General features: G+C 42.7%; 2 protein-coding genes across 2 annotated transcripts; both read right to left on the bottom strand.

Annotated features, from left to right (window-relative positions):
• Window positions 1-740: 740 nt before the first annotated feature.
• MATN3 (matrilin 3) lies at window positions 741-19239 on the bottom strand. Its single transcript, XM_069582634.2, has 8 exons — window positions 18964-19239; window positions 13942-14508; window positions 11008-11133; window positions 10109-10234; window positions 8411-8536; window positions 4985-5110; window positions 4295-4405; window positions 741-1739 (listed from the first exon to the last, which is right to left on the bottom strand). The coding sequence occupies exons 1-8, from the start codon at window positions 19175-19177 to the stop codon at window positions 1684-1686; spliced, it is 1452 nt and encodes a 483-aa protein (XP_069438735.1). The 5' UTR covers window positions 19178-19239; the 3' UTR covers window positions 741-1683.
• Window positions 19240-29262: 10023 nt separating this feature from the next.
• LAPTM4A (lysosomal protein transmembrane 4 alpha) lies at window positions 29263-45899 on the bottom strand. The gene is made up of 7 exons (XM_069582637.1): window positions 45195-45899; window positions 35981-36101; window positions 32742-32818; window positions 32519-32641; window positions 31585-31680; window positions 30649-30747; window positions 29263-29374 (listed from the first exon to the last, which is right to left on the bottom strand). The coding sequence occupies exons 1-7, from the start codon at window positions 45303-45305 to the stop codon at window positions 29300-29302; spliced, it is 702 nt and encodes a 233-aa protein (XP_069438738.1). The 5' UTR covers window positions 45306-45899; the 3' UTR covers window positions 29263-29299.
• Between the last annotated feature and the right edge of the window lie 26190 nt (window positions 45900-72089).

Below are 72089 nucleotides of genomic sequence, written 5' to 3' on the forward strand. Positions count from 1 at the left end.
ATCCTTACTAAACTTAATATATTCGGGTAATACATATTTGTTTTCAAATATATGTGTATCTCTTCAGCACCAGATTACATCCCTATATGTTTTCTGGCACCTGATCACAGGCTTCCTATTCTGGACTCAGGAAACAAAAATCAGTTTTCTAAGCCAGGGGGATTCTAATCAACTGGTTAAGTTTAAGGCATGGTTAGTTGAAGCCACTGATGGTCGTCACATCCTTAACAATTTGTCTCTAAATACCTTTCCATAGTTCTTGTACATGAGCTCTCATTTATTCCCCCGTAATACCATTTCTTTGTGATATATTAATATAACTGATTGTTTGCTCAAATAAGTTTGGAAGATAGCACTTGCTGTATGTCAGATCCTTGCAAAAATGTTGACAAATAACATTATATGTTTCATATAATATTTATTGCCTTTGATGTGTTCATTTTTCATTTCTTCCTTTGACAGTTTAGCTTTTTGTTTTTTTGTTTCTGGATTTCTTTTCAGGTCTTTATTTTAATGTACCCTCATCATTATTTAATATGAATTTATGTAATTCTGTTTTATTCCCTCTCCCACAATATTCTTGATCAAAACCTTTCTATTTAACCTGAACTTAAAATTTTAACTTTGAGAGCATGAGATTAAATTATAGGATGAGTCATGACATTGTTTCATTGACAAGAAAATGTTTCATTTTCAAAATAATTGTAATTCAGCTTAATTTAAGAAAACACATGAGCAAAGTTGATAAAAGTCAAAAAAATCATGACAATAGTATATAGATATTGATGTTTTTATTACAGTAAAGACAACATAAACCAAAAAAGAATGAATTATCTGTAATTTAAAGAACTACTTTCTTCTAAAAGTTATAAGCTTTAAAGCTGAAAAAAAAATTAATCAAATATGTAAGTGAAAAAAACAGGCTTATCATTAACATTTAAAACAACATTAGATTATTTTGTTATAGCAATATTTATAAATATATAATTTTATTGATTGGATTCTAAAGTAAAACAAGTAAATTTAGAATTTTTTGTCCTTGGTAAATAGTTTAACACAACACACAACTAAGTCTGCAGCTATGTGTGTCTCTTTCTAACATCAGAATGAATTAAAAATGGCATGTAACAGCTCACTTAATCTGTGTTAACTATATTTAGATATATGTATTACAATCCCCTGATCACAGCTTCAACAATACCCTGGCAAAAATGAGGAAAAAACAAAAAAGTGTTAGTGAGATAGTTCTAAATTATATTCATCTCAATTTAATTATATGAACTTTTATGTGTAAATACCCTCTACAAGTTACACTCTAAAGTAACAAGACTAGTTTATACTATATCAAGAAAAAAAATAGATTAAAAGTTTGCATTTTAAGTATGGTTATCTTACTAATACAAACATTTTAAAATTAAATGGCTCAATTAGTAAAGAAGTAAAAAAAATTATGAAAACTTTTCTTCTATTTTCTACCAACTATTTCACAGTCATAGCTTAGAGACACTAAAATTTGCACTTAATTAGGGACATTTATTTCCTTAGAAAAATGATACTGGTTCCCAGAAGATTCAGTAGCATTCAAGCATTTGTAATGGCAGATTAGTAGCAGGAACATTTGAGTATGCGGAAGTATTTACTACACCAAATGCTCGTTATTTTCAGGTAAAACATTTGAGTAGTTCAACGATGTACTTGTCCATATTCATTTGCTTGCAGCTTCTCCAAAATGTCATCGAGTGACTAGTTGTTAAGGCCAAAACCACATATTTTTAGACATTAGAAAATGCAAACACACTTTCAGACACTTCAATACAAGGTAAAAGAAAAGTGTAAGTTCTCATTGGAACAAAAAGAGTGAAATTTTCTCACCAAAAATCTAATATGTCTAAAGCTCAGATATTCTGTTCTTTAGAGAGCAGGATATAAAGTGGCGGTCTTCAAGTATTTTTGTTCATATGCCCCCTAAAATAATTTTGACAAGTAATACCTTGTACATATTTAAATTATATGAAAATTTTCATAACCTTTATGTAACAAAGTATGCAACTTTGCTGTATTATAAATATTGATGCTTTAAAATAAAATTTAAGCCAATCTTTTAAATGTATCCTTTGTAATATTAATAACATACTGAATTATTACTACTATTGTTCTTCTGAAATAAAATATCTCCTTAAATTTGTATTTCCTTTCTGCTGCTTCCACAGAATTTTATTCTACTTGAATCTTGAAAATCTGTTCTTGAGCACTCTATTACACTTTCTGACATAAACTTTATACAGACAACAAGCACATACATGTTTACATCTAGATTACCTTTAAATTAATTTTCTTTGACCAAAGGCCCTAATTTTTTTTAATCACCTTGGTTGAGTTATCATTACAACTATGATGGGCACACAGTTGATCCAAACAAGTAAATTACAAATTTTGAGATAAAATCATTAAAAAATAAAAGGTAAATTTTAATTAGAAAAGTATCTCTTAATGGACTAAATTGGGAGAGATTTGTTTATGAAACCTTAATTTAAAAAACTGTTGAGCGACTTCCCTGCTGGTACAGTGGTTGAGAATCCATCGCCAATGCTGGGGACATGGGTTTTGATCCCCAGTTTGGGATTTTGTACATGCTGCAGAGCGACTAAGCCTGCCCACCACAACTATTGAGCCCACACTCTAGACCCTCCCAGCCACAACTGCTGAAGCCTGTGCACCCTAAAGCCCAGGCTCCCCGACAAGAGATGACACCGCAATGAGATGCCCGTGCACCACAAAGAGGAACAGCCCCCTCTCAATGCAACTAGAGACAGCCTGTGTGCAGCAACAAAGACCCAGGATGGCCAAAAATAAATAACTTAGAAAAAAAAAATTGAATTGTCCTTTTATTTGGCTCTCTGGAGATTTTACCTTTCCAAAAAATTCACCTTATTAAAATTCAGGGTAAGCAAGAGATATCCCTTTCTTGTGTAAAGTTAGGAGATTGGTGGCACTGAAGTGAGAGATGGGAAAAGAAACTGCCAGCTGACCCCAAGTTGCATTGTAAGCAGATCAGTTTACGGAAGTGAAGTATTTGGAAACGGATTCCTCTAAAATGCTCTGTGTCCCCTCACATCCCTTGAATGTCTCTGCAAGCTCCGAGGTAGCTCTGCTGAAACAGCGCTGAGCCCTATGGTCCTTGCCCCCTTACCATGTACTCTGCCTGCCTTTTGTCTGTGGGAAACTTCAGTCCAAGAATAAGCTTAATTAGAGAAGTGAGAAATTTGGAAACGAAAACAGTCAAAGACTAAATAATATAGTCATTAAGCACAGTCAGGGACCTTCAGTTCTTTCTCAAGGGTTATAATATTCTGAGCCATATCCTGTGAACTGTCTTATCGATACTAAAACACTAGGTGGAAGAAGTTAACTACCTGATGACGAGACTGTAGGCAAGACGGAAGGTGCCAGAATTCAGAGAACTGGCCTCGAAGAAAAGAGAACAAATGGACCTCAGAAGAGAAGGTTAAGTGTACTTGAAACAGCCAAGATGATGCTGGTCAAACCACTGAGGACCAATCTGAAGATGACTGTTAGAGATTACTGTTCTGTTTCTGCATGTAGCCCTACATGCCCTATCTATAAAAACTCTCACCCCCTGACCACCCCCAGTTGCCGGCATCTGAAATAAAGCAAACTTTCCTTTCCACCAACCTGGCTTGTTTACTGACTTTTGAGCAGCAAGCACATACTCTTTCGGTAACTATCACAGTTTGAATACTCCTCGAAGATCCCTGGGAACAGTGTTGTTAACTTCGTCTGGACTAAGAAAAAGTACTCTTCCTGAATTACTCCTTTGGCTAAAGAACTGCTTTTGAAAGTTTCTGAGGTGGTACCATGTTACATTTTGAAACCTGCTCTTTGACAACCTGGCTAAACAAAGTGTACAACTGTGTATCATTTGAGTTATCACACTCCATTCATCAGCTGACTTGTCTTGTACAAGTACAGATTCTGAGTCCTATTAAGGAATCAGGATGATAGCCCTGGTTAACTAGAACTCAATTAGGAGCTTATACTGCTGTAGAAAAGCACTAGAAAAATAATTACACCGCTTTCACATGCAAATAAAAATGGATGTAACAGTCTCCTAAAATATTTAAAAAGAACTCTTAAAAAATCAAGGCTACGTATTACTACTGTTCATCTTAAAACTTAATGAATAAGGTCCTTATCCTGTGACATGTCCTCAAATGTCCATTGTAAGACCTAGGTTGGCTTCAAGCAGAAGCAGAAATCCTTCCAAAAAGGATATGTTTCGAGTTCAGTCTCTGCAGATATGAGTTGACCTTATCCTGGAATGCCAGCGTGGCTTCACAGGCACAAGCATCCTCTGTGGAGATGAGTCTTCGTGCTTCTTCAATGGCTGGAGGCAGTGACAGTACACAGAACGTTACAGCTAATCAGAAATCATAGGAAATCAGGAAACTGACAATTCAATACTTTTATTTTTAAGACTTAAGCTACATGCATTTTCTAGGAGATAAAAGGATGTAAGAGCACACAGAAAGAGGAGGAAAGACTGTGGGATGTGTCAAAAAAAGAAACAGAGATGTTGAGGAAAAGTTTACAATTGTCCCAGGTAGGTGATGGTTATATGAGAGTCCTACTGTTCTCAATGCTTTTGTGATGATCAGAAATTCTCCATGATACAAAGTCAAACTGTTTTAACACAATGTAGGGAGAAGCCAAGAATGCAGAGATAAAAAGACCATCTCCTTGTGATACTGTGTCTTCATTAAGAAATGAAAATGTTCACTATGGAGAACAGGGTTGAGGTTCCTTTAAAAACCAATGGCGGGAAGGACGCCTGGTGGAAAAGTAGAAACTTTCCATCCTGAAGACAGACCAAGAGGCAAGACTCAAAACTGTACTTCAGACTTGGAGACAGGAAAGCTCACTCCTGTCCAAGTGCATGGATGAGGCTTAAAGGGACCATCTTTACCTGAACATGTCTTCTTGTCTTCATTCAAAGTGTAGCCAGTGTCACAGTCGCAATGATAAGAGGCACTGCCGTCATACACACAGATGTGTTGGCAATCATGAGAGCCCAGGGCACACTGGTTAAGAACTGGCCGGGATTGGGGCAGGAGAGAGAATATTCACAAATTACAATGGAAACGACACAGACTTCTGAGAGAAAGAAGCTTTGGTTTGGTCCCAACATGGGCACATATGAATCCTTCAGTCATCAGAGTCTCCCATGTTTCAGAAGGAGGGAGCCTCTTCCTGATCCCTCCCCCTTTCCTTGCTATTTCTTGCAAATATTTTGGGTTCTGCCTCTTTTTTTTCACTGTCCACAGTCCTGGAGGGCTGCACTGCATCTTAATTCTATCCCAGAACTTACCTCTGGCCTTTCCATAACACCTCCAAGCTCTCCAGCTATATATAGATCATCTTCACCATTACCAAAAATAAATTATTAGGGACCTACTCACACACGGAGTTAAATTTGATGCTGCACAAAAAATACTATATTGACCAAGGGCCTATCTTTGATGCTTAAAGTGGTACAGAAAACAATGGCCTGCGAGCTCATGCACACACAGAGAGAGAAAAATAATGATGATGATGGTGGTGCTGAGGATGTGTATGGTTGGATAAGAATGTATTTTTTATCTGTCACAAATACATCACAAGGAGCAAAGGTTTCCTGGGGAACATAGGTCCTTCTCGGCCATTACAGGAGTCAAACTCTTTGTTCCCCTCTAAATCTCCTCTTAAGTGTCATTCCATGCTTCCAAACTTTCCATGGCTCACTATTATTCAGTCACTCAGCTGTGTCTGACTCTTTGCAACCCCATGGACTGCAGCATGCCGGGCTTTCTTGTTCTTCACCATCTCCCAAAGCTTGCTCAAAGTCATGTCCATTGAATCAGTGATGCCATCCAACCATCTCATCCTCTGTTGTCCCCTTTTCCTCCAGCCTTGAGTCTTTCCCAGCATCAGGGTCTTTTCCAATGAGTCAGTTCTTTGCATCAGGTAGCCAAAGTACTAGAGCTTCAGCCTCGGCATCAATCCTTCCAATGTATATTCGGGGTTGATTTTCTTAAAGTCTGCTTATTTTATCACTGTTTCCATTGTTCCCCCATCTCTTTGAAATGAAGTGATGGGTCCAGATGCCATGATCTAAGTTTTTTTGAATGTCGAATTTTAAGCCAGCTTTTTCACTCTCCTCTTTCACCTTCATCTATAGCTCACTACTGCCTATAAAAGAGCTTTTCATGGCACAGAAGGCCCTAGATAATCTAATCACAATGTCTTTCCAACTTTCACACTGATATTCCCTTCACTACTACAATTCAGATGTTTCCAGCAAAATGCCTACTAGCAGAGCATTTTTTTTTCCCTCAGCCCAGCTTAGCAGCAACTCCAGAGATAACAAGGGGACATGCCTCCAGCCCCCAGCCCCTGATCTGGGGCCCCACGGTTAATTTAATAGCTTTCCCACTGCCCAGCGAGGGGAAGGCAGGCCAGTAGAGGGGCTCTGCCCCATGTTGTGCACCCCAGTTTTAGCATGGCATCCATTATTGCTGTAAAATATATAAATACTGAGTTCCCACCACTGCATCTTTCTTTCTCTATCTCCTTTTGCTGTCATGTGCTTTGCACCATGAGAGAGTGTAGCTCAGTGTTTGAGAACTACGAACCACCAGATCAAGTGCCTGGGTTCAAATCCTGGCTCTGCTACTTACTAGCCAAGTGACCACCAGCAAGTTACTCAGTTGCTATGAGTAAATTTGCTGTGAGCAGTAAATGTGTGACTGTTGCTAAAATGCCTGGAACAGCGCATGGCACCCAGCAGACACTGAAGAATGTGGATGAACCGTTACCTGAAAGTGCTGTCTTAACTGAAGTCTGTCTTAACAGAAAATCTCCTTTGATTTCTTCTTTTTAATAAAGTGGTTCATTTTATTCCATAATATCTGTTAGTTTACTTGTAAATGTACTTTGTTTCCTTTTGCAGGTCTTCAGGGAAGAGCAGCCTTGAATCCTCTCCACCCAGGGGACTTAGTTCCACTCTTGTGACTTAGTCCCACCCACCTCAACAAATTGACACAAGCCCCTCCCCTTGCCCGTGCCCCCTCCACTCCTCCAGTCCCAGCCCTTCGGCCACCCGAAGCCTCTCCTTAGTATGGACTCTCGCTACCAGTCGCTGCTTTCTTAAGGTACTGATTCGGGAGTAATCAAAACAGTGGCATTGGCATATATACACCACCACAGGTAAAACAGATAGCTAGTGGGGAGCTGCTTTATAACACAGGGAGCCCAGATCAGCGCTCTGTGATGACTTAAAGGGGTGGGATGGAGGTGAGTGGGAGGGAGGCTCAAGAGGGAGGTGATATATGTATCCTTATGGCCGATTCACGTTGTTGTACAGCAGAAGCTAACAACATTGTAAAGCAATTTTCCTCCAATTAAAAAAAAAAATGATGATTTTTTGGTTTTGCATCCAACCTTGTGTAACTCAGAGACAGAAGCTGATGCTTCCTTACATTCCCACACGGCTCAGCACAGTCCTGGGAACAAAATAGGGGTCCAGTACTGTTTTATTGATCTCATTCTTTCTTAAAGGGCGGATTGGTGATGTGCCACTTCCTTTAATCTCTCTTGAAAAGGTCACATATTACACCTCCTCCCGGAAGAGGAGAGTATACATAAAATCTAAAAAAAAAAAAAAAAATACTGACTATGCCCAAATTAAACACCACCTTGAGAGCTAGGAATTTCTCAGAGGACTGCTTTTACATTATAAATGCCACTCTGTTCTCCCAGTGAGTTTAAATCAAATTAATGAGGATTAGCAGTTCTGGCACGGGCTCCCTTACCAAGTCATAAGCCTCAGATTCACCCAAGATTGATCATCTAGAAACTGTCAGGGAAGGACTTGCTTCAAACTTACTGGAAGATCTGTGTGGGTCTAATTCAGTCATTTACAAAGCCTCCTTCACTAAAAATGATCCACCTTTAAGTCGAACACTACAGAAAAGTTCCAGGCCTAGTTTTAATTGGAAAAAGATCAGTTCAGCCTATCACACCAAATAGTTACTGTCCCACTGACTTCCTCCAAAGTTTCCTATTTGCTTTTCAGAGATATAAAATTTTCCTGGACCGTACATCCAATTAGCTTTTCTTATATCCCCCACTCCCTGCCCATCATCCAGTAATTTTCTGAAGTGAGCTATGTTTGCAAAACCTAGTGAGCTCATTGCCCCCCTAGCAGTGTGTGCCTTGGTCTGTAAGCACGGTAGAATGTCTGAAGTCCAATTGCTTACCTTACCTTTAAGAATCTCTCTCATGGTGAATTGAAAGTTAGTTTCACTGCAGTAGAAAAGGTCCCGTATGAAAGAATTAACTGAGTGGGCCTTACCTGAACACGTCTTCTTATCTTCATTCAGAGTATAGCCCTCGTAGCACTCACAGTGGTGGGACCCGGCTCTGTCATTCACACAAATGTGCTGGCAGCCATGCGTGCCCAAAGCACACTGATCTTGAGCTGCCAAGTGGAAGTCCAGAAGAAAAGAAATTAAATGTGGAGAGGTCTTTTCTTACCCATATGTAGAAATCTTATTTGCAGCCAGCAATGCCAAAAAGGAGAACTTACTAGAAACCACTCAAAGCCATCAAAGAGTAATATTTGCCCTTACCAGAAATTATTTGAGTAAAACAAACTCCTACATACACAATACTTAGTCTTCTATTTTCCCCTACTCCTTTTCATAATCTATGCTGAGTTTATATTGTTGGTTTGTTTTGTTTTGTTTTTTTTTTTTTTGGTTTGTTTGTTTGTCTGGCCTCACCATGTGGCATATGGGATCTTAGTTTCCTGACCAGGGATTGAACCCACAGCCACTGCATTGGAAGCATGGGGTCTTCACCACTGGACTGCCAGGGAAGCCCCCTATACTGAGCTTTTATAATCTAAGTATCTCATAAGTACTTTCTAAAGCATTCCTTTTAGATTTGCTGTATTTATGCTGAATCAGAGGGGTTCTAACAGTTGTGGAACTAATTATACTAGATTCAGAAAGACACAGAATCCGCGTTTGAGGACTGTAGCTCAGTCCTCTCCTGTAATAAATGAGGAAATTGACTCTAAAGGAGATCAACTGACTCAGAACAGCATCAGAACTCAAGACCCAAACTGCACGTCTGTGCACTTCCCTCTCTACTAACATGATATTTTTAAACTATTGTTTATCTTTGTGAACTTTTCATTTTGAGAAGTCCTACACTTCATCCCACTTCCCCAAATGTAAACATCCTATATAAGCACATCATTATATAAGTAATGACCAAAACCAGGAAACTAATCATTGATACAATGCCCTTAACTAACCAAAGACCTTATTCAAAGTCTGCCAGTGTTTCTACCACAAATGCCCTTTTTGTGGCCCAGGATCCAATCCAGGCTCACATATTGCTTTAAGTGGTCACATCTCCTTAGTTTCCTCCAGTCTGGGACATTTCCTCAGTCTTTCTTTGCCTTTCATGACTGTGACACTTTTGAAAATTACTGGAAAATTAGTTTATGGAATGTCTCTCAGTTTGGGTTTGTCTGAAGTTTCCTCATGATACTAAATTTTTAGCAAGAAAACCACAGAAATGCTGTTGTGCCCTGAGAACATGATGAGAAGGAGCATGACATCACTGTGTGTCCTGTGACGACGGGAGAAGCATGACGTCACTGTGTCACTGCCGGTGACATCAACTCTGATGACTTAGTGGAAGTGGTGTCTGCCAAGTCTCTCCGCTGCAGAGTTACTGCTTTTCTTTTTTTAAGTAACAAGTATCTGATGGGCTGTTATTTGATTTTAACTAAATTGTCTTCAGCATCTGGAGAGGACAATTAGGGCTGGGGACAGAGAAGGAAATGAACAACACACTCACACAGGTAGGTCACAAGACAACATACTGCCATTTTTAACTTTTCTCATAAGAAATGGGAAAAGCCCAAGATGGCAACAGACAAGAAGATGTCAAGTTCCCCGTTGAGATGACCCCCCAGCACTGGCTTAGGAAGGTAGGTAGACAGAGGGGCAACAGGAAAGCCCCTGCCCCCACTTACCTGAACACGTCTTCTCATCTTCATTCAGAGTATAGCCCTCGTAGCACTCACAGTGATAAGAGCCAGTTCTGTCGTTCACACAGATGTGTTCACAGCCATGAGTGTTACGAGCACATTTGTCAATAGCTATCAAAAGACAACCAGGACAAATGCCAGCACATGGAAAACATGGTAAGCAAATAACTATGGGCCATACCACACACATCCATGCACACATACACACATATACATACACACACACACAATGCTAATGAAATGGGTCAGTCTGACATAAGAGGATGCCTACTGGATGGGAGGGTTGGAACTCGCTTCCTGATCTTGGTTCTTTCACTAAGAGACCCCATGACATGGGTAAGTCTTCTCCATTCCTGGGGCAGTGGGGACAGATCTCGATTTCATTTTCTATAAAATGATCAGGTTGAGTTAAATGATCTCTTCAGTTTTCCTCCTCTCAACAACTATTTTCTAGGATCTAACAAAATGGACCTAATTTGTACTCTTCATTGATAGCGTGTGAGTATTCATACAGCAGACGAGTGAGAACCTCCCTAAGTTTTCTTCCACTTCTAGATTCCATGAGCACCTAGGGTTACAGAGAGGTAAAAGTAGCTTGTATTTAATTAAATAAAATCCAGGAAAAATTTCAAAACCTCAAAAGACTAAGAGTTTTGTCCTTTTTCCCTACTAACCCTTCTCTCTAAAGCAAGCTATAACTAGTGTAATAGATTGTTTTAGGTATTATCTCACTTTCCTCCTCATGTACTTTTCAATGAAAGTTGTTGATAACAGTAAATCTGCCACAAGGCAGTTAGGAGAAAAGCATAAGCCCAGTCCAAAGTCTTGGGGAGTGAGTCCCCAAACATGTGCCTGTCAGCCACTGTCCCTTAAGCAGGCCCCACCTGAACACGTCTTCTTATCAGCATTCAAGGAATATCCTTGGCTGCATTCACAGTGGTGCCTGCCTTCCCCGTCACTGATACACACGTGCTGGCACTGATGTGTGCCCAGCGCACACGGGTCCAGAGCTGTGCAAAGGAAATTTACAACAGTCAGTGTCAACACATAAGAAGCATTTCAGATACTTCCTCTCTTGTCAAAAAAAAAAAAAAAATCACTCTGCACATTCCTTTCCAATTCCATCTTTAGTTCACTCTAAAAATTGACTATTTGTTTTCTGCCTTTGGCTTATTTCTGCCCCACTCTTAGTAATGTTTAAATTAGTAACTAGGAATGTTACTAATTTAAAATCATAGATCGTGTGGTTGAGTTTCTCAAAGGAGAAAGGGATTTTTGAATTTGGAGCTGAAACCAAACAGTTACATGAACCAGGCAATTCAGTGTTTTATCCAATGTATCCACCTGGACAGAGAAAAAGACTTTTGCTCTGCAACAGCAAGAAGAGAACAATATTGTACTTCCTGCAGTTCTACAAGCTAGTTGCCCCACTGCAACCAGAAGCCAGTTTCCAGGGTTTTATAGTGTGAGTCTAAACAGAATTCATCCCCAGGCATTCACTAGGCCTGGAACCCACTCACTCTTTGGGCAGCAATACATGTTTGAACATGCAAATGGTGGAAAGCAATGCAGGTAACTGCCTTTTAAATATATGGTACGAGTTCCTGAGCCCAAATGTATCTGCACGTGACTCTCATATCTGCAAAGAGTCTAAACTCATATGTTGTATGAAAAGTGAAAAAGAAAGTGACAGTGTAGTCACTCAGTCATGTCTGACTCTTTGCGACCCCATGGACTATAGCCCACCAGGCTCCTCTGTCCACGGGATTCTCCAGGCAAGAACACTGGAGTGGGTGGCCATTCTCTTCTCCAGGGGATCTTCCCAACCCCAGGATCAAACCCAGGTTTCCTGCATTGCAGGCAGATTCTTTACCATCTGTGCCACCAGGGAGGCCCCAACTGCTATACACGAGTCAGTAAAAGAAAAAGAAGAACACCACACATTAGCTAAATGGCATCCTCATCTTTTTGCTCTTGGAGCCATTTTTATGTTAAATTTTTTCCAAAGTGACATGTTTTGACAAAAGAATCATGAATTTGATCATTTCTGAGAAACCAAGGAAGCCTGTTGGAGGAGGCTGACACCCCTGTGGCAGTTCACCCAGCCCCCACAGTTCTGGCAACAGGACAAGGCTAATATTTTTCTAAGAAGGGCCCTTTCATAGAATAATCTTTCCAGTCAGTTGACTACAACAGCTGCCCCTCAGTCTTTTTTTTTCCAAAGACAGAACATGTTCCCCCCAGAACAAGCAGGTCTCTTGTACCAGGATGAAAAGGTGGCCACTCACCACTTGTTACTTTATGTCCTTCAAGCCCTACCCCAGGTGCTAGCTTTGAGGCCGAACCTTGCCACAGAACAGCATCTTCATGGAAAAGTTCTCACCCACAAATACAGGGGGGGTTTCCTGGGAGAACGAAAGCTATTTTCTTTTGGGAAACCAATGACTGCCGAGTTGATGCCACCAAAGCCAAGGACAGCTTGAGAAGACCCAGTGTCCTAAGGCAAGAAACACAAGAGGCCTCCTGCCAGGTCTGGCTGAGATGAGGTCAGAATTTGCTCCAGACTGAGACTTCATCTCCCATTTCCTGACAAACTGTTGATTACTGAGTTCCACTTTCATTTATGTATAAAGTCTCCTTGAAATTGACAACTGTAATTATTGGTTCACTTGCTTGTCTCAGCTCCAGCCCTAGACTTTTGCTTGATGGTAGGCAGGGATTACCTTTATCTTTGTATCATCAGTGATCGATAAACACATATTGAGAAAACAAATGCAGAATAAATTATATGGCAAAAGTTATCTACACTTTAAAATTCACCTGAACTAGAAATTTGTCCATACCTGCTTGGATAATTCTACAGAGTTTTGAAAGATTATCTCCAAATGATTTTAAAAAATGAATATAGACAGAAAGAAACAAAGGAAGATAGAAATTTTTTAAAGAAAAAAAAATAAATGTAAAAGTAAAAATTAAAAAGTTTGAGTCCCACAGATTCAAAATTCTGATCAGTGACTAAAGATAAACCTGAGCCTTGAATGGATTCATATTCATGGGTTTGACTGATTCATGCTAAAAATTCTAATTAAACAGCATGTTCAGATTTAAACTCCATCCTAAAGGAAGAAAGGAGAGGGAGGACAGTAGGAGAATAATTAAAAACTTAAAACATTAAAATAAAGAACCAAAAAATAGCCTACATCTTGCTATCTCAAAAGTGAGCTAAAATCCTAGTCTCCATGGTTCTTAATCCTGTCCCTTCATAAGGAATAATCAGAGAATGAGCCGAATCTGAAAACTGGAGTATTTGCTAAGTATACACTCCGATGGACAGTTATGCTGGACAAGAAGCCAACCAATCTTTCCAGGGACAGATGCAGTCCCTGTCTTCTGAGAAAAAAACAAGCAGAGTTCTGTTAAATCTAGAGATGGTAAAACTAAAGAAAATATCTGGAAAAAATGTGGTGGGCAGAGGGGAGAAGAGAGGTGTCTGGTTTTTTATTTGTATTTTTTTTCTGACCCCATCAGGGAACAGCAGGATCATTTACCCTGGATATTTCCAGAACTTCACATTTCTAATGCAAACAGGAAGATTTTATGACCAAACCAACTTATATATAAGGCAGCTCTATATTCCTAGGCCAACAAAGTATGCTTAAGTTTAGAAGAAGAAAAAAAACCATCACATACCCAAAAAACGTTGCTTATATTTAAGTTTTCCATAAAATTTCCACCAAATAAAAAAGAATAAATCTCTTTTTCTTCGGACACATGATGTCTGACTATAACATCTTTTCTAACTAGAAGCAAAGACTTACCACAAAAGGTCTCCTGGAATCTAGAGGAAAGTTTCTCAATGACCCCATAGGTCTCCACATAGAAAACGTGCTCGTCCAGGGGTTCACTGGCCATCATCTTGAGGGACTCCATGTCGGCCCGGTCCACGCCCACGGCATACAACTCAATACCGGACGCCCGGGCCCGCTCCGCCACCTCGTTCACCTGGTCCTGGGGCCGCCCGTCAGTCACGATGATGGCCACTTTGGGGATGTTGGAAGAGGGCCCTCGAGCTCCTGTCTCTACTGTGAAGGCTTCGTCCATCGCCGTCTGGATGGCCAGGCCTGACATGGTGCCCGTAGACAAGGGCGTGATCCGCGCCACAGCTCGTTTCAGAGACTGCTTATCCGAGTGGGTCTGGAGATGGAACTCGATCTTCACGGTGCTGGCGTAGTTCACCACTGCCACCCGCGTGTCCGCCGGCCCAATGTCCAGAGTGTCGATTATCTTCGAGACAAAGGTTTTCACTTTGGTAAACTCCAGTGGCCGTACACTACGAGAACTATCGATGATGAACACCAAGTCCAAGGGCCTGCTCTTGCAAACACCTACAAAGAAGGGCATGGGGAAAAATACATGGCTAATCGGTGAGCCTACCACAGTCAGAAGGGCAATGTTGTGACCTTGCCCCCAGATACCCCACTCTCTGCTGTCTTCCTCAAGACCACCCTCCCTTTGCACGTTGAAAGCACTGAGGCCTTTCAGGATTCCCCAGTGAGAATTCACATAGAGGTGTGACATTTCCTCAAAGAGCTCCCCTATTTGAATGTCCTGAACTTTTCACTTGGAAAGTTTCATCCTTCTGCTTAAAGTTTTGTTCAAAGGTTCCTCTTGATGCCCAGGAATGAATGGACTCCAGGCCTCTCTTGGGCACCTTGGCCATCCCTGAACCCTGTCTGAACTGAACTCAGGGCAGCCTCAATGCCCCCTCCACTGCCTGCTCAAGCCTCACAGCCCTTCAGACAACGGCAGAGTGTGAGGCGAGGCACGCTGGTGCTCTCCTGGTGACTTCCTTCTTTTTCTCCACTTTCAAGGGGCTGAAAACTGCTCCAGAGCAGCTCTAAATTCTCCCTCCATCTGGTCATTCACTCACGTTTAGTGAACTCTGAGGTCCAAATAGCCCTGAGTTTAAACCTCAAAAAGAGAAAGAAGGGTGACCACTTCATCTGTCCACATTGAGGTCCATCTTTGTCAGCATATCTTGTTTCAAGAAGCAGAGATTTTGACCTGGTATCTATCCTACTGCCCCCACCAAATTCTCTAGTCACCTCTCTTTCATTTTTTCATTCTCCAAATATTTTTTTATGGTAAAGCGTCTGCCTGCAATGCAAGAGACCTGGGTTCGACCCCTGGGTTGGGAAGATGCCCTGGAGAAGGAAATGGCAACCCACTCCAGTACTCTTGCCTGGAAAATTCCATGGATTGAGAAGCCTGGTAGGCTACAGTCCATGAGGTCGCAAAGAGTCAGACACAACTGAGCAACTTCACTTTCACTGTGTATTAAACCAACCAGCTACAAAAATAATAACAATAATAAGCCAGATTACCTGCCCTCAAGGAACATGTATTGTTCCCACACAAAAGGACCTAGCACATTTTAGAGACACAATACAGTTTTGTTTTCAGCACATCCTTCTTATCCTTTCCCCCTCTAATCTCATTTTATATTCCTCCCTCTCCTAGCCACCCAAATCAAATCCAAGAGAGCAGCCATTCCTCCTTCTTTCCCAAAATACACACACACACACACACACACACACACACAAGCCCTGAATCAAAATGAGATCCTTTGGCATGAAATGTCACTCAGGGTTCTTTTCTTTCCTAATAGGAGGCTGGCTGGAAATTGATGAAACTCTAAGAGAGCAATTTACTCAGTGTGTAAGGGGAAAAGGTGTAGGTATTTATTTATTCAAAATTAAATTCCTAGCTAAGCAGTTGATGACAGAAAAAGCCCTGTCTGCAATAAGAATTATGCCTCCATATGTTAAAAAAAAAAAAAAAAAACTGGTAAGTATTCTCTTGATTTTAGCCTGATTCCTAGAGGTATTAATTAAGACAATAAATAAATCCTACTTTTAATAACACTTTAGATATCACAGAATCTCAACCCAACAACCTTGCGAAGTTAGAGATGCAAGTGAGAGTTGCTTTTGTACCCTCGTACAGGGAGGTGTAGACTAGAAAGTGGTAGAATATAGACTGGACTCCAGGTTTCCAGACTCCCAGCCCAAAGGGACTTTTCATTTCATGATTGCCTCTCTAAAGCAACATTTTCTGCCACCAAAATTAACATTATCTCAAGCACCTAGTAAATATCTTGCTTGGTGACGTTGAGCCATCAGTCTGAATATGCTACACGTCATGTATTTAGCTAAGTCAAAAGGAGTTAATTCTTTAAAAAAAAAAAAAAAACTCCAGAATTTCATTTCATCCCTGATTACCATGCATTGAGAGCAAAGAAGAAAATCCTTCCAGGAGATGGATCTGGCTGTATTTGCATAATTTGAATAAAAGGAAAACTACATATGATATGAACCCCATATCTGACAGTGTTGTCTCTAACACCCAAATGGTGTCTTTACTCATGTTGAGGTTACGTTCTTGCAAGTAAATGTGCAGGATTCCTTTCCTTCTTCACTTGATTTTTCGCAGGGAATCATCTATGGGGGTTACAGGGGTGTAGCAGGCAGGATAAGATAATGCCCTCCCCTCACAGATGTCCATGACCTAATTCCCAGAACCTGTAAGTACATTTATTTACAAGGTAAATGAGACTGTGCAAGTGTGATTACGTTGAAGATGTGAGATGGGGCGGTTATCCTGGTGGATCCAATATAATTACAAAGGCTCCTAAAAGTTGAATAGGGAGGCAGAAGAGGAGATCTGGGAGATGACATGTGAGGACTCATCCTGCCTTTGATGGCTTTGAAAATGGAGGGAAAATGTCATGAGCCAAGGAATGAGGGTCACCTCTATATGGTGAAAAAGGCAAAGAAATGGATTCTCCTCTAAGATCTTTCCAAAAGGAAAGCAGCCCTGCTGATACCTTAATTTTAGTTCAGAGAGACTAGTGTCAGACTTCTATGACTTCTGATACAGAACTCGTAGACAGTAACTGTGTGCTGTTTTAAGCCACTAAATTCATGGTAGTTTATTACAGCAAGAATAGAAAATACAGGGGGCCTGGCAGGACGTTCTGTGAGCATCTGCTTACTTCCTGATTCAGACCCCCTTTATATTCATTGTTTTTGAATCTCACTCCCCTTTTCTAGATAACAGCACTTTGATTCTTAGAAATCAAGAAAATGAGAATCTGAATTTTCAAAAATGTTTCCTTACTCACAATAATTGTCAATTTCTGGGAATTCTGCTAGAAATAAAAGTCCATAGCAAAGCCTAGCAATTTCTGGATGCAAAAAGGAGAGAATTCGAAAAAGAGTGGAATGTGGTCCTTATTAAAGAATTATCATTTAATATTGGCTTTTATTTCAAGTAATAAAGGAACAGTGCTGCTCAGGGGAACATTGACCACCCCATGAGAAATCCTTCCTACTCTCTCTAGTCTCTTCCCCAAGGAATGTGGATCAGGAGAGGTAAAATAACCTCTGGGAGAAAGACTTCTTCCCTATCCTCATTCTTGACCTGAAGCAACCCACTGGTCGGGCTGTATATAACCATTGTGAACCCTGGCAGTCCCTGTCTCTTGCCGTAGCAAATCCAGCCCACTGGAGCTGATGCAGGAAAGAATCCTTTGTGTTTTTCCTCTGCTGCTGCTGCTGCTAAGTTGCTTCAGTCGTGTCCAACTCTGTGTGACCGCATAGACGGCAATCCACCAGGCTCCCCCATCCCTGGGATTCTCTAGGCAAGAATACTGGAGTGGGTTGACATTTCCTTCTCCAGTGCATGAAACTGAAAAGTCAAAGTGAAGTCGCTCAGTCGTGTCCAACTCTTAGAGATCCCATGGACTGCAGCCTACCAGGCTCCTCCATCCATGGGATTTTCCAGGCAAGAGTACTAGAGTGGGGTGCCATTGCCTTCTCCTTTTCTTCCTCAACATTACTCAAAAGGTGCATTAGGGGTGGACAACACAAATCAACCTGGGGCATGAAGCATCACTGGCTGGATGAGACTAGACATCCAGATAATGGTTTGGTGCCGCCTCTCTTTAAAGCCAGACTTTAACAACTCTGATGCTGGACTTTTTGGTAATAAAGATTAAAAATCTTATGTAAATCACACTAAGAGCCTGGTAGCTTGAAGCAGTGGAAAGACCCACACTTGGCATATCTGAGCCCCGAGCTTTATTCCTGGCTCTGACCCTGATTCGCTGGATTCTCACACCTTGACAAGGCTCGGCTCCCCTGTATGTGCTGTCAGGGGCTGTGTTGGATCACCTTCCAACTCTGCTCTCTAGGAGGTTTCCTCTGCCCCAAGAATCAACAACTGACCCACAAGTGAATTGTGATTGTTCACCAAAGACCCAAAGTGTCCTGGATGTTTGAGCATGTAAGAGAGCACAGGTTGGGGTTGGAGCACAATCAGCCAGAGAACAGAAAGCAGAATTTCAGGGGAGGTTTACTAAGCTGAACAAGAGGTGGGGTCTGGGACAGAGAGCTGTGAGGCACCCATAGCTGCCCCATCCTCTCTGCCCAAGTCTCAGGGGGCAGTTGCTGGAGTCTGAGCTTCAGGAGAAGGGAAGTCTAGCCCTGGCTATGAGAGACCTTGGGCATCTCCCTTCCCTTCTCTGGACCTCAGTTTCCGCATAGGATTTATCCTGCAGAGGAGGGGATCTTTCGTCTGGCTTGGGCTGGGGTGAAAGGAATACTTGGTGGGTGACCAAGGATTTTCCTTATTTGGCTCCAGATTCGCCTGCCCACCCATCCAGCCCGCCGGGCCCTGGTCCAGGATCTCCCTCGCTCCAGGCGAGTGTCCTTCCCTGGGACCCTTTCCTGTCTCTCTCGGTCTGGGATCCCTCTCCCGTTACCGCCCAAGCCATGTACCTGCGCCGCGGACCCCGCCGGGCTGCCCGGTCCCGGAGTAGGGCACGCTGGAGGGGGCGCCCGGAGCCGGGCGGCGTCCGGGGCTGCCCCCTGGGCCGCGGGTCCCCAGCCTGCGTAAGCCCGGGCGAGCCATGGGGCTGGGGGCGGCGGGGGGCGGTGGCAGCAGCAGCAGCGGCCAGAGCAGGAGAAGCAGTCCCGGGAGGTGACGCGGCATGGTGGGCTTCGCGCTGCTGCCCGTGTCCGTCGGCGGGTCGTCGCCCGGTGGCTGGGTCAGTGGCGGGCGGGTGCTCGGCGCCCGAGCGGCCAATTTAAAGGTCCCGCGGCCGTGGGCCCCGCCCCTGCAGCCCTGAGCCCCGCCCCCGCAGCCTGGGGTCCTCCCTCCCCTCGGCCGTAGGCCCCGCCCCTCGGCCTAGGCCCCGCCCGCGAACCTGTGCATGGCTGCGGGCCCCCTGGTCCAGGGCAGCGGGCCGCCTGGTCCAGGGCATGCCCGCGGCGGACCTGGAATGTCTGGGGCCCCTCGGCCAGCGGCGCGGTGCCCGACCCCGGCTCGCCGCCGCTCAGGTCTCGTCTGGGTGGGCTTGGCCCGCTGCCTCTTGGCCGGGTTCTGCCCCTCTCGAAATATCTGCCTGGCCGTACACCTGGGGCCTGGTCGACCCCCAGCTCGCCCTCCTGACCCCCAGGTTCCCAGTTTAGGAGGCCCAGGCTTTACGGTCCAGCTCCATCCAGGTTTGCCCACCTCAGAGTTTCCCCTCGCTCCTCACAACTACATTTTTTTCCCCAGCCAGGGAACCCAAGTTTTGCTGTGGGCTCTCCTTAAAAAAAAAAACAAAAAAAAAAAACTCAGATTCTAGCAGCATGAATAGAAATACTTTCATCCTAACTTCAAAAATCCTAAAGATATGAACTTATATTACCAGGAATAGAAAGTCAAACATACCTTCCCCAGAGAGCCCTCTGTGAGCTGGAAGGACAGCCTGTACCACAGGCTTCAAAGTCTCTCCCTGCATCCCACTTCCTCCCCCAGGGGTGATGGTGTTGGCACCACAGGGCTGGAGGCCACCCAGGGGACCCTCCGGGAACTTGTAGCCCATGGGTAGAGACAGAAGCATCAATGGTGTACCTGTCTAAGGAAATATACTGAGGTCAAGGAGAGACTGGCTCTGCCTGAGGAAACCAGGAAGGATTCCAAAAGCAGGTTACTGCTGGGCTGGATGGTAAAACACGGCAATGAACGTGAGTCCCAACAGATCCTGTGTGGTCTTTCTACTTTCACACTACTGCCTTTTAATATCTACACTCCACATAGTAACCTTAAGATCATTTCTTAAACCTTGCAACTTCACTTCCAGTAAACTCCAAACTCCTTTGTGTGGCCACCTCCTCGACCACACTGACCACATCTGAAACTGTACTCTTCTCTCCATGCATCAACCACACTAGGCTTTCCCCTTGTCCTGGAGGATGCCAAGCTTGTTCCCACCTTGTGGCCTTGGCACGGCAACATCCCTGTATCTTAGTGTTTTCAGACTTATTTTTACCACTATCCACTGTGTCGGTGGTGGTTTAGTCACCATGCTGTGTCTCTCTTGCGACCCCATGGACTGTGGGTTGCCATTTCCTTCTCCAGGGCATCTTCCTGACCCAAGGATCAAACCCCAGTCTCCTGCATTGCAGGAGGATTCTTTACCAACTGAGCCACCAGGGAAGCCCAACTATCCACTGTAACAGCTACATTTTATATCATAATCTGAGAGCGACATAAATATCCTGTAGGGTTATGTACAACAGAAATAGCAGTTTCCTGAAACAGTATTTGCCATTATCACATGTGACACACTCTAATTAATCTGCTTTATTCATGTCCATTCAGTTCTGTTTCATTTTTTAAAAAAAAAGATCTGGTCATAAATATCTAAACAGAGTTCATGATTTACTGTTTCCCAGTCAGCAGTTTGGAAAACAGTTTTAATTAGATTCTTTCCTACTCTTTCTTCCTTTCCAATTTATTATGGTATCGATACCTGTGTTTCATATATACAGTACATATATATATATATATATATATATATACAGTATCAATATCTGTGTATTTCACATATATATAAAGTGTATAGCTCAGCTGGTAAAGAATCTGCCTGCAATGCAGGAGACCTGGGTTCGATCCCTGGGTTGGGAAGATCCCCTGGAGAAGGGAAAGGCTACCCACTCCAGTATTCTGGCCTGGAGAATTCCATGGACTGTATAGTCTACGGGGTCGCAGAGTCAGACACGACTGAGCACTTTCACTCACTTCAATCACTATATATACATGTATACGCTGCTGCTGCTAAGTCACTTCAGTCGTGTCTTACTCTGTGCGACACCATAGACAGCAGCCCACCAGGCTCCCCTGTCCCTGGGATTCTCCAGGCAAGAACACTGGAGGGAGTTGCCATTTCCTTCTCCAATGCATGGGAGGGAAAAGTGAAAGTGAAGTCGCTCAGTCATGTCCGACTCTTAGCGACCCCATGGACTGCAGCCTACCAGGCTCCTCCGTCCATGGGGTTTTCCAGGCAAGAGTACTGGAGTGGGTTGCCATTTCCTTCTCCAGTATATGTATATATAGTGTCTTTATTCCTATACCCCACTCAATTGTAGGCTCCAGGAGCACAGAGCTAATGCCTGCATTGTTCACTGCTGAATTGCTTTAAATTCTTCATCACTGTGTGCAGGTTTACAGTCTACAGTGGGACCAGGATTTCAGGAAATATTAAGAAAAGTTCACGAACAGGGCTGATATTTAGCCCTACCTTGGCAGGATAGTAAATAGGCAGGATAGATTATTTGTCAGAAGAAATAACCTGGCATTACTTTTTCCAAGAGTTGAAGGATGCTGAGGAAATGGCTTCGCTCCATTTCACTCCACTGCCTGACAAGAGCGGCTCTGTGCTGGGCAAGGGCTCTGCAGACAGGCCCTTCCTCTGGCCTCCTCTAGCGGGGGAGTTGGTGTTCCTCCACCACAGGCTCCTTCTCTGAAGAAATGCAGGGGGAGAAGCAACATGAACTGTAATGGTCTGTTTCAGCACATTTGCAGGTAGGCATATGTAGAGAGTAAACCTATGGTTAGCTTAGGGAGTAAATTATGGGTAGCTTCCTTTAAAAACTCACTTTACTACTGCTCTGTTGTTTTTACAGTTCTAAGAAACTGTTTCTTTATCACTCCACTCTAGCTCGGTTATGCTCTGGTAATGAATGACTCCAAAACCTCAGGGTCTTCTAGCAACACAAATTGACTTCTTGCTCTGTTATGTGTCTTTCATAGATCTTCATCTTCATTCTGGCACTCACACTTAAGGGGCAGCCTCAGTCTGGAATATGCTGGTCTTGAGATAAAGGGGAAAGAGGAGAGATGGAAGAGCCAGATGACAGATTTGTGATGATTTATTTCTTTCCCTAGAATAAACAGCTGGGGTGGAAAATCTGAATGACCAGGGCTGCTTTGGTTATGTAGCATCTATGTCGGGAATTTCATCTGATGTGGTTTCAGCTACCACTTCTCTGGTGCTGTGCCTAGTCGTTCAGTCATGTCCAACTCCTTGCAACCCCATGGACTGTAGCCCACCAGGCTCTTCTGTCCATGGTGATTCTTCAGACAAGAATACTGGAATGAGTAGCCATGCCCTCCTCCAGGGGATCTTCCTAACCCAAGGATCAAACCCAGGTCTCCCAAATTGCAGGTGGATTCTTTACCATCTGAGCCACCAGGGAAACTCCAAAATCTGGGTCTCTTGTCCTAATCCTGCTCCTGGGAAGTAGAACTCCATCAATTACCCTGCCTGTGGTACTCTCTATTCACAAATTACAAAAGTACCCCAAGCTCAAGCATTTCCAAGAGTGAACTTATCCTCTCCTCTTTAATGAACTTCCTCTCCTTTATTCTCATTTCTGCTAGTGATACTGTGATCCTTCCAGCCACACAGACATGAAGGCTTGGTGTCCACTTCCCTGTCTTGAGCTTTTTGTGTTAAATAAGTTATCAAGTCATCTATCCCACATCTTCACCGGTTCAGTTCAGTTCAATCGCTCAGTCGTGTCCAACTCTTTGTGACCCCATGAATCGCAGCACGCCAGGCCTCCCTGTCCATCACCAACTTCCAGAGTTCACCCAGACTCACGTCCATCGACTCAGTGATGCCACCCAGCCATCTCATCCTCTGTCATCCCCTTCTCCTCCTGCCTTCAATCTTTCCCAGCATCAGAGTCTTTTCCAATGAGTCAACTCTTTGCATCAGGTGGCCAAAGTACTGGAGTTTCAGCTTCAGCATCATTCCCTCCAAAGAAATCCCAGCGCTGATCTCCTTCAGAATGGACTGGTTGGATCCCCTTGCAGTCCAAAGGACTCTCAAGAGTCTTCTCCAACACCACAGTTCAAAAGCATCAATTCTTCGGCGCTCAGCTTTCTTCACAGTCCAACTCTCGCATCCATACATGACGACTGGAAAAACCATAGCCTTGACTAGATGGACCTTAGTTGGCAAAGTAATGTCTCTGCTTTTCAATATGCTATCTAGGTTGGTCATAACTTTTCTTCCAAGGAGCAAGCGTCTTTTAAAAAATTTCATGGCTGCAGTCACCATCTGCAGTGATTTTGGAGCCCAAAAAAATAAAGTCTGCCACTGTTTCCATTGTTTCCCTATCCATTTCCCATGAAGTGATGGGACCAGATGCCATGATATTAGTTTTCTGAATGTTGAGCTTTAAGCCAAATTTTTCACTGGTTCATATATGTCCAATTTTCAAGGCTTATCTCAAATCACATCACTATAGGAAGTCTACTCTTATCTTTCCAACCAGATATCATCCTCAAAGGACAGGGAAGGGAAGACAAGAAGAAATCTTTGAAGAAATAATGGCTGAAAAAGTTTCCAAACTTGATGAAAGCTATAAACCCACAGATCCAAGGTCAATGAACCCTAACCACAAGAAACACACACAAGGAATAGTTAGGCATTTTGGAAAGGTCATGTACACCCTGCTATATTTAAAACGGATAACCAACAAAGACCTATTGCATAGCACGTGGAATTCTGCTCAATGTTGTGTGCCAGCTTGGATGGGAGTAGAGTTTGGGGGAGGATGGATACATGTATTTCCATGTATATGTATTGCTGAGTCCCTTCACTGTTCACCTAAAACTACAACATTGCTGATTAGCTATACCCCAACACAAAATAATGGAGAAAGCAATGGCACCCCCACTCCAGTACTCTTGCCTGGAAAATCCCATGGATGGAGGAGCCTGGTAGGCTGCAGTCCATGGGGTCGCTGAGGGTCGGACACGACTGAGCAACTTCACTTTCACTTTTCGCTTTCATGCATTGGAGAAGGAAATGTCAACCCACTCCAGTGCTCTTGCCTGGAGAATCCCAGGGACAGGTGAGCCTGGTGGGCTGCCGTCTGTGGGGTCACACAGGGTTGGACACGACTGAAGTGACTTAGCAGCAGCAATACAAAATAAAAAGTTTAAAAAAAACACAACATAAAAAAATGCACATAATGTAAAAAAAAATGTACAATCAAGGAACATCATAAACGAATTGCTCAAAATCAGTGATAGAGAAAAACTTTTAATTACCTGAAGGAAAAAAAAAAAAAGAGGCTTTCCATACAGAAGAACAAAGTTAAGGAAGACAGCAATTTTCTCAGTGGAAACTATGTGTCCAGAAAGACAGTGCAGCCACATCTTTAAAGTCCCAGGTGAGAAAAAAAAAACCTGACAACCTAGAATTCCATACCCTGGGAAAATAGCTTTTGAAAACAGAAATAAATTAAAGACATTTTCAGACATGCAAAAGCCAAAAGAATTCAGCAGCAGCAGAACCATGCTGGCAAAAAAAAAAAAAAAAACACACACAAAAAACCAGAAAAAAGTAACACATGTCCTCCGGCTGAAGAATGATAACAAATTGAAAATGTGTACCTATGAATGGAATGAAGAGCACTAGAAATGATAACTAAATGGGTATATATGGAAGTTTTAAAATTATTTTTCTCTTTAAAAGATAACTGTTGGGAAAAAGAAAAAAAGTCAGAGAAGGTCAGAGAAAGATGGAATCTGGGCAGTCACTTGTTTGCAAAGAGTTATTTACTAATTTCATTTAACTGATGGGAGGGCCAGGAATATAAATCAGCTTTCCTGATGCCTTGTTAGGTTGCTTGGATTTTGAGCTACCTAACTGAATGATGACAGATACAAAACTCCTTTTTAACAAACCAGAAAAGTTACTCTTTTTCTGGTTTCCAGGTCAAATACTTCCTCTTCAAGCCTTCCTTTACCCATTCCTTTCTCAACACAGCCCCTCATGATAATATTTGCACAGTGCTTTATAACTGCCAACCTTTCCATGTCTGTTACCTCACTTGATCCTAAGAACAACTCCAAGAAGTCCATAGGCCAGGAATTTGCATTTTCTTGATTTTACAGATGCAGAAACTGAAGCTCAGATCCCAGCTAAGGTTCCCAAAGTGAGAGAGTAATAGCTTGGTGACACGAGGAATTGAATTTCAACCTTCTGACTCCAGATCCTGTGCTCATTCCACCATTCTGCCCCTCACGTGTCCTTATTCCACGTTAGGTGGCAACATTCTCCTGCTCATAAATTATTTTCTCATACTTAAAAGTCATGACTTTATTGAAAAAAACAAAGCAACCTCAGAAAAGCAAAATTACGACTTTTTCTTTCAGTCAACCCTTGGGCTTATTTATAACATATTCCTTCTCTCAGCAAAAGGAGGCCTGAAAACGGCACACTTAGCATTTGCCTACAAGGAACATTGGAACTATTAGACTTAGAAGCAAGTTCCATGATGACGGAACAAATTAGTCACAGACTGGAAAACAGGGCGATTGGTACACCATCTAACAGAAGGAATAAAATGTATAGTTATCAATGGGAAGTTTCTTGGTCTCATTTTTAAGACCCTTTGAATGTAGGCATGGGGGCTTCCTTGGTGGTTCAGTGGTTAACTCTGCCTTGCAATGCAGGGGACAGGGGCTCAATCCCTGGTCAGAGAAGATCCCACGTGCCTTGGAACAGTTAAGCCCATGTGCCACAACTACTGAGCTCCAAGCTCTAGAGCCTGCAAGCTGCAACTGCTAGGTCTGTGGGTTCCAACTACTAAAGCCCTAGAGCCGGTGCTCTGCAAGAGAAGCCACTGCAATGAGACACTTAAGCACTACAACGAAGAGTAGTCCCAGCTTGCCGAAACAAGAGGAAGCCTGTGGACAGCAACAAAGACCCAGCACAGCGCAAAATCATCTTTTTTAAAAATTAATTAAATGCAAGTGTGGTGTGTCCCACATTTAGATGATACCAAATTTATAGCCATGAAATTTGAAGCCATGAAAGACGCTTGCTCCCTGGAAGAAAAGTTATGACCAACCTAGACAGCACATTAAAAATCACAGACATTACTTTGCCGACAAAGGTCCGTCTAGTAAGGCTATAATTTTTCCAGTGGTCATGTATAGATGTGAGAGCCGGACTATAAAGAAAGCTGAGTGCCAAAGAATTGATGCTTTTGCACTGCGGTGTTGGAGAAGACTCTTGGGAGTCCCTTGGACAGCAAGGAGATCCAACCAGTCCATCCTAAAGGAAATCAGTCCTGAATATTCATTGGAAGGACTGACGTTGAAGCTCAAACTCCAATAGTTTGGCCACCTGATGCAAAGCACTGACTCATTTGAAAAGACCCTGATGCTGCTAAAGACTGGAAGGTGAGAGGAGAAGGGGATGACAGAGGATGAGACGGTTGGATGGCATCACCGACTCAATGGACATGAGTTTGAGTTGCTGAGGGACAGGGAGGCCTGGCATGCTGCAGTCCATGGGGTTGCACAGTCAGACACAACTAAGCGACTGAACTGACTGAAATTTATACTAAAAATAATCTACTACCAGTGAAAATTTTGTGGAGACAAATTGTTTCATTCAGTGAACATCCCACTGCACCCCACCCCAACACCTCCAGTTTGTGTAGGTCATTGAACTGCTATAGATGGAACAAAAAAAGAAAGGCCTTATTGCCAAGTTGTTCACTAACAGAGACTCAAATACACTTAAACTGAACTGTAAAGGAGGTAAGTACTCCAGGAAAGGAGGCAGGCCAATTCAACAAGTCATTCTCCAAAGCCAGTTCACTGGAAGTTCATTTGTCAGATGATCAGAGAATGGGAGGCCATGGCAACCCACTCCAGTACTTACCTGGAAAATCGAACGGACAGAGGAGCCTGGTAGGCTGAAGTCCATGGGGTCGCTGAGTCGGACATGACTGAGCGACTTCACTTTCATGCATTGGAGAAGGAAATGGCAACCCCCTCCAGTATTCTTGCCTGGAGAATCCCAGGGATGGGGGAACCTGGTGGGCTGCCGTCTATGGGGTCGCAGAGTCAGACACGACTGAAGCGACTTACCAGCAGCAGAGAATGGCCAATTCACAGAATTTCCCATGTACTGTCTTTTATGGGCTTCCCCGGGTTTCTTTCTTTCAGATGGTAAAGAATCTGCCTGCAATGTGGGAGACCAGGGTTCAGTCTCTGGGTTGGGAAGACCCCTGGAGAAGGGAATGACTATCCTCTCCAGTGGAGTGCCTAGAGAATTCCATGGGCAGAGGAACCTGGTATGCTACAGTCCATGCTCTTCCATTACAGCAATTGTGTTTACAATGCACAGAGAATGTATATTCTGGTGAGCTCAGTCTTTGGAACAAAGATCTCACAGGACTCAATTCACAGACCTTGTAAACACTTGAAACTTTACAGAGCTTTTGCAGCTATATTCACAGTGATAAACTGAAAAAGTGAAGCAAGATGGCCAAAAACCACAATAGTGGCATGGAGGAACGCAGATGTAGAAAGCTAGAGAAGGAAACTGAAAACATTTTAAAAAGATAAGACAAACCTTAGTATTTTGAAGGCCAAACAGAAGGCAGACTTTGAAGGTTGGGTAGTTGATAACGTTCAATGATAAAAAACAAAAACTGGAGTTAGGATAATAGAACTCTGTCAATTAGGAGGGTATTAGTATCTCATGAGACATTCTTATGGGAACGAGAAGGGAGTGTCAAACTTAGGGGTCAAAATGATGAAATGTATGAACTACTCACAATGAGATCCTTACTTGTAGCTTGCATGCAGGACCTAGTTTCCCAGGACCATGATTCCCATGGATCAAACCTGGACACCCTGCACTGGGAGCTCAAGAGTCTTATCCTCTGGACTACCAAGTAAATCCCAAAGTTAATTCGTATTTTAAAAAACTGGGCTAAACATTTATCTTTCAGTGTTATCTCTATCTGAATTTTAGAATCAAACATACTAAGTAACCTACTAAAATTTTTCTCTAACACTAGCAGAGGGGGAAAAAATTAACTTTTAAAGGCAAATAGTTTTGGCCTATTTACTAGGATATTTAACATTAGGTAACAACAGATTTCCCTCTACTGGAAAATGACCCCTTAATAGTTTTTCCCTTCCTGGGGGTAATAATTAGGATTAATATTATGACTGTTCTCTACATAAAATCTAAGGCCTGTCCTTTCCCAAAAAGACAAATGTGCCTTGAATGAAGTAGTGATCACAGGCCATAATGGTCCACCATTCCCATTCCAAGGAGAAAAACAATGCCAGGTTGGGTCCACCAAGCTTGGCTATGGCTGTTCTCAAAGTGCCAAAAATCTGTGGCAGTCTGAGTTGCTTATAATGGAAAATGTTGGGTTTTAACAAAAAAAGAGTAATAGATTAAAAACAACAATAAATATTTAAGAGATTTATTAAAGCATCGTATCTCAAAGATGGAAACACATACAAATTAGAAACATGCAACCATCATCTTCCACAGTCAAGTTAAAATGTTATATATTTTTTGTATTTTTATAGCTGAAAACTTCAGATCTTAAACTGGACTCATTCACCCTGAATATTTAATTCATTCTTCCTGAATGTATCCAGGGCAGCAAATAACCAAAATGCAAACTATTATATAAAGAAAGTGCAAAGTTAAAAAAGAATATGTGTAGAGAATGCCCCTTTCCCACCCACCCCCCAATCAAAGGCAAACAATGGCACTTTGCTCTTGCTTAACCTAGATTGTCTTCAAAAACTACTAAAATGTAACATACTTAACAACAACAACAAAATCTGACTTTTAATAGGTATCCAAAAAGCTTGTTAGTGTTTGAAAATAAATGCTTAAACAAAGGAAAATGTACTTTGTATCGAGCCCTGTGTTGCAGCATTCTGTAAAATGAACAAGACAAAAAGCTGGTATAGGGTTTATTGAAAAAAGGCAGAATTTCTTCAGGCAGGTATGTAAGGAGGTGGTGGTTCTTTCTCAGGCATCTTCACTGCCATTTCATAGGTTGGCAAAACATACTGAAGAGAGACAAGAAAAAATTATATTGGACTTAATTCTCCTTTAAATTTCTATCTTAATAATTCAGTTTTCAGATTTAATACCTTAAATAGGGATATACCAACCCACAGAGGAGAGCTAAAGAAACTGTTAGCTAAGTACACCTGACTCTTCAGGATACCTGACCCTTGAGTAATGAGAACGTTAGGGGTGCCAACATTGCACAGTCAGCCCTCTGTATCTGTGGTTCCACATCTATGGACTAAATGCAGACTGCGTAGTATTGTAGTATTTACTACTGAGAAACATCTACATGTTAGTGGACTCTCTAGTTAAAGGCCATGGTGTCCAAGGGTCAACTATAGTTCTTGGGAGTAGAGGTAACTAATAACCTGGAGCTTTACATGCAGGGGATATGATATGTCTGACCCAAGATCACTAGAGAGGTAACAGAAGAGGAAGGTAAGAAGGGAAGGCAGAGACAATTTTGCTTCTGAACAGACCCTGAGGCCACCAGGATACCCTGACAGGCAGTATGTACTGCCCTCCCCGTGCTCCACTGTGACTGATAAAGCAGCCAGGCCAAGTCACCTCAGGAATGGAGGATCTCAGCGAAGGGCCCGCTGAACCCTGCTACAGGAACCCTCCAGTATGAGGTTGTATTTTATCAGAATCTGTAGTCAAAGCATTAAGCACTTCTATTGCCTGCTCTAAGGTGAAGGGCACACCTAGGTAAAGAGTGGCATTTTTAAGCTAAGGGACTCCAACGTGACAGGCTGACGCTACACGGGCCATATATACTCCACATGCTGGAAGCCTGGAAGACAGCACAGCAGCAACTAGAGGGCCTGAGAAGGAGGCCTCCCAACAGACTCACAGAACCTACTGCATTCTTCTCCCTACAGGAAAGCCAGCTTCCCCTTTGGATCCTATGAATGCTTTTGGAAAACACCACAAGCTTCAGCTGATGGTATCCTACCCTCAGAAGTTCCAGAAGCCAAGAGCCTGGCATCGCTCATACAGCTGTTCGCTGACTGGTCTCCCCCTCAAAATGCAACACTTGGAGACTGATCATGAGTCAAAACCATTGGCCAGATGGAATGAGATGAGCACTACAGAGTGTCTCCAGCCCACATACCCAGGATTCCAACTGGGAAATGCTGAAACTTGTAGATTTAAGCTACTCGTGCCCTAAACCATAGTTACGGCACTGAAGAGAAAGTCAAGGTTCAGGTTCTTTTGGGAATTCTCAATAATGGCTAGTGAAGCTTTAATATCATAAAAGATCATTCACCTGTGGAGGTGCCTCAAAGGCTGGGTACACAGCAATCTCTGGCATGTTTCTGTTGTTGATGTATTTATAGCAGTTCCAAACACAATTAATCAGATAAGCCTAAAGGAATATAAACAAAATTTACATATACTCGAAACTCAACTGTATTTAAAATTATAGTTTTAATGTGGCTGCACCGTGAAGCCACTGGCAGCAGTTGCCTTTTCCTTCTGTCAGGGCTTCCCAGGTGGCTCTACTGGTATAGAACTCGCCTGCCAGTGCAGAAGATATAAGAGATGCAGGCTCAGTCCCTGGGTTGGGACAATCCCCTGGAGAAGGAAATGGCAACCCACTCCAGTGTTCCTGTCTGAAAAACTCCATGGACAGAGGAGCCTGGTGGGCTATAGTCCATAGGGTTGAACAGAGTCAGACACAACTGAGCAACTAACTTTATTTATTTTTTAATTTATAAATTTAATTTTAATTTAAATTTACCTGCTGTAAAATTAAGGAGTCTTATAATGCTCTCCCTACATTTTCTCCACAGAGAAGGGAACCGGCATCCACTTGGACCAAGTACAGGCCAGGAGCTTTCCCTGTGTGCCCTCACTTAAATGTCACAAGCTTTTACAGAGAAACCCAAGTCTGGGATTCCATTTCACGTGTGACAACCACTATGCTGCAGAAGGAATTCTATTTCTGAACTTTGGGAATTTTAAGAGATTTTCAATCCCAACCATAAACCATGTCCAAAAACATGATGTTCCTAGACAAGAAGAATCCTGGTTATCTCCAACCACTGCCTGAAAAGAACAGGAGACATTCCCTGGGAGCTCTCTCTATCACATTAGAATAAGGAGAGCTGTGAGGAGACACGGCAACAAGAAGGTCTGGAAGGATACTCTCACAGCCCAAATGGCCCCCCTTCCCCAGCAAATACTTAAGTCAGCAACTCACCTTAAAAATGATGAACAAGGCAAAGAACACAAGAACAATGAACAGGAGGCAGCTGGAGTCCAATGCCAAGAGGTCATCTTTATAGGGAAAATCAGGCTATAAAAAAAAGGCAGGGACAAATAGGCAGAGCAGAAGGGAGTTTTAGACCCCTCAAGGAGAGTGCCTTGCACATAGGAAGCAATCAATAAATGTTTTTTTGAATGAACAAACAGTAAGTTTGCAGTATGCAAGATGGACTCTCTACAGCAGGTTTCAATAAAATACCTAAAAGATGCATTTTTGAAATTAATTTTCATTTATCTGGATCCTACACCTCCATCCACCAGACCTTATTTCAGGCCACAGTGTTCCCTACCCCTCCATCCCATAGCATTAACCTTTGCTCACTTCCTGCTGTCATGAGACAGCCCTAGTTTATTATTACAAATAAGATCTTCATGTCTTGATTCCCCAAATACATGGTTTGCTCCTTGAAGAGAAGGATGTTATGTTTATACACCATACATCAACAGTTTGCCTAGAACAGAGTGAAGAATATAGGAAGCACTCACATATTTGCTACAGATGCCTGCAAAGACAGAAGGTACTCTCTTTGACAGTACCAATGAGTGCCAATGAGTACAACTCCAATGACTGCCAAACACAGTCCAATTATTTATTTACTTTTCATACACTCAAAACTTGAACTACTCCTGAAGTTCTATGATATCCATCTTTAGGGACTTTTAATATTTAATTATCCACATGGTGTAAGAAGATACTCTATTTTCATCTTTTTGGTTTCAATATGGCCAGTAACAGTAGTAATGCTAATTACTTTAAAACACTTAAAAAAAAAAAAAAGTAGATTAAATAGAAATGGTACCCAAAAGCTGACTTTGATTTTCAACAAATGAAAAAAATTTTTTTAAGTTTTATTAGCATACACACTTACTAACTGATCCAGATATTCCTTGATTCTTGGCAAATAAGTCAGAGAACTGATAGCAACCAGGCAGCTGAGAACAAAGTCAAAAAGCCGGTAACAGAAGAACGGAATCAGCCAACCCACTTGGTACTGAAGGGAAAAATAACCACAACATCACATCACATATACGGAATGATTAAGTGCCATGCAGTAAAGTCAAAACTCCAGGAGAAAAGTATAGAATACTTACAGAAATTGCTCCGTATACCAGCATTGAACTGATTATAAACATAAGAACAGAGACGGCAAAAAGAACACAGGCATTATCTATGAAAACAGAAGCAAAAATCTAATTAAGCTACTTATATAACAAAAGGCAGTTTTGACAAAATGTCATTAAGAAATGAAGCTTAAGAAATTCATGCCTTTGCTCTTTCTTATTTGTTAAACTGCTACGACTCAGGGTCACTCATTTCGGACAGCACGTGAACCTAGTACTCTGCCAGAGACAGATCTCTGCCCAGGGTCTAAGTTTTGAATATGGGCAAACATAATTACAATGCAATGCGGCAAGTGCTACAACAGAAGCAAAAAACAATTCGTTTTGCCTTTAGCATCAGGGAAAAAATATAAATGAAATAACACAAGTTGAGTCTTGTGAGATAAGCAGGGTTCAACTGGAGCAAAAGGCTGGTATTTGTTTAAACACGGAGTTGTACAGACGCCCCCCCCCTCCCCCGCCTTGCTTAAGATAAAATAAACCACCTCAAAGTCAAAGTTCTCCCTCAATGTCCCTTTCCCACCTCAACACCCAAACTCCCTGCGCCGAATCCCTTCACCGTGCCTTCTCTGCTACATCCAGGTCTATTTTCTCCTCTGTTCCTCAATCCGCCCTCGGGTTGCTGCCTTTCTCTACATTAATCCATGTCCACTAAACTTTTTCACAAAGTGCTCATGTGATCTCAAACAAAACAAACCAAAAAGCACCCACACTTGACCTGATGCAAGCTTCTCAGCACTGTAAGAATCTAAAGCTGATTCTCTGGCTCTGGCTAAGTATCAAGAACCTGAAAGGCACTAATAACGATGAATAATTAGACTACCTGCTCAGTGTTCACACACTGGATAAGTGTTATGTATCACTGTGTCACTTGGCAGTACAAACAGTATCAGTAGCTGGCACTGAACTAAGAAGAGCTCTCTCTAAATTTTCCTAGAGGATACAGGACAACTAAACGTTAAAGACTTAAAGAACTTCCCTGCTGCACCACACAATGGCTCTCAAAGGGAAGAATCCAGATATAAAAAAACTTGAAAGCAAAATGTGTAATTCAAACAACTAGCTTTCAAAAACCCATTACTGGAAGACTACAAGTTGATTTAGACTTCGTGAAATACTGAAATAATTAAAGTGAAGCTCACGGTCTTCCACTGGAGCAACAAATAGCAAAACAGAGCAGAGATGGGGTGGTGGGTGCAAACCACATTTAACGCCTGGAACAAGGGATACTCCAGGAGGCGTGAATCAATAATGCAAGCAAAACATGAGGGGCTCAATGCCCAGAGAAGAACCTCAGATTTGCACCATATTCAGAACCTCCTCTGGGAGGTCCCAAGTATTCACCCATCTCCCAGCTAAGTATAAGTAATGATAAATTCCTATTTGAAAAACAGCTTGCATATGCTGTGGAAGTTACTTAGTATAAACTGAGTGTTACAGCCTGTTTGGCTGGTTAAAAATAATTAATCACAAACTTCATTTTTAAAAAAAATTAGTTATCAGGCCAGTAATCAGAAATTAACTTACCTTTGCAACACCAGGTCTGTGGAAGGTCAAATTTTACCTTCCAAGAAATACCAACTACGGGATTACCGAGAACAATGTATTTTTATATTTGCTTACATTCATTGGAAGGACTGATGCTAAAGCTGAAACTCCAATACTCTGGCCACTAGATATGAAGAACTGACTCATCTGAAAGACCCTGATGTTGGGAGACTGAAGGCGGGAGAAGGGGACAACAGAGGATGAGATGGTTGGATGGCATCACCAACTTGATGGACATGAGTTTGAGTAAGCTCCGGGAGTTGGTGATGGACAGGGAAGCCTGGCGTGCTGCAGTCCATGGGGCAGCAAAGAGTCGGACATGACTGAGCGACTGAACTGAACTGAGGGCTTCAGTAGAATATGATCAACAAAAATATAATGAATAATGTGATTTTCTCTGCAGCAGCGACAACAGTCAGCCAACACACAATAAACTTGTGACTAAAGAGCCAGTTGCACAGACCTACGAGAATCTCAGTAACCATCAATCTTTTCTACAACTCAATTTTAAGAGCAATATACATGACAAAGGAAAATGCTGACATTAGCAGAGTCAGTAAAATTTTACAGCCTGGAGTTAAAGTTTATAAATGCCAAAAAAAATATCATTATCAGAAGCTAACGTTTATTGTTCTATTCTGGTTTTTAATTAAAAACAGATTTATTCAGAAAAAAAAAATCAAATGCCAGAAGGAATGTTTCCATATATTCTTGGTATTTCTGTTATCAATTTGACAACAAAATTAAAAGATTATATATGTTTGAAAGTAAAACTAGGATACTCATGTAAAAACAGAACAAAAACACTTTAAAGAGCACAATATGAACAACTGTTAGTGTCACCATACTATAATGCGTTATGGATGGCCACAAAACTCTACCTGCTGTAAGAAATAGCTTAGGCCTGAGGACAATAATCATCTGAATTAATAACCATTAAAAAAAAAAAGCCACTTCATTAACGGACCAGAGAGCATAATGTAAAAATGTGCAGTTTATGACAAAAGCTAATCTAAAAATAAAATTAAGATCCTGTAATATTATAAATATAAAACACATGTGAACTGAGAACATTTTTCTGAAGAAACTGTTCACACTAAAAAGTCTGCAGCATAATTTTCTATTCAAATATTAAATTTTTAACATGATTTTTAACATAAACTTGCACTTTAGAGAAAGATAAATAATAAAAATACTATTGGGAGTAAATAATTTTAAAAAAGTAATTTCCATGAATGTTCTAGGAATACTCTAAAGTCCAATGTCAACTCATCTAAACAATAAAAATATATTAAGAACTGAGACCCTGAGCAAAAGATACCACCAAATATTCAAATAATTCGTATTCTATATTTTACTGTAGGATTCTGTTCCACGAGCAAAACTCCTCTACTACACTTACCAGCTGACCCTCAAAGACTCAGTCTTCTAATCTCTTCTCTCCTCCTCTTTCCACAGTATTTCAATGCAGACAATGCACATTTCTCAGAAATCTCCTAGCAGTCCACTTGATCTTCTGGCTACAAATGCTCAACTTTAATTCTGAGTGTTTTTGAAAAGCCTACAAATACATTTGTGCCTCAGCAAGTATAACAACAATCAATCCTCTACCTAACGTGTGTGTGTGTGATTAGCAGGCAAAGTTTCAACTAAAAACATACCAGCCATTCTCTCAGACGAATAGTAATTGCCAATGACTTCATACTGAATGTTGACAGCTGGCATTGAGTTTGGGTGTGTTACCTCCACAGTCAGCAGAATTGCCATCAACAGGTTGACCACCTATGAAAGATAACATTTTATCAACTATATTATTAATCAGGAAGCAGTCCCCAACACAATCTTTAGATGTCTTCTATTTAACTATCATCTCCCTGAGGTAATAAAGACACAAAATGGGACTACCTGTGAGATAAAATATACAATATGACTTTAAGAATATGTTAAATGTTTCATAAAGTATAAACTTAATCATTTCATAGAAAAGATGCTGGACGGATGCTATATTAATAAAACAGAATAAAAAGGCACAACAATGAAAAATGAGAGATCACAAATTGCTCATTTGAGTCACGTATTTATTCATATCCTATCTCAGAATTTCTGGATTTGAAGCGGCTGATCTATCAGATAAATATAATTTCCATGTCTAGGTATGTTAATGATCCATCAGGTAAGTCTAAGGCCTCTCCACAGTATCTCCTGTACAGTAGTAAGGAATTATTTCCTCTTGAGCTACACTCAAATGCTTAAAAAGACTTTGACTACATCACTTAACTTCCGCCTGCTGGTCTTAATTTTATGCTTTGAGATATTTTGTTACCCCTTCTGAATAAGTGCTCCTCTAACACCTCAGTTCAGTTTAGTCGCTCAATCATGTCCAACTCTTTTCGACCCCATGGACTGCAGCACGCCAGGCCTCCCTGTCCATCACAAAATCCCGAAGCTTGCTCAAAGTCACATCTATCGAGTCAGTGATGCCATCCAACCATCTCATCATCTGTCCTCCCCTTCCCCTCCTGCCTTCAATCTTTCCCAGCATCAGGTCTTTGCCAGTGAGTCAGTTCTTCGAATCAGGTGGCCAAAGTACTGGGAGTTTCAGCTTCAGCATCAGTCCTTCCAATGAATACCCAGGGCTGATCTCCTCAATAATGGACTGGTTGGATCTCCCTGCAGTCCAAGGGACTCTCAAGAGTCTTCTCCAACACCACAGTTCAAAAACATAAATTCTTTGGCGCTCAGCTTTCTTTATACTCCAACTCTTACATCCATACATGACTACTGGAAAAACCATAGCTTTGACTAGATGGACCTTTGTCAGCAAAGTAACGTCCCTGCTTTTTAATATGCTGTCTACTAGGTTGGTCATAGCTTTTCTTCCAAGGAGCAAGCATCTTTTAGTTTCATGACTGCAGTCACCATCTGCAGTGATTTTGGAGCCCCCCAAAATAAAGCCTCTCACTGTTTCCAATGTTCCCCATCTATTTGCCATGAAGAGATGGGACTGGATGCCATGGTCTTATTTTACTGAATGTTGAGTTTTAAGCCAACTTTGCTCAGTTCAGTTCAGTTCAGTCGCTCAGTCATGTCCGACTATTTGCGACCCCATGAATCACAGCACACCAGGCCTCCCTGTCCATCACCAACTCCCAGAGTTCACTCAAACTCACGTCCATTGAGTCCGTAATGCCATCCAGCCATCTCATCCTCTGTCGTCCCCTTTTCCTCCTGCCCCTAATCCCTCCCAGCATCAGTCTTTTCCAATGAGTCAACTCTTCTCATAAGGTGGCCAAAGTACTGGAGCTTCAGCTTTAGCATCATTCCTTCCAAAGAAATTCCAGGGTTGATCTCCTTCAGAATGGACTGGTTGGATCTCCTTGCAGTCCAAGGGACTTTCAACAGTCTTCTCCAACACCACAGTTCAAAAGCATCAATTCTTCAGCGCTCAGCTTTCTTCACAGTCCAACTCTCACATCCATATATGACCACAGGAAAAGCCACAGCCTTGACTAGACGGACCTTAGTCAGCAAAGTAATGTCTCTGCTTTCCAATATACTATCTAGGTTGGTCATAACTTTTCTTCCAAGGAGTAAGCTTTTAATTTCATGGCTGCAGTCACCATCTGCAGTGATTTTGGAGCCCAGAAAAATAAAGTCTGACACTGTTTCTACTGTTTCCCCATCTATTTCCCATGAAGTGATGGGATCAGATGCCATGATCTTCGTTTTCTGAATGCTGAGCTTTAAGCCAACTTTTTCACTCTCCTCTCACTTTCATCAAGAGGCTTTTTAGCTCCTCTTCACTTTCTGCCATAAGGGTGGTGTCATCTGCATATCTGAGGTTATTGACATTTCTCCCAGCAATCTTGATTTCAGCTTGTGTTTCTTCCAGTCCAGCGTTTCTCATGATGTACTCTGCATAGAAGTTAAATAAGCAGGGTGACAATATACAGCCTTGACGTACTCCTTTTCCTATTGGGAACCAGTCTGTTGTTCCATGTCCAGTTCTAACTGTTGCTTCCTGACCTGCATACAGATTTCTCAAGAGGCAGGTTAGGTGGTCTGGTATTCCCATCTCTTTCAGAATTTTCCACAGTTTATTGTCATCCACACAGTCAAAGGCTTTGGCACAGTCAATAAAGCAGAAATAGATGTTTTTCTGGAACTCTCTTGCTTTTTCCATGATCCAGCGGATGTTGGCAATTTGATCTCTGGTTCCTCTGCCTTTTCTAAAGCCAGCTTGAACATCAGGAAGTTCACGGTTCATATATTCCTGAAGCCTGGCTTGGAGAATTTTGCGCATTACTTTACTAGCGTGTGAGATGAGTGCAACTGTGCAGTCGTTTGAGCATTCTTTGGCATTGCCTTTCTTTGGGATTGGAATGAAAACTGACCTTTTCCAGTCTTGTGGCCACTGCTGAGTTTTTCAAATTTGCTGGCATATGGAGTGCAGCACTTTCACAGCATCATCTTTCAGGATTTGAAATAGCTCTACTGGAATTCCATCACCTCCACTAGCTTTGTTCGTAGTGATGCTTTCTAAGGCCCACTTGACTTCACACTCCAAGATGTCTGGCTCTAGATGAGTGATCACACCATCGTGATTATCCAGGTTTTCAATAAAGTCTTTATCTGGTCCAAAGTAATATCTAGAGACTTTGTCAAACATCTTGCTGAAATCCCATCACCGGTACCTGGTAAATTTTCCTAGTCTACCAGGGTGTAACTCCAATTCTAAAAGGAAATTCTTTATGCCTCTAGCTGTTAGTGAATTCCACAATTATCCCAAGAGGCACCACTTCCTTTAAGTGCTCAAAACAACCCTGCTAATGATTTAAAAACTGGAATAGGCTTCCCTATCTAAAGTCCACAGCATCTGCCTTCCTTCCCTTTGTGAACATGGGATACTTTCAAGAGACATCTGAGCTTCTTTATCAATAGTGTTTTAAACAATCTCTATCATGGAGCTCTCTCCTGTCCACCCTGAATGATAAATAAGTTTATCACCTAAAGGCATTTCACATTTTCGAAGACAAGCAGCCCAAGTTTTTTAAATAAGATAAACGTTACAATACCTAATTCGGAATCAATTGAGATTTCTAAAGATACACTATAAATCAAATAAATTTACATATATTATTTGAGTTTATTCTTCACAACAACCTTGTGAAGAAAGTATGACTTATGCTCATTTGCTGACGGTTAAACTAAGGTTCAGCAAAGTGAAATATCATGTGTTAAGCTCACTGAGGTGCTAACAGGATAGAGCTAGGACACACTCTGGTTCTTTTAAAAACATCTTCCTTCTTACTACTACAGGATCACTTATAACCATTCCTAAGCAACTCTTGTTTTGAGATCTTTCCAAAATAAACCATTATCTAAGGCTACAAAATGTTTGTCACTCTCTAAATACATGCCTTTTCCTTGCACTGCTCAAAAGCAAGGTATTTCATCCTTCAACACTTGAAAGATCTTATAAGAGACAATTCATATTTTCAAGGTGACTCCCCAGTTGATGGCGGATATTTTAACTGCCCATTTTTATTGCAGTGGGGTTTTGGGAGAGGGTAGGTGGTTTATGAGCTAATACAATTAGGTGAATTAACTATTGAACAGATTATCTCTACTAAGACACTGTATACTCTATGCACGGAAATCAGTTCAAAATCAATTCAGCAAACCCTTCTTTACTAAGCACAATACTGTCATAGTTTAAAAGCTCTGTACAGGAAAGAAAAATATTTGTGTGAAAAATAACATGCAAACTCAATTACTAAATGAAGGAAATGACACATCAAAAAATATTCAGGAGTTGATTTTTCCTCTCTTAAATATTTGCATCACATGTAAGATTTATAAAAATCTTTTCTTCTCTTTCTGGGTAAGTCACAGACTCACCCACTATTATCTTCTAGTATTAGTGACACTTCAAGATTCTTTTCATTGTGAGTCATTCTCTGAATATTAAACAAAATAAATCACAGGTCTAATCAAAAGAAGCAAGGAAATGATAAATTTCAGCACTATTTCATTACAAGCTCAAATGATTTTTCAACTCTTCACTGATTAATTGTATTTCATTAGCACCTCAATGTAACATTTTAAAGCACTCATCTGGAAAACTCATCCTGTGATCTTATCTTTGCCCCTGAGCACCTATCCTATGCTCACAGACTCCATTCTATTTACTTTTGATTACCATTGGTATTTCTAAATTCCATGCAGCACTTTTCAAACATACATAAGATTAACTTTGTGATCTTGTAATACAAAATCTGAAGAAAGCAACTACATACAAACAACTCCAGCATATTTATTCCTGATTCATTTTTCCCTTTTACTGCATTCAGGAAAGAAAATTAGCAAAAATGTAATTAAAATAATGATTGACTTCTAAAGCTAGTCACACGGGAGGTACAGAATGTAGCAAATATGCACATATGTCAACAGCCTGGGCAATGGACACATCCATGCAGAAGGGGTACTGCATTTACTGGGATAAACAGTATGGTTTGCGTTATAAGCCTTTTGCACACTTCATATAAGTAAACAAACAATAACAAAGAACAGACGTGTCACATTTCAATTGTTTCAAAGGAACAGGATCAGATCCTTGGAAGCACTCACTCAGCCTCAGGAGAGTAATTCCTCTTTGCTTCTCATTTCATAGCCACACCCATCCTAGAAGATTCCTGAGGATTGGTTTTCGTTTATTTTTTTTAATCCTTATTCTTTAGTTTTCCCATAGCATATTCTGCCACAACCCAACTTCTGCTCAGACTATAATTAGAACAATGTCTTAGGGCATCTTGATAAGGGTCTCAGGCAAGTCAGCAGACAGCTGTCATCAGATAAAGACCAAAACTGACTGTCTTTAAAAACACTGTTAAATGTATATGTAGTTAAATGTACACATACAGTTGTTTACCCTTTTGTGCAGTTACAAATGAGATATTCCTACTATTTTTGGAGGAGACAATTCATTTAACAATAGTCTAATGAATACTTCAAACGCTGTAATAAGTTATTATTACACACACATTTTATAGAGAAAGGCATAGCATCTTTCTCCCTCAAAGAGGATATCATGTTGTAGGGAGAAAAATTCAAATGTGTAATTAGTATTTTTAATAAGTACACACAAGAGGTATGCAGTAATTCTTCCAAATAAACAGTGAGGAAACCAGCTTCTTCTGGCTGGGAAGCAAAGAAGCTTCGCCAAGAAAACTGAACTATTACAAAACTAACTGGAATTGGCAAAACGGCTGTTAGTAGTTGAAGTTGTATAAGTAACAGAAAGGCTTTTATACTATTTCACTATTTTTGTATATTTGAGATTTCTGTCGATGAAGTTTTTAAAAAGTGTTTAGGGAAACATACTAACTCTGAAATATAAATAAGCCATACTGATTTAAAGGAGTCAGGACTGGGAAGGAATACAGCTTGAGGAGCCTGTCTTCACTTCTTCCCTAGCTACCTCACTTTTAGACTGTTTATGGTGAAGACATTCATAAAAAATTAGCCATATATTATTACACCTTTCCAAGACCTACAGTTTTAACCAGTGCTCTAAATGCCTTCTTGTAGTACATCATCAACCATGAAGGAGAACACTGCTGCTGTAGACTTTAAAGCTCATTTTCAACCATTCAATAAACATCTGAACTTCTATCTCCTTAGATTGCCAGGATCCCAAAGCCACACTTTTGAACATCACCAACAATACTATAATCAACAAAACCAATGGCCTTTTCCAACCTAAGAAAATGTTATCATCTGGCTTCAAATTTTTCACTAAATGATAGAAAAAACAATTTATGAATGTCAGACTTTAATCTGGAACTCATTCTGAAATTCCCTATTATTTAAACTAGGTATTAACCCGGACATGCTTCTTTTAATCTAAATGCCAAAGGCTAGCACTTCAGGGCTGGTACATATAGTAACCGGCTCTGGCTTCTCAGTGTCTTCTGCACTATTTACTACCATATAATCTACCCTTTGGCACACAGTGTACAATCACCTAACATGACCTCAGCAGCAGCAGATGCTAGAAAGCAGTGACACTGTATCCAACAGAAAGTTATTGCCACAGCATCTGCAACCAGCAGGAGCTTGAGGACTGCACCCCCAGGTTCTAAACAGCACAGGGCAACCTCAAGGAGAATCATAAATATTCTCCCACCTGGAATACAGGAAGAAGAGTAAAGGTACTTGGATTTCACTCACTCCCATATCATTTCTCTTAGTAAAGAAGCTTCTGGAAAAAAAAAAAAAAGTGCTCTGTTTGGACAAGTCGTCTTTGTGTCTTGGTGGTCTTGGTTTTTAAATGTTGTCTCCCCCAGCTAGGCAGAAATTATGTCTTTACGTTGCCAGGATCCCAAAGCCACAGTTTTGAACGTCACCAGCAAATACTATAATCAACAAAACCAACGGCCTTTTCTAATCCTTAACCTAATTTGAATCTGTTATTACTGATTAGCTTCTCGTTCCTTGACACTGCACTTTCAGATCTTTGCTCCAAACTTCATTGCAATGCCATCAGTATCTTAAGGGCAGATGCCACGATCAAGACAAGAAAACACTTGAGAGCCTCTGTGTAGCAGCTGATAGGAAGACAAAAGATGAATCACACACATCCCTGTAGTTTCGTATGTGCACCACAGCCATTTGCACTGTAGATGAGCAACATATCTCTTAAAGCAGATGAACTGATGTAAGCAGCATATTATATTCCATGAACTAGAAAAATTCATGCAAAGAAAGAATAGTTTATGGCATCTTTTTATGAGACTAAAGCATGGAAAAACGGAGCTCCATGCAAAATGTTTTCACATCAAGTCCTTCCAGTGGGAAACAGATGTAAAACTCCCTGTTCCCTATTTTGAGAGAATAAATGCCCTTACTAAAATCCTTCTCTCTGCATTTTGAGTTTCATGGTTTATAACTCCAACTTTTGCTTGCTATTTCTTTCTTTTTTATGAACTAAGTCCACAGCATCAAAAAAAATACCTGCCTTGGAAAGAAACACAGCCAATTACATTCAGATGGCTGAAACTGAGATGGTGCTTACTTTCTTTTCAAGGAGTTAGAAATCCTTTGTTCTGTGAATGGAGGGAAGGATCTGAGAAGAAACAGGAAGATTAAGTTTGCATGGAAGAGTCCCAGGTTGCTGGACCCTTTTCAATTAAGTAAAAGGGAAGGTCAACTTCCAGGGATGAGGGTTGAATAAGAGGCTTGAGGACCCTAAAGATCTGAATTATTCATTTAGGGAAGGCAGAGCTAAGGACAACAAAAGAAACATAAGACCCAGTCCTTTAAAAAAATGAAGAACAAAATTAGAAATATAATGCATGTCCAGTATACAAATCAGTTAAAATACAAAAGGGGTGAAGGTCTTTGTGGGGAAAGGTGATATAATCATAGCAATGTTTCTGAAGATAAAAGTAGAGGAAATATTAAAATAAGCTTAAAAACAAACAAGCCTACCCATTCAAGTTTTGTTTTTAATGAAGTAATTCAAGTACATTAATGAAGCAAGATGGTAAAAAAAAAAAAATGTAAATAAGGAATAAGGTGGAGTTCAGGTCCCCTGTGCGTGGGCATGAAACTGTATCTGCCTAACCGAAGATGATTCTCATCTGCTGCTTACCAAACAGCAATAATTTCGATGGAAACTCTGGGTTCGGAAGAAATGAGAACAGAGAAAGGCAAAAAAAAAAAAAATCTATTTTTTTTTTGCAGTTCACAAAGTTATCAGAAACTGCATTACCACTAATACCACAACCTCTCAAAACAAAAACAAAAATTTTTTAAATCACAAAGTCATTAGCAAAGATGACCAAGCCGACAATATGAGTAGTTTTTCAAAACTTCTGTTAAGTCATCATAACCCCAGACTACCTAAACGGAATCACATATTTACAAATCATAAATGAGCTTCAATGAAAACGGATAGTAGTGGAGATGGTGCTAAGGAATCACAAAGGCATTATTAGTGAACCACCAATCAGTAACACTGTCAACCTGGTTACGACACAGAATTACACAAATCCTGGCCCCCGCCGGGAACGTTAGCACGTTACCAAAACACAGCAGGTTCTAGACAAAAGTCTCAAAACCCTGCATGGGTCTGTGGTGAAAAGCGTCTCTCCAGCGGGCAGGAGAAAACCTACTGCGTTAGGAAAAAGGTAGATAGTAAGAAAATCCTGGCCAAAGGTATTACCTCCAAGAGAATTTCCAGACTCACAACAGAGATCTGTCTGCCTACATCCCAAACACACTGTAACAAATAAGCTCCAGAAACAAGAGACAACTGTGTTAAACTGGATCTCTTGCCTTCCCTTCAGGTAAAACAATAATGTTTAAAACTAGGCTGCATCTCGGAAGGTGCGCTCCTAATTCTTTCCTTAGAGGGGGTAAAAAAAAATAAATCCCAGGAAGCACTGACGGACGGTGGGGCGGGGGGGAAGTGGGGGTCAGTTCCTTCGGATCACGAAAGCACACATAATGATCCCGCAGCCTGGTCATTTCCAGAACTGACCACACCAAAGTCGAGCTCTCTCCTCCCGCAGCCCCTCTCCACCCCAGGCCGCAACGCCTGTGCCTTCCCCAATCCCACTTTTCTCCTCATTCTCGTCTAAAAAAAAACCCCAACAGTGTCCCCGGTCCCTCCCACCCCCACTCCGATTCCCAGACACAAGTCTCCCCGCTTCAAAGTTAAGAGGCCACTAAAAAGAAGGTCTCCGAGGCCTTCCCGCCCTATCCCCTCCCAGTGGATCCTCCCGTTCGAATATGAGTCCCTCCCGCTTCCCGCTCCAGCGTATCCTCCCCCGACCATGGCCCCTTCCCTCCCTCCTCGCCCGCCCTTACCATGTACCAGGTCCCCAGGATGATCGTCCCGGTGCGGACATGGCAACAGCCGCAGCACCGGGTGCTGTAGAACCGGTCGCTGCGGCTCCGCTTGAAAGTCATGGACACCATCGGGAACCTCGAAGGCCTCTTTCTTGGCCGGGCCCCTAACAAACGCCTTCCGCCCAGCGGTTGAAGACAGAGAGCGCCGTCACTGAGGCCAAACCAAACGACGCGTCTTCAAGACCGCCCCCTGCCCGGGGCCCCAATCCAAGAGCCTTTGCACCTGCGCACTGAGGGCAAAGCGCTGTTCCCGCGAGAGCTCGATTTACCCTTTTCCTCCGCCTTCCTCGCACTCAGGCCAATGGAAGAACGGGAAGCTAGGCGGAAGCGGGTTTTGATTGGAAAAGCCTGGAGATTGACAGGATCTCACACCCAATCAGAGCCGTAACTCGCCTAGGCGCTAATAGATTCCCCTCCTCTTACTAGAAGGCGAGGGCTGGTTGCTGGGCCTAGGGTAGTTAGAGTTGGAGAGGGCGTCTGGTAGTTCACCCTCCCCAAAGTGAAAGCGAGGAGGTGAGAGGCATTTAATGAGAAAAAAAAAAAAAAAGTCTAGATGGGAGTAGGTGGCAGAAACCGGGCAGGGAGTACTTGTCTGAGTGAATCTGCCACGTACTGCTCGAACGCATCACGGGACCGCCACTGCTCACGTGACCTTTGCGTCACAGCTCAATTATTGGGCTGGCCAGGAGCTGTGCCAGTGGAGAAGTGGGCGGGGCTAGCCCCTGCTCTTGGGCCCTCCTGCACTTTTTAGAGAGATCAAATGTTAGCCTTCCCCTTTGTCTCTCTCCGACACCTCTTTGTTGGGAGCCAAGAAATACCATGCTACTCTGCCAGAGAAGAAAAGAATTGAGGAAAACATAAGGCGGAACTGTTTAGCTGCTGAGTGTTTACAGATAGAGTGACTTTTATAAGGAAAAATTGTGAAACATAATGAAATGGACTGAGGTTCCTGGGTGTCTTCCATGAAAAACAAGCCATGGTCTGGCTCACCTTTCTGGGCATTCTGAATCTAGGGGAGCGCTCCATTTTTGTGCAGTCAGTATGGCCAGAGAGCGTAATTGTCATTTAAGTAAACAGAGGCTATTGTGGCGGTCAAGTGTGGCCCTCAAACCAAGTGTGGCCTTTGCAGCCACAACCAGTGATGCAGGATTCAGGATGGATGAAAATAGGCTATTGGGCCTAGATGCAAGGGAGTAGTTTTAATAAGTCCAGACTCTTGCATCTTCCCATACATGGAAAAACACTTAATTCATTGGCCTAGGCTATCTGGTCTATCTTTAACTAGCAGTAATCTTTTGGTGTTCTGCTATCTGTGATTCCCCACCCCCACCCCCCCACCCCAAAACTCCTGTGTATCTTGGCTCCTCCGTTTGCATCTTTGGAAAAGGCCCTCAGAGCTATCTGAGAGAATGTCTCCTGGGCTTCAATCCTCAGCTAAGTCCAACAAATAAAAGATAATTCTCAGCTTTTAGGTTGTTTTTTTCAAGCAACATCTATTCAACTCTAAATGCAGTTAACTGATAGCAAGAGGAAATACTCTTGTCCTTTAAACTTCATATTGAATCCCCCTCCTTGGAAAAAGCCATTTTGCAGATATTTTGTAAATTCATTTCCCAATCCTGGTTTGAATGATATAAATGGGTACTTTACGTTGTCCGTTAAACCGACTCTATAAGATTTCACTGGTCCCCTCATTAATGAGTAAATAAAATTTTTTACACTGTTCATTTTTTATCTGTATACGACTTATGACTTTTATCTTTTTATGAAAAGATGTTTAATTCTTCGGAAAATACACACTTCCTTTTAGGAAACAGAAATGCCTTCCCCTCTGCCTTTCTTAGCTGAAAACCACAGTGAATTTAGTGTAAAGTTTATTACATTGGCAAGGTTTCAATGAACACTACCTGAAATTATTTATAGATTTGTTGATTATTTATTTCCCTCACTAAATATAAGTTCTAGAAGAGCAGAGGCTTGTTTACTTCTGCAACGCTGAAAGCATTGTCTGCAGACAATTATCCTAGTTTGGATAATACTCTCAAACTCTCGGAGGCCATAGTAAAGCCAAGCTACAGTGAAGAATGGAAAGCAGCGGTAGCAATTTAACTCAGAGTGAATTATGACATTTCTCCACTTACTAAGGAGTAGACTAATAATAATTCCACATGCTCCAAAAAAAAATTCCATTACCCTAACTGTGTTCTATGCATGGATTTAATCACTTTGTTTTCAATCATTTCATCCTTAAAACCAGTGGTCCTCAACCTTTTTGGCACTAGGGACTGGTTTTGTGAAGGAAATAGTTCCACAGAGCAATAGTGCTGGGGTGAGGGGGTGGTTTGGGGATGATTTAAGCGCATATTTATTGTGCACTTTACTTCTATTATTGTTACATTGTGATATATAATGAAATAATTGTACAACTCACCATAATTCAGAATCAGTGGGAGCCCTGTTTGTTTTCCTGCAACTAGATGCTCCCATCTGGGGATAATGGGAGACAGTGACACCCAAAGTGTGTTGCTCAAGTCCAGTCTACTCCATAATCTTGTTCTGGTTGCTGTTACTGCAGATAACCTGGGCTCAGAACGATGCATGCATGCATACTAAGTCATTTCAGTCATGCCCAACTCTGTGTGACTCTATGGACTGTAGCCCACCAGGTTCCTCTGTCCCTGGAATTCTCCAGGAGAGAATACTGGAATGTGTTGCCATGCCCTTCTCCAGGGTCAGAAAAACAGAACATTGGAAATGAAAGCAAGTTTTCAGTGAGAAGGCAATAGCAACCCACTCCAGTACTCTTGCCTGGAAAATCCCACGGACGGAGGAGCCTGGTAGGCTGCAGTCCATGGGGCCGCGAAGAGTCGGACATGACTGAGCGACTTCAATTTCACTTTCCACTTTCATGCATTGGAGAAGGAAATGGCAACCCACTCCAGTGTTCTTGCCTGGAGAACACTCTGGGGTCGCACAGAGTCGGACACAACTGAAGCGACTTAGCAGCAGTAGGATATTCCACCTTGACTTTAATCCAGAATGTCTGGAGATTTGAAGTTGTCTCAAACATACTTTTAAGGCCACTGTCATTTGCAATTGCACACAGTTGATCCTTTTCTAGCACAAAGTCGATTCACCTGACATTCACAAGTGGGTCACAGACCCATTCCTTCCCAGTTCAGGGGTCTGTTGAGGCTGAAAAGTAAAGCTCCAGTTCTTTGGAATGCTGTGATAGGTCATGCACCAGCTGGAAGAAAGAAGGCCCCTGGCTCAGTGTCTTCCAAAAATCTCTGCTTATGTTTGAAACATGTTAAAAATCCGAACGCTCACTCATCAGCCCTATAATTCCAAATTGGCTTTGAATGCAGCCATTTTATCTGCCAGTTTGAACACAGTTGTCACTCTTCCCTGAAGTGACAAAATGAGTTTCTTGAGCAGGGTGAATATGTCTCACAAGGGAGCAAGTTTTGCAACCCATTTTGTGTCACTGAAATGTGCTGCCAGTGGTGACTGTTTTTCTAAAAGAAGTCTCTGGGTTAGCCTTTGTCACTCAAAAACTCTGGCCAGTGATCTACCTTTGAAAGCTCTCTCACTTCTCTGTATCAGAGAAGATGTGTGTACTCTGCATCCATCTCCTCACAGAGCTGTATGAACAGACATGAGTTAAGGGTATGTATTGTTTCATTATTTTATTTATTTACTTTTGGCTGTGCTGGGTCTTTGTTGCTGCACAGGCTGTTCTCTAGTTGCGGGAAGCCTGGGCTACTCTAGTTTTGGTGCTCCGGCTTCTCATTGTAGTGGCTTCTCTTGTTGTGGAGCGCAGACTCTAGGGCATGCTAGCTTCTGTAGTTGTGATTCCCAGGCTCTAGAGCACAGGCTCAATACTTGTGGCACACGGGCTTAGTCACTCCGTGGCCTGTGGTATCCTCCCGGACAAGGGATCGAACCTGTGTCTCCTGCCCTGGCAGGCAGATTCTTTACCACTGAGCCACCAGGGAAGCCCAAGTGCATATACTCTAATGTGGTTGATAATGTTAACCACATCCTGCAAAAAGTTGTTAAGTTCAGGTGACATTTTATGGCTAGCTAGTATTTCTCTGTGGATGACACAGTGTACACTCATATTCAGAAGTGACCTCTTTGAAGCACGTAGTGAAACCAGAAAGCCGTCCAGTCACAGCCAGCGCTCCATCTGCTCCAACACAAAATGAACAGTGCAGTTTTCCTGATAGGTAATCATTCAAAGACTTGAATAGTTCTGCAGCTGTAGGGTTGGTGGCAACAAAAGCCCACATATTTTCATGCACATTCTCTCGAAAAATATGTTGTACAAAAACAAGTATTGTTGCCTTCTTATCAACACCTGTAGAGTCATTAACCTGGATTCCATACCACAGTGACTCGTTAATCCCAACAATTGTGCCTCAGTGTCCTCTGCTATGTCATCAATTCATCTAGCTATGTGTGCACTCTCAGTCATCCCGACTCTCTACAACTCCATGGACTGTAGCTCGCCAGGCTCCTTTGTTCATGGGATTCTCCAGGCAAGAATACTGGAGTGGATTGACATTCCCTTCTCCAAGGAGTCTTCCCCACCCAGGGATCAAACCCAGCTCTCCTGCCTTGCAGGCAGATTCTTTAGCATCCAAGCCACTAGGGAAGCAACTGCAGTATCTCCCAGAAGTTCACAACAAACATCCTTAGCAGCAGGCAGGATTAGCTTTTCACCAGTAGTAAAAGGTTTCTTAGTTTTAGCCATATGGTTCGCCACTAAGAATGATGATTTCCATACAGACACATCTGATGAAGTGGTGTGTGTGTGTGTGTGTGTGTGTGTGAGTTGCTCAGTCGTGTTTGACTCTTTGCAACCCCACTGACTGTAGTCTGCCAGGCTCCTCTGTCCATGGGATTCTCCAGGCAAGAATACTGAAGTGGATTGCCATTCCCTTCTCCAGAGGATCTTTCCAACTCACATTTTGAACCCTGGTCTCCTGCATTGCAGGGAGATTCTTTACCGTGGTGGCCTTCAGTAATTGCTTCTGTTCTTCATGTTCACCTTTTTTTTTTTTTCTTCCTTTCTCTTTTGAAAATCTCCAAAGGCTTGTCTTCTAATACAGTGTACTTGGTCTTCATGTGGCAAAGCAGTTGTGAAGATTTCATGGCTTTATTGCATAGCCGGTCACCACATATTGTATAAAGTGGGCTTAGAGATTGTGAATCACCTGTTGCAACGAAGCCGTAATTTAACTAGGACTCTTGATATTTTCTTTTAAACTGCAGTTTTCTTTTTGTTGGCAGTCTTAGACTCTTCTGCTGTCTCACCATTGGGTCTTTCCCCGTTTTCAAAGAACCTCTCCAGCAATGTTTGTCTTTTATGCATTTTGGCTAGGGTTAGCTTATGGGCTTACCAAAACTATGACTGAGACAAGTGCACAGTGCTGGAAAGAGGCATGGATGGAAGTGGTAAATAAGATAACGGGTGGGCCACACATAGACTAAAATAAGTGTCAGATTCTTACTTAAAGCCTGCCAACCACATGCATCTGTACAATTGAAGTACAGCAACTCACTTTCCACTGTCAAGCCTGCCACCAGATGCAGCTTAATTGTCACTTGCCACTCCCTAATAGGGTTTTGATATGAGTCTGCAAGCATCTGATTTATTATGGTCTCTGTGCAGTCAAACCTCTTTGCTAATGGTAATCTGTATTTGCAGTCAGTTAGTGCTACCGTCTCAGATCCGCCTCAGATCATCAGGCTTTAGATTCTCATAAGGAGCGTGCAGCCTAGATCCCTCGAACGTGCAGTTCACAGTAGGGTTTGCACTCCTATGAGACTCTAACGCCACGGCTGATCTGACAGGAGGCGGAGCTCGGCAGTATTGTGAGATGAAGCTTTGCTTGCTGACTTGTGCACCACTCACCTCCTGCTGTGAGTCCCGGTTGCTAACAGTCCACAGACTGGTACTGGTCCATGGCCTAGGGGTTTGAGGATCCAACCCTGCCCTCGACTATAAAATAGAAAAGATAATAATACTTTTCTAGTGGAATATCGTGAGGGTTTCACGACTTTATTCACATTAAGCCTTTCAACAGGGCCTAGGGTCAGCCGTCAGTGAATATCAGCTAGAGTGGTGGTGGTTTAGTCGCCAAGTCAAGTCCAGTTCTTGCGACCCCGTGAACAGTAATGTAGCCCACCAGACTCTTCTGTCCGTGGGATTTCCCAGGCAAGAATACTGGAGCGGATTGCCATTTCCTTCTCCAGGGGATCTTCCTCACCCCGGAATCAAACCAGTGTCTCCTGCATTGCCAGTGGATTCTTTACTGCTGAGCCACCTAGCTATAATTGACTAGAAATTTATTTGTAAAGTAGTATGAGATAAAGAGCTAATTATATATTTTCATTTTTAAAAACAAAGCCCAATTTATTTTATTATTATTCTTTTCGTTTTTTGGCTCCATCACGCAACATTCGGGATCTGAGTTTCCCATACCAGGGATGGAACCCCTGCCCCCCTGCTCTGAAAGTGCAGAATCTAAACCGCTGGACCACCAGGGAAGTCACACTAATTATATTTTTAATAGATGCTGTTTAAATTATGTTAATTCCCTGGAAAGGATTTTCTACATCTGCTCTAAGCTTCCCTGAAGATTTTATAAGCCTATTTCTACTTCACCTCTACTCCCACCCCAACTGATATTATTTCATTACGTGCTATTTAATTTGACCTTCCACACCACAATTTCTGGTTAAAATGTGCTCTTCTATATTATACTTTTTTTAATCAACTTTAATCAGCACTATTGAAGGGAAGAATTTTTAAAGACTTCTACCAAGAAAAATCTGACTGTAAATAAAAGCATTCATAGCAGATGAATGAATCTGTAATATGATGTATTCATTACATCCCAGAAATAAAAGGATTAGTGAAACGTCAGTTCAAATCCCTACTAGTCTCCTCATTAGACTGTCTTATCAGTTGTGAGACATCTGAAAAATATGGATAGAATACTCAAATTTGTCCGTCCCCGTACCCCCTTCATGGGCAAAAATTTTTGGCTGGAAGCACCCCTTAATAAAATAGAACCCAGCTGCTTTCCTTTAATATTCTCTTGAAATATTGCAAAAAGAACTTCATTTGTTCAAAAGACTCCCATAACCATCACTTCAAATGGTTTTTTCTTATAAATTCTGGATGGCATTAAAATCTTTAAAAAGTCCCACATGGCACGTTTTGTGGTTTTGTTGAAATGTTTGACTTTTAATCACAGAGGACAGAGTCTTTAAAACAACACAACTACTTTAAAGAAACAGTTAGTGGTCTGCCCAAAGACTGCAGTTCAATAGAACTGTTATTTCCTTGTATGTTAATCTGTGTACTACTTAAGGAATTTATTATATACCTGCAAGAACAAATCTGGAAATCTGAATTCTGCTTCATAGACTAGTTTGTAAGTAAAAGTCAGTAGAACATTTAAGCTATGTGATGAATCAATTTCATTTCCTCTCCACCCCAAACAAAACTGAGCTATGGAATAAGTAATAGTTGCAAAAAAGTTGAATAAACTAAGGGTAAATCGAGTGATAAATAATGATATTGATAGATATCATTAGAAAAAATATATAGAAAATTGAACGATATCTTTGCTATCTAAATATATCAGAGAAATACATAAGTAAATCTAAAGCATGCCACTCTTCTTGCTATTTCTTTTTAATTTTGGAAAATACAGTTATTTTTCATAAAATTATTTTTTCTATGTTGTTAACATCTTACAGATTTATTACTGTTATTTTTGAATCAATTTATAAATATTTTAAATTTTTCTCAATTTTAATTCCAATATGGTAACTATCAATAGCTATAACCAGATAAACGAAAGCTCGTTCAGTTCAGTCACTCAGTCGTGTCCAACTCTTTGCGACCCCATGATTGCAGCACACCAGGCCTCGCTGTCCATCACCATCTCCCAGAGTTCACTCAAACTCACGTCCATCGAGTCAGTGATGCCATCCAGCCATCTCATCCTCTGTCGTCCCCTTTTCCTCCTGCCCCCAATCCCTCCCAGCATCAGAGTCTTTTCCAATGAGTCAACTCTTCGCATGAGGTGGACAAAGTACTGGAGTTTCAGCTTTAGCATCATTCCTTCCAGAGAATACCCAGGGCTGATCTCCTTCAGAATGGACTGGTTGGATCTCCTTGCAGTCCAAGGGACTCTCAAGAGTCTTCTCCAATACCACAGTTCAAAAGTATCAATTCTTCAGCACTCAGCCTTCTTCACAGTCCAACTCTCACATCCATACATGACCACTGGAAAAACCATAGCCTTGAGTAGACGGACCTTTGTTGGCAAAGTAATGTCTCTGCTTTTGAATATACTATCTAGGTTGGTCATAACTTTTCTTCCAAAGAGTAAACGTATTTTAATTTCATGGCTACAGTCACCATCTGCAGTGATTTGGGGTCCCCTATAATTTTTAGGAGCATAAAGGGATCTGGAACCAGTAAGTTTGAGAACCACTGACCTAACCAGCACAGTGGACAATGATTACTGGTATTTGGAAAGATGCCTTTGAGGTACCAAGTGCTGCTATCAGCAAATTTTTTTTTAATAGAGAAGTAAAGTAGATTTAAGAATTTTCAAAATTATTAATACTCTGAGGTTATAGAGTTCTCACATTAATTTCAGTATAGATTATTGGTGAATCAGTGTTTGCCTGGACAAGAACCTTCTTGTCAGAATCTGTTTTTCACCTGTTAAAGAGAAATAAAATTTGCTTCCTAATGAAACTTTAACTTCTTTACTCTCACAAAAACAAAGGCACATCAGGTATCGAAATATTTATACCACAATTTAATTATTCGCTTCCATCCCTCAAGTATTTCTTGTCTCCTAATATTGGTGATTATCTCATTTAGGCAAATAAAAATGTGTGATCTTTATTCTGAATTGCTCCAACATATTAGAAGGAGTCATTGTTAAGTGGTGCCCAAGTGCCAGGAAGATGAGAAGTGCTATGTAATTATCACCGTGGGAAAATAACTTTCCATGTGCTTGGCTGAACTCACTACTTGGACTTGTGGATTTAAATCTGAAGCTTCAGGACTTTGGGGATGAACATGGTGACATAGGTTTAGCAACTGGCTGTTTTTCCTCCTTTGAGTCACACAAGAGCATCAGGGATGACCAAACCAATGAACTTGATGTTCAGCAAAATTGGGAGCAGATCCACAGCCTCCAAAATATGAATCAGGGCTGCTAGGAGTAGCTAAAATCAGACAGAAGCCAGAAAGGAGGAGGTGGTGGACTTGGGTGAGCAGGACTAGAGGCAGCAGTCCTCCTGGAATCTGATTAATTTCAGAGTAGCAGAAGAAGGGATTAAGCAGAGGAGCCATGTAATCTGCTAAGGCTGCTGTAACATAGAGCCACAAACCAAGGGGCTTACACAACAGAAACGGATTGGCTCATGATTCTAGTGGCCAGAAGTCTGAAACTGAAGTGTCTGCAGGGCTAGTTTCTTCTGAGGGCTGTGAGGGAGAATTTGTCCCAGGCCTTTTGCCTGTTGCTGGTAACTCCTAGCAATCTTTCAAACATAGAGCAGAGGGCTTCTCAGGGGACACAGTTTCCAGTAGAATTCAGAGCAGGCAGACCTGAGGAGAGGCCCACCAGCCTATCCTAGAGACTGAGTTTCTACCGATGCAGCAAAACTGAACAAAAAATTCACACCAAGGTGATAGCTACTTAAGCATCCCAACCTCCTTATTGGCATTCCTTAAAAGGGAGCCAGGGAGGGTGTCACTTAACTCCTTTGGAATTAAGCTATCATGGTAAAATTTTAGCACAATTTTTAGATGAATCTTCCTCTCTGGAAAGGCATCATCAGGGGTTGTCATTCAATCACTCAGTTGTGTCCAACTCTTTGAGACCCCATGGACTGCAGCACACCAGGCTTCCCTGTCCATCACCATCTCCCGTAGCTTGCTCAAACTCATGTCCATCGAGTCAGTGATGCCATCCAACCATCTTGTCCTCTGTCATCACCTTCTCCTCTCACCTTCAATCTTTCCCAGAAACAGGGTCTTTTCAAACGAGTCAGCTCTTTGCATCAGGTGGCCAAAGTATCAGAGCTTCAGCCTCAGCATCAGTCCTTCCAATGAATATTCAGGACTGATTTCCTTTAGGAATGACTGGTTTGATCTCCTTGCAGTATAAGGGACTCTCAAGAGTCTTCTCCAACACCGCAGTTCAGAAGCATCAGTCATCAAAGGAGGTGCTTGAAAAGCTAGCATTACTTTGGTTCCTCATATCACATAGTTGTTTGGAGAAATGGGAAGTGGTGAGAGGCCTCACTGAGCATGATGGAGAGTTGGCCCTGGTAAGCCCGCTGGTAGGCATTTGCCAAGGGGCCAGCTGGTCATGATGGGACGATGCAGTGAAAAGCCCAAGGAAATCTGCATGAATGTGGAGGTGGCTTGCCTGTCATGCTGATGCCCTTCTTCTTAAGATGCTTCACCAGGCCTATCACCAGACTTCCTACCCTCTGTGAGTGTCAGTGACTGCCAGCAAGAGAGAGGACGAAGAGGGATGTGGGCAATGATCAACCGCCCTCCCAGACTGGCCCAGACCACTGGGATCTTCTCCTCTGAGCTCCCCCATCTTGACCACAGTGGCCACGGCTGCACAGTTCCAAAGGGCTCCACTCATGTGCATACCCAGCCTGGTTTTGTCCAGTATCTGTGTATGCGTTTGTCTTACCACCTCAGCTAGACAGCTCCTGCCAGGCCAGGACAGATTTGTAAATCTTTTTATATGCCAAACCACCTAGCGTTAAGCCCAGCCTGATAAACGTTTGCTGATGGATGGGCAATCCAGCAACGGGGTCATCGACCCTGAATTACAGATAAATGGACTGTTTAGTCTTGTAAGAGCATCTATTTTGAAGCTCTGCAAACCTGATTTTGCACAGCTTTGGGATCTGGTATGAGTATGAGTCGTCCAAAACTGTGACCTTTCATGACACAGGGTGTCTCTGAGCAGGAGTGTGGCTTGACCCACAGCAGTTTTCTGCTCCCGCTAAGGTCAGTTTCCACTTCCCTAAAAGGGTTCAGTTCTAAGCAGGGATTTCACAAGCCGCAAGGAGAGCTGACGCACTCTACAAAGCCCTGTGTGAGGTTCGGATTAGTCATGGTCATAACCACCGTTTATGCAGCCTCAGAGCAGGCCCAGGCTCACATTTCTCCCAGAGGCCCACGGTATTTTTCCCTATGATTTTTTTTTTTGAAGCTTGAGACCTCAAAACCATACTAGAATACTTCTCCTGTAATGTAAGAGTTTGAGCAGCTAAATGATTCTTTATTGGGCCCTCTCAAGCCTGCATGGCTTCCATCTGGCAACTAACATGCAGTAAAAAAGGCTTTCAGACACTTTCACAGCATTGTCTGTGTGCTGGACTGCCCTGCTGGAATCAATTGCAAGTGGATGAAAAAAAATGGAGGGGGAAAAAAACACAAAGATGCCTAATTGAGAATGAGAGGAGTGGTGTTTTGGTCAGTAACTTGTAGCTGCTTCTTCAGTCCCTCACTTGTATTTGTACCTGATCCAGTACTTGATCTTGGGACGCTGCACGTTTTATTCACCTGATGTTACGTTTAATGGTAGATTAAATTCAGATTCTAAATATATCTTACTGAGAATGGAATGTTTGGCCACTTTCACCACTCGATTTAACAGCTATTCTTGAACATCGACAATGAAGATGAATAACCAAGCATAGCCAAGCGTGTGGGCTTCCCTGGTGGCTCAGGGGCAAAGAATCTACCTGCCAGTGCAGGAGACTTGAGTTCTATTCCTGGTCGGGAAGATCCCCTGGAGACAGAAACGGCATTCCTCTCCAGTATTCTTGCCTGGGGAATCCCATGGACAGAGGAAACTGGTGGGCTACAGTCCATGGGGTCACAAAGAGTCAGACAAAACTGAAGCAACTTTAGCATGCATGCATTCACCAGTATTCTTGCCTGGGAAATCCCATGAACAGAGGAGCCTGGCGGGCTATAGTCAATGGAGTCTCAGAGTCAGACACGACTTAGTGACTAAACAGCAACAACAAGCCAAGCATGTGAGGCTCCAGGGAACACAAGGATCCTGGGTCTGTGAGCTAAAACAATCCGGCAAATTAGGAGAATCTAAGAAATCTATGGAGTTTCCTCATAGATCAGTCAGTAAAGAATCTGCCTGCAATGCAGGAGACCCAGGTTAGATTCCTGGGTCGGGAAGATCCCCTGGAGAAGGAAAAGGCAATCCACTCCCGTACTCTTGCCTGGAAAGTCCCATGGATAGAGGTGCCTGGTGGGCTATACAGTCCATGGGAGTCCGACTTGCAAGAGCTGGACACGACTTAGCGACTAAACCACCACCTCCATGGAATCAGGGACTGGAAAGGGGTCTTGGGCAAATGAAACTGATGAACGCAGAGTCCATTGCCTTTTTATTTTCAAGATCTGAACTTACAAGCATCTCTCTCTTTATTCAATTAGATATAAACTTGCCAAATACCTGTACTGTAATTTTAAAGAGTAGCCACCAATGCAGGTTCCATTAATGTTTGTCCCTGCTGGGTGAGCAGGACAGGTCAACTTTTTTTGTACAGTTTATGAAACAGGGAATATTGTCCTCTGAAATCCAAGAGAAACACGGTGAACCCAGCAGATCCTTCTGTTAGAGAATGAGCGGCTAGGAGTGAGCTGAGATAAGGAGTGAGGGGTCCCTGCACCAACAGCGAATGTCCGTGAAAATTACATAGAAGACAAGCTAAGTTTCCCAGCATCTTCTTCTGCTCTCAGACAATCCCAGGCCATGGGGGCATGGCCTTACTGAGCTACAGTGAGCAGAAGACTTTGAAAAAGCTCCTGGCCCTCTCTGGTGTGGGTCTTCCCTGGTGGCTCAGATGGTAAAGAATCTGCATGCAATGCAAGAGACCTGGGCTCGATCCCTGGGACGGGAAGATCCCCTGAAGATGGAAACGGCAACCCACTCCAATACTCTTGCCTGAAGAATTCCATGGACAGAGGAGCCTGGTGGGCTACAGTCCATGGGCTTGCAAAGAGTCAGACAAGACTGAACAGCTAACACTTTCCTCCCCAGTGTGCCACCTCGAAGGTGAGCCTGCTGCTCCTCCTCCTTCATTCGGAGCATCTATTTGCTTCTTTCTTCTGGCTGTGCTGACATGCAGGAGGGACCAGCTACTTCGCAAGAGGAGCTTCGAGTTGCTCAGCCGGCTCCCAGCCCTGTACCTGGGGCAGCTGCTGGGGGCCTGTCTGGGCCAGGCAGGAGGGCACCAGCACCAGCTGCCAAGCATAAGGCATGCCCTGGCCGCTCAGCTGGCCTCTCCTTGCAGCCCGCACTGTGGCTCTGACTCATGGTCTCCTGCCACATCTTGCAGTCAGGCAAGGAGAACTCAGCTTGGAGTAAGGAGGGGCTGCAGCCCCTCAGGCATCCTCTCTGCCCTCCCAGCGGGCAATGAGCTCCTGCTCTGGAGATTCTGCACTGGTCTTAGCTTTGCCGGCTCGACAGCTCACAGTGACCACAGCTGGTGCATCTGGGCAGCTGAAGGTTCAGCGTGGTGTGGCTCACCCAGACTTTTAGGTCTCTTGGGAAATGAGCAGGGTGTGGGTTGGGGGCTTACTCACAGTATAAACATGGAACTCACTGGGCATGATCATTTGGAAATACCTGAACTTGTTTTCCCTTTTGCCTTTCTGAGAATGTAACATTTTCTAGTTTCCCTGAGGCATTTACTTACATGAGGGAGAAGAAGTTCTAGAAGGAATACGGAAAGGAAGGAAACATTGCTATTCACCTTTTGACACTCCAGATTTTTATAGCTTTGTTAAAATATAATTGAAATACAATAACTATACATATTGTACACATTCAAAGTATACAGTTTGATGAGTTTTGGCCTTTGTATACATCTGTGAAACAATCATCACAATCAAGATAGTGAACTTGGAATTTCCCTGGTGGTCCAGTGGCTAAGACTCTGACCTCCCAATGCAGGTGTCCCTGAATTCGATCCCTGGTTAGGGAACTAGGTCCTACATGCCGCAACAAAGACCCAGCGTTGCTGGAGGAAAAAGAAAAAGACATCAAACTTATTCATAACTTCAGAAGTTTCCTTACTTCCCCTCCAGGTCCCACGCAACCAGCAATTTCTTTCTGTCAGTATAGATTAATTGGCCTTTTCTAGAAATTTATATACATGGGGTAATAGTACTTACACATGTTTTGTCTGTTTTCTTTCACTCTTCATAATTTTGAGGGAACTCATCTCCATTGTTGTATAAATCAGTAAGTCATTCTTTTTTATTGCTCAGTAATATCCATTGTATGGATATCCCACAATATGTTTATTTACCCACTGATGAACATTTGATTGTTTCCAGTGTGTGGCTATTACAGATAGAGCTCCTGAGAACATTTGTGTATAAGTCCTTGGGTAGATACATTCTTGCTTATCTCTTGGGAAAATTCCTAGGAATGGAATAGCTGGGTCATATCATCAGTGTATTTTTATCCTACTAAACTATTTACCAAGCAGTTGTAAATTTTTTCTGTTCTTACCGACAGGGTATGAGGGATCCCATGCTTCACATTCTCACCAACACTTACTCTGGTCAATCTTTATAATTTTAATCATTCTAGTCCATTCTAGTCGGTATAAGGGAATATTTAATTACGCTTGAAATTTGCACTTCCCTAGTGACTGAAGACATTCGAAGTAAGATTTTTAGTGAGATATTATTCCAGCTAGCTTGGCTATTGCTTGGGGAAGATTTTCTAAATTCCTTTATACTGAAACAAAATACCACAGTGATTAAAACATGGGTGTGGCATGTGCATGAGGTCATACATACAAGGATATTCTTTGCAGCATTCTTTGTAATAGCAGAACAACGAAAAAGCTAAGTGTACAGTAATAGTCATACATTATAGAGGCCTGGTTAAGTAGATTATAGTGTCATATTAATCAGGTCTTCCAGAGAAGCAGAACCATAGGATATGGATATATATAAAAAGAGATTTAAATTTTAAGGAATTGGCTCATATGATTGTGGAGGTTTGATGAGTCCAGAATTTGATGCAGAAGGCTGACACGCCTGAAAAAGTTGGCTGCAACTGGAAAGTTGCAGCTCAAGTCCAAGGGCAGTCAGGCTGGAGACCCAGGAAGGAGCTGATGTTGCACTTCAAGTTGCAAAGCAGTCTGCTGGTAGATTCTCTCTTGCTCGAGAGAGGTCAGGTTTTTGTTCTATTCAGTCCTTCAACTGATTGCACGAGGCCCACCCACATTATGGACGGCAATCTGCTTTCTCAAAGTATACCAATTTAAATGTAAATCCCTTCCAAAACCACCCTCAGAGAAACATCCTGAATAATGTTTGACCAAATATGAGGTCGCCCCACAGGCCACTCAAATTGACACATAAAATTAACCATCAGAGGTATGAATGGAATACTATGAAGCCATTAAAAGAAAACACAGGTCTATATGTACTAAAATGAGTATATCTCCAAGATACATTACTAAGTGGGAAAAATAAAAACACCTATGGACAGTAAAATATGCTACTATAATAAAACAGTTTTAAAATAATGTATGTGGTTATGATTGTAGATATGTAATATATATCTTAAAGGATTATTATGGGGGAGAAGGTGGTTGCCTCCAAAAAGAAGAACTGAGTAGTTATGGAGCAGGAAAGAAATAGACCAGTTTTTAAATTTAACTCTGCATCTTTCATATTTTAAAATTTTATGGTGTGTACAGAGCCTTTGCTTTAAAGTCCAGCTCCAAGGATTAGACATGTGTCCCAGGCTTCTTTCCTGCAGGTACAGAGACAGACACTTTAAAGCAAAAGTGATGACAAGGTGGGGATTGGTGGGGATGGAGACCAGAGTATGCTCCAGAGTAGCATGGCCAGGATCCAACAAGGCTGCTCATCCATTGGCTGCTGTGGGGTGGACAGCCCAGGCCAGGGACTGGGGGAGATGGGGCTGGAGCTTGGAGCAGAAAGGGACATGGCACTGTGAGAGCCAATATGAGGCTCTCCAACCAGGGATTGAACCCTGGGCCTCCTGCAGTGAAAGCACAACGTCTTAACCATTGGACCACCAGGGAATTCCTCGCCCTGATATTTTGGATTTACAAATTAGTGTAAAGAGACTCTCCCTCCTGACACGAGCCCTGCAGAGGAAATCCCTGTTCAGGGACGACTGATAAACACCCCTCTGTTTTGCCAGCGCTTTGAAGTTTGGACTCCACAATAATAGGGCTTCGCTGGGAAAAAAAAAAAAAAAAAGCCAGCCTCCCTCCATCCTGTGCTGCAAGCTGATGGTCTGCATATGGTAGTGATTAATGCGTGCTATCATGTGCTGTGAGATTCTAGACTCCTCCAGCCCTCTTCCCACTTTCCCATGCTCCTCCCTCCCTATTCCCTTCTCCCAAGACCTCTATTTTCCCCCAAACCCTTGGCTGACTTAATTCCCTACTTCCCCATCTTGCTCTGACGACCCCAAGCCCAACTCTGTGGGATGTTCTCCAAGCAATGACCAGAATCCCAGCCCCACGGCCATGGACACATTTTAAAGCAGAACTTTGGTTTTTCTGTTGTTTTGTTTTGTTTAATTTTCTTCAAGGAGAAGGGGGGAAAGGAATTTTTTAATAGATTTTTTTGTTTCCTTCTTTCCCTTTCCCTTCTTTCCAGAAAACCAGCATGTCATTGGCTCAGGACTCAGTAAAGAACCAACAGCTAAGTCCTATTAAAATCAGAAGGAAAAAAATTTCAAAATAAAATTTCCCACTGTCCTGTCTTTTAAAATGAAAGTTTCTTTTTTTGTTGTTGTAACGTGTAATTAAAATCTTGTTTGTTTCCTGAACTCTCTGAAGAGATCTGAGTGCATTTGGTGTGTTTCTGAGAAAAGTACAGCTTGTATCTTCACTATCTTGCATCATGTGTCGGGCACACATTCCGGAAGACAAATATAACCAAGGCCTCTTAGAGCTTCCAAGCTAAAAAATCGCTGGTGGCAGCTCACTCGCTAGGCTGTAACTGCCCCCTTCACGTGACAGAGCCGTCCCTTGGATGGACTTCCCAGTTTCCACCCCCCTGCCAGAGCTTTACCACTTGTGGCAGAAATATGGGACCTGCTCTCCACTCTTGTCTGGTGTGTGGTCACGTGCCCCGAGTCTCCAAGTCGGAAGTGATTAATACCAAGTGCTCAAACCAAAAGGACTACTTAAGCTGTGATCCTTAAGTCCTTCTGTCCCCTCAGCTTCCATCTCCAGTAGTATGTATCGTTGGCCCTATAATCAAAATATGTTTTATAAGGGTCCCTTACAAGGGTCCCCAACAGCACTGCCATCAGTCTAACCCAAGCTACCATCTTCTATGACTTGGAACTTGCAATAACTTCCTAACTTCCTCTGTTTTCACATGTGGCACAAAATTTTACCAGTAAGTTCTCTATGTTTCCCTTCTTTGCTTCACTCCCCTGCCTGGCATATCATTTTTCAAGCTGGTAGATAGAATTTATAATCCCACGGTCCTGGAATTAAAGGAAAGCTGTAAAGCAGCCTGACAATGTCTGTATTTGTGGGAGCCTGAATTACAGATGCATCTTTGCTGTAGGCTCTGGAGGCTAGAGAGTATGCCTGGATCCAGTAGCAGAGCCAGAGATGAGGTTTTTCCAGACTGGGAAGTAAAAGACAGTTTGGTGGCAGCTGAGATCAGTGAGCAGCCCAGACAAGGCTCCAGGGAAGGGGGGGTCACCAGATCAGATAACTTGGGGGCCTGAGGTGCCAAGGGGGACTTTCTTTGGGGCAGAGTCTTCGAAGGGGCTGTCCTTGCCTTGAACGATCATGTGCTATAACCAGGCCACCTGGAGGCCCTTGGTGGGTTTTCTGAGTGCCTAATAAGGATTCCCTCATGGTCCTGAGAAGGAAATGGCAATCGACTCCAGTGTTCTTGCCTGGAGAATCCCAGGGACGGGGAAGCCTGGTGGGCTGCCATCTATGGGGTCGCACAGAGTCGGACACGACTGAAGTGACTTAGCATGGTCTTGAAAAGGGAAGAAGTCTCAATAATGACCTGTTAGGAAGGAAGGGCCTTAAGGCAGAATCAGGCTGGGCAACTAGAAACAATAATTCTTGAAGATCTGAATGTGAACCCAGATTGACATCTACTGTACACTTCGACATGACAGTCTTCCCAGTTCTCTCTGTCCTAACAGAGTTCCTAGTCCGAAAAGTCAGCCTAGAATGAGTTATTCACCCTGTTCAAAACTCCTTTTACAGAATGGTAAACTTTTTAAAGATCAGGTTATGTTACGTCTCTTATTCAAATCGAGGTTCCTCACCATGGCCTCTGAGCATTCTGTGAGCGGGAACCACCCCCCTCCCAAGTCATCTTGTCATCTCCTCGCTCTCCTAGACTGCTCCTAGCCTCACTCCTTCTCATCAGCCAGCCTGCCTCTGTTCTGTCTTCAACAGCCCAAGCTTATTTTTTTTTCTCAACTTGTGACCGATTGTTCCTACTGCCTGGACCATCTTCACCTCTTCCTCCTGACCTTACCAAGGCTGCCTTCTCCTCTCCTGCATATCTCAGCCCAGAGAAACTGTTTCCAGCCATCCCCTTTCAGGAAGCTTCCCCACCCTGGCCCCAGTCCCTCTCACTAAATCACTCTCTTCAGTCTACTCATATGGGCTTCCCAGGTGATGCTAATGGTAAAGAATCCACCTGCCAATGCAGGAGACGCAAGAGATGCGGGTTTGGTCCCTGGGTGGGAAGATCTTCAGAAGGAGGAAATGGCAACCCACCTCGATATTCTTGCAGGCTCTGTCCATGGGAGCCTGAAAGAATCAAACACAACTGAGCATACACACCTTCTTGAGTCTACTCATGGTGCTGATAACATGTGGAAACAAGCGGGTCTGCACCCTTATCTATTATCTCTCTCCCCCACAGCACCAAAAGCTCCCAGACTCTGGGTCAGAGCGTTACACATAGCCAGGGCTCAATGAATAGGTGTTGCCTGGCTGACTGCAATTTTTTGCAATTTTGATTTTTTTCTCTTTTTATGATTTTATTAAAGAAGAGCAGTAAATACGCAGATTCAGTTTGTTGCAGCTAACATTTATTTTGGTGGATCAGATGAAAACCAGCCATTCATCCTGCTTAGTGTTGAGGTTATTAGAATAACTATTGTTTTCCCCTGCAAACATTGTAAGCTATTTTCAGTTACTTCAATATTCCTTTGGGATTTTCCTTCTATTCTCTATAACGTATATGAAGAAGCCATCAAAAGTAACACAGTTGAGTTCAGTTCAGTTGCTCAGTCATGTCCGACTTTTTGTGACCCCATGGACTGCAGCACTCTAGGCTTCCCTGTCCATCACCAACTCCCGGAGCTTACTCATACTGATGTCCACTGAGTTGGTGATGCCATCTAACAATCTCATCCTCTGTTGTCCCCTTCTCCTCCCACCTTCAATCTTTCCCAGCATCAGGGTCTTTTCCAATGAGTCAACTCTTTGCATCAGGTGGCCAAAGTATTAGAGTTTCAGCTTTAGCATCAATCCTTCCAGTGAATATTCAGGACTGATCTGCTTTAGGATGGGCTAGTTAGATCTCCTTGCTGTCCAAGGGACTCTCAAGAGTCTTCTCCAACACCACAGTTCAAAAGCATCAATTCTTCAGTGCTCAGCTTTCTTTATAGTCCAAGTCTCATATCCATATGTGACCACTGGAAAAACCATGACTTTGACTAGACGCACCTTTGTTGGCAAAGTAATGTCTCTGCTTTTCAATATGCTGTCTAGGTTGGTCATAATTTTTCTTCCAAGGAGCAAGCGTCTTTTAATTTCATGGCTGCAGTCACCATCTGCAGTGATCCTGGAGCTCCCAAAAATAAAGTCAGCCACTGTTTCCATTGTTTCCCCATCTATTTGCCACGAAGTGATAGGATTGGATGCCATGATCTTAGTTTTCTGAATGTTGGGCTTTAAGCCAACTTTCTCACTCCCCTCTTTCACTTTCATCAAGAGGCTCTTTAGTTCTTCTTCGCTTTCTCCCATAAGGGTGGTGTCATCTGCATGACTGAGATTATTGATATTTCTCCCGGCAAGCTTGATTCCAACTTGTGTTTCATCCAGTCCAGCATTTCTCATGATATACTCTGCTGCTGCTGCTGCTGCTAAGTCGCTTCAGTCGTGTCCGAACTCCGTGAGACCCCATAGACGGCAGCCCTCCAGGCTCCTCTGTCCCTGGGATTCTCCAGGCAAGAACACTGGAGTAGGTTGCCATTTCCTTCTCCAATGTATGAAAGTGAAAAGTGAAAGTGAAGTTGCTCAGTCGTGTCCAACTCTGCATATAAGTTAAATAAGCAGGGTGACAATATACGGCCTTGATGTACTCCTTTCCCAATTTGGAACCAGTCTGTTGTTCCATGTCCAGCTCTAACTGTTGCTTCTTGACCTGCGTAAGTAACACAGGAAGAGGAAAAAAAAATCAGAACAATGGGTCAGATAACTCTGAGTAAGATGGTTTAAAAATGCAAATGTATCAAAAGCACAATAAATTTAATTATTCTTAATTTTCCATTTAAAAGATTGTGATTATCTACTTGGATACAAAAATTTAGCTGTATGCTCTTTACATGGGATATGTCTGAGGAAAACAGTATGAAAAAGTTCAAAATCAAAGAATGGGAAAAGAAAGTTCCAGCAAACTGTTACTGAAAGAAAGCTGAAATCATACAAAATAGAATTTTTAAACCAAAAATATTATTAGGGATAGAGAAGATCACAACATAGTGGCAAAATATCCAATTCACCAGGAGGATATAACAGTTCTAAACCTGTATACCCCAACACTATTTGTATATCATCTATTTAATTAGCCTCAACATTTATAAAGAAAAAAATGAGAGAATTACAGGGAGAAATGAACAAACTCATTGATGGTGAGGGGTTTTGACATACCTCTGTCAAGTATTGCTATGTCAGGCACAAAAAAACTTAGAAAGTTTAAAAAGCAATTAACAAACGTGATTTAATATACATACAAGTGGTGTTTCAGATGCTAAAGAATCTGCCTGCAGTGCAAGAGATCTGGGTTTGATCCCTAGGTCAGGAAGATCCCTTGGAGAAGGGAATGACAACCCACTCCAGTATTCTTGCCTGGAGAATTCCATGGACAGAAGAGCCTGGATTACTGCAGTCCATGGGGTCGCAAAGAGTTGGACACAGCTGAGCAACACACACACCCTAGCATCAGGTGAGGATTCTTCATTGATCTCTCATGCTTCTACAAGCCTTGTGGGCGCAGATTTTGTCCTGCACATCTGTTCAAGGATGCTTATGTAATGAAGAGCCTTGGAATACAGTGTCTCCCTCCAGAGGAGTTCACTGTCTAGTACATTAAAGATAAATGTCTCCCTCTAAGACAAGATTTGAGTGGGTTTGCTTGCAACCCATATTAAAAAATTAGAGCTTCCTAAACTCGTGGTTCCTCAACTACGCATGTCCAGCATCCATAGGATCCCCTCCATATCACCTCGTGGGATTTGAGGGGTAAGGAAAATTGGTATAAACTCAAAACTTAGGTTGCTTGCTGTGCTCTGAGAAACAATGTCTTTGTCTCTAATCCAAAAGTCTCATATCTCCTGTCAGCATCCATGAAACTGTAGCAGGCTAAGTTACAAGAGTGCAAGTGGATAAAATATGAGCCCCTTCACAATTCTTGATATGTGGATCCTCGCACCTAACCATGGACAACACACCACCTTCCTCAAGCAATACACATGGAACACGCTCAGATCACTTGGCACGGTGCCTGCCGCATGAAAGACTATGAATGTCAGTGAATGTTAGTTCTCACTGGCCTCCAGCACTCCTGTTCCTCTTACTTCGGTGAGCAGTCAGCAGGCAAAGGGAAGGAATGAATCAGGTGAACAGAAACCATAAAAAAGAGTTCAAACCATCACAGATGGAGGCAAGTGGGGGCACAGGGAGCTATGATGTAGAACAACCCCTTCTGCATTGGCCCTATACTGTGACTTCATTATTGATTGGTGGTAAGACCATTCCCAGGACAGCAAACACTGTATATTTATATTCAGACATCAAGACACTATCCCAAGGGCCTATGGAAATGAAATCTATATTAACCATTTTCTTATAACTCAGATCAGCAATAATCTGGCTTATTAAACCATGATGAACTCATGTTTTTAAAGGCCTTCTGAGAATATGAATTTCATCATCCTCCCTTCTCTCAGAGCTACAAAAACTTACTTCATCTTGGATGAGCTCTATTTTTTCTTTTTAAAACTGGCTTTTCTTCCTGTAGGAAATTTTGCCACCCATACACTCAGATACAGAGGAATTGCAAGTGTTAGGTCTCAGTACTTAGAAGCTCAGTCTTCATTGACTGGCTGGAATCTTCTATGGACATGAGTCTAAGTGTCTGCAAGAAGACTCAAGCTCTGACCCCTTACTTGATACCTGTGCTCTAGGGAGCGAGGGGGTCAAATGGACTTTGAATCCATGGGGATGAGGGCTGTTATGCGCCTCTGTTACACGCCTGCTGAATCAGTCCTTTCTAAATCAGTCCAGCCCAGCCCCTGTGTAGTCCAGTGTGACCAGAGCCTTGGGGACAGTCTCATGTTCTTCATCTCATTTCCCTTGTGGCCAGTCTCAGCTCATCTCTGGAGCCCCTTAAATGGCATATCCACCACCAAGACACTGGCACCCAGAGTAAGTCTAACTGAGGCTTTCAAAGTGAAGAGATGTTATCCTGCACTCACTCAGAAGTGAGTGCCTGCTATAAATCTATTCCTCCCTAAGCTCTTCTCCCCAGAGCAGTTCCGCTTCCTTCTCTCTGCCTCCCAAATCTCTTCCTTTCCCTCTCCAACCAATCAGCTCCAGCAAGCTCTCTCCCCAATTCCTCCCTCTTCTAAACTGGGGGCTGTCTGTATACTTTACTTGGCAAATCCAAAGCCCAGCCAAACAGTCCATCTCTCATTTTGCCAAACATATTCCTGGGTAGGGATAGGGGGGCATCATCCCTTCTAACTGTGCAGCTTCTGCAGGATTTGCAACCCTAGGACTCACCTGGGGACTCCTGTTCTTACCATACTTCCTTGTGGGGCCACGCTCTCTGCATCCATTCTTGCACTCAGTTCTTATTGCAGATGAAGAGGCTGAGAGGCAAGAGCCGAAGTCAGTTGCTGAGGGTTGCCCAGCGATAAGCAGTGGAGCCTGGATTTCAGCCAACACCCTCTGCCTTGAGGCCAGGTGTTTCTTTTGCTTACAAATCTCAGCAAAGGACACTCTTGTGATGTGGACTCATTTTCCAACCATTGAAAATCCTGAGGAGGGGGAGGGGATTCCCTGGTGGTCCAGTGGTTAGAACTCCACACTTTCACTGTAGGAGGCATGGGTTCCACACCTGGTCAGGGAACTGAGATCTCTCAAGCCTCCTGGCATGGCCAAAAATAGAAAGAAAGAAAGGAAAGAAGGAAAGAAAGAAAAAAGAAAGAAAGAAAGAAAGGAAAGTTCTACAGTGTTTCTGGTTCCCACTGATCTTCAGGAAAGGCAAATGAAAAGGTCTGGATGAATTTCTTTGCCTTGATCCTGAACAAACTAAATCTGAGGCCTGTTTTGTAACACACACTCAGTGAACATCTAGAAAATGTGGACTTGCCTGATCCAAGTGCTGATTGAGAGGATGGGGATCAGCAGGTAAGTCAGTGACTAACACAGTGTGATCTGTCCCCGAACACCATGGAGTCACAATCTATAACTGATTCTGCCAAGGAAGGGAGACCTCACAGAGAAAATGGCATTTGAGAATGGAGCCGGGTCTAGAACAATTCAGGCGGGTGGAAAGTGAGCCAGCTCTCAGCTTCCAGTTTGCAGGAGCCCAGGTTCAGAGTTCCCTTGGTAGTTTACCCCAGCCTCTGCTGTGTGTGACACAAATAAACCACCCGTGCTATGCTGGTCACGTTTCTGAAGTGATGGGGATGATGGTGATAGTCAAGGTGGTGCCAAAACTTCCCAGGGTCCTGGGATACATCTGGTGGTCTTGTCTCTTGGAAAGATTATGATGATTTTGCCAAAACATCTAGTGACTAGAAAGGTCTTAGAATTAAAGGGATGGTGACCACTGTGTGCAGACAGGCCCAGGCAGAAAGAGCAGCTTCCAAAACTTCTCAGATTATCAGACACCAGAGTCCCAGGGGGAAGGGAAATCTGAGAAATGCAATAGATAGCATCAACTCAGCCCAACAGCTGAGACCCAGCCTTTAGCCCAGGGCTTTTCTTGAACCATTGTGGAGGCCCTGAGGTGTCCAGTGTGTTAGGAGGGCCATGAGGCCTCTCTGAGGCTGCCTTCCTGGCTGGAATTCACAAAGGTTTAACAGAAAAGAATTAAAGGACTGACTGGTCAGCAGTGTGGATGGAATCAAGGGAGCCAAAGGGATGTCAAAGAGCCTAGAGCCATACAAACTACTATGTATAAAACAGATAAGCAACAGGACCTCCTGGATAGCACAGGGAACTCGACTCGATATTCTATAATAACCTAAATGGGAAAAGAATCTGAAAAAGAATAGATACTTGCCTATGTATAACTGAATCACTTCATTATACACCTTAAACTAACACAACATTGTAAATCAACCATACTGTAATGAAAAAAAAAAAAATTAAGCCTGTAGAACTAGCATCAGAGGAAGTACAAGTAGTTCTAGGCTGAAGGGATCGGGGAGGGAGCTGTGTCACCTGCAAAAGAGAGTGTGTGCGGATGTGTGTGTAAAGATGGGGGTGAATACCTAGTCCTTTCTCTCCTCCTGCCCTGCTATCTTCTGTGAGTGCCGCCCAAAGCAAGTAGAAGCCAGGGAGCACGGACACGTGAGTGGCGCCCGTCAGTATCTGTCAGCCCCCTGGGGCAGATCAGGGTAGAGAAGGGGTGGCAATGGAATATGTAAAAAAATTAATAAACAGTCATTTCAATTAACAGAGTTTGGAGACCAGAAGGGACAGCTGTCTGGCCCTGCAACCATAGCACAGCTGAACAGGAAGATCCTAGTGAGGATTCAACCCATGAAAAGCTATGGACTCCTTGCCTACTAGAGCCCTCCCCGCTTCCTTTTCCTTCTATAAAAATGCTCTTCTTCCCTTGACATGTGGGGACTGGCACATGACTCATCTGGTTGCAGATCTCCAGTTGTAGTTCTCTGCCAGCAGCCTGTTTATTTCATGTCAACAAATAAACCCAGCACCCCCTGATGCAAGAGAATGGGCAGGGAGGAGCAGCTACTGCTGAATGAGAGAGCCCCCAAATTTCAAGGGAAAGAAAGACTGTGTGATCCCCAGTGGCTTTCCCAAAACAAGCCTAGGAGGCTGTGGGAGGGACCTCGCCATCCCATGAGACATGAAACATGTCACTCGAAAGTCCCACCAGACACCTGAATAAGTCCAGGATGACACACTCCAGGGAAAGGGTTGGATGTGGGGACTGTTTCAGCCATCATCACCGGGACCCCCTCCAGCCCTCCAGCAGGGCTACAGCCACACACGGCTGCCCTCAGAGCTATGGCCACCTGAAGGCCCACGCTGAGTACAGGTCCTCAGGGCCCTGACGTGTGGCCGCAGAAAGACAACTCGTTGCTAAAACGACCAAACAAAGAGAACTCAGACTATCTCTATGTCATGGCTCAACCCCACTTAACAACAGATGTGAAAGTATGCTGCCCTGGACACCAGCCTCGGAAGTGTCCTCAAAACACCCTTGGTTCCCTCGGAGGCCTATATGAGTCCAGAATTCTTTTTTTCTTTTTTTGGCTCAGCATCTATCTTTATTATATTAATATTACCATAACTTATAAATTGTATTAACAATAAATTGATGCCATTGTAAATTGGATATGATTATTACAGTATTAATAATAAGGGGAGTCTCTTCAGTTCTTACCAAGGTAATGGTCAGGCTGCTCAACTCTAGAGGAACCACCAAGATGGAGTGGTGGGTGGCCCCTCCAGCTTGAAGACACACTCAAACTTTACTCTCTCCAATGCCCATAATTCTTGACTTTATCGAAACACTTTCTCCATTTGCCGCAAGATCTGAGTTGACCCACAGCACAATACAGGTTTTTTAATTTAACAGAGGATAGATCCAATCTTCCCAATAAACTACCATCTGTGGAATATTAATAGAAAGAAAAGCAAAACACCTTTCATCCATTCCAGAAACTTCCTCTGATGCATTAGTTAAAGTTATTCCTCTAGATGATGTCCCTGGGCAGCTTATCTGTGACAGGGACAGGGATGTGTCTCTGGCTGGTGACCATGTGGCAGAGGGATGGACTCTCTGATCTTCAAGATGTTTCTGATCCTCCCTGGTTTACACCGGTTTGCCAGTGTCCTGGCCTGACCTGGCTTCAGACATTGAATTCAGTGAGATGTGGGCATGGGGAGCCCCGGAGGTCTGAGGCCAGGAAGGGTCTGGCCTTGTGTGGCCAGGTGTTGCTGACTATGTTTATTTTGCCAAGCCCAGAGGGGGCCTGTGCTGGGTGGCCAGTGATGGAGCCCACACCCAGCCTGACGTCAAACCAGGAGTCACCTGGCCCAGTAGTAGAACCAGGGGCTTCAGAAGCCCCACAGTCACCTGGGAGGAGGGGTGTCTGAGCTGTACCTCTAGGCTCTCTGAATGGTTGCTCCTTCACCTCTACCCTTTTTACACCCCAGCTTAAAACTCCTGGGCTTCTGGCCCGGGGCATCCTAGAACTGGTG

Source organism: Ovis canadensis, chromosome 3, assembly GCF_042477335.2.
Source record: "Ovis canadensis isolate MfBH-ARS-UI-01 breed Bighorn chromosome 3, ARS-UI_OviCan_v2, whole genome shotgun sequence".
Classification (NCBI taxonomy): Eukaryota; Metazoa; Chordata; class Mammalia; order Artiodactyla; family Bovidae; genus Ovis; species Ovis canadensis.

What these genes read in the sequence shown, in the direction of transcription:
- MATN3 (XM_069582634.2), bottom strand. Translation starts at nt 19,177, where the DNA reads ATGCCGCGTCACCTCCCGGGACTGCTTCTCCTGCTCTGGCCGCTGCTG. An exon ending in ATTCCAGGAGACCTTTTGTG is followed by an intron (nt 11,134 to 13,941) that starts GTAAGTCTTTGC and finishes TCCTTTGCACAG; the next exon opens with CTCTGGACCCGTGTGCGCTG. An exon ending in AGATGAGAAGACGTGTTCAG is followed by an intron (nt 8,537 to 10,108) that starts GTAAGTGGGGGC and finishes TCCACTTGGCAG; the next exon opens with CTCAAGATCAGTGTGCTTTG.
- LAPTM4A (XM_069582637.1), bottom strand. Translation starts at nt 45,305, where the DNA reads ATGGTGTCCATGACTTTCAAGCGGAGCCGCAGCGACCGGTTCTACAGC. An exon ending in TTCGTCTGAGAGAATGGCTG is followed by an intron (nt 32,819 to 35,980) that starts GTATGTTTTTAG and finishes CTGTTTTCATAG; the next exon opens with ATAATGCCTGTGTTCTTTTT. An exon ending in TGGTATACGGAGCAATTTCT is followed by an intron (nt 32,642 to 32,741) that starts GTAAGTATTCTA and finishes TTTTCCCTTCAG; the next exon opens with TACCAAGTGGGTTGGCTGAT.